Here is a 72089-nt window from a genome sequence, read left to right as displayed (position 1 = left end):
ACACTTGTCAAATGGCTATTATCAAAAAGTCTACAAATAGAAACTGTTGGAGATGAAGTGGAGGAAACAAATCTCTTGTATACTCTTGGTAGAAATGTAAATTTGTACAATTTCTATGGAAAACAGTATTCAGATTTCTTTAACACCTAAAACAGAACTACCATATGAAACAGTAACACATATCCTAGGAAAGATCTGAGGAAGAAACCCTAAATTGAGAAGAACCATTGTTCACAACAGCACTGTTTATAATATGCAAGACATGGAAGCAATCCAAGAGCCCACAGTAGACTATGGACTTAAGTAGATATTATGGTTGTATAAATATGCAATGGAATAATACTCAGCCATGAAAAATATAACACATGGCTATTTCAGCATCATGAATGGACCTAGTAAATATTGTGCATAGTGAAATAACTTAGAAAAAGACAAAAGTATATAATATTAACTATATGTGGAATCTAAAGAATAACAAATATCTGTGTACATCTAACTATAGCTATCTATTGATAGATGACAGATAAGTAGATACATAGAAGGATAGATACATAGGCACATGATAGATAGATAGATATAAAGTTAGATAGATAGATAGATTGATAGAGACATGGTAGAGAGATAGAGAGATTAGATAGACAAGACTGAAGCAGTCTGAAAGATACGGGAAAAAATTTATGTTTACCAAAGGGGAAGGGAAAGGCAATTCAATGGTAGGACACTGACAGCTAAAAATAGTATATATAAAGGAGATAAGCAACAAGGATATTGTGTATAGATTAGGGAATTAGACACAATAACTTATAATAATTGTATGTTACAATTATTGTAATAATTTTTATTGCAATCTAATCTAAAAATTGGAATCACTATGTTGTACATCTGAAACTACACAATATAGTACATCTATTTTACTTCAATTAAAAATAAAAAATCTCATGTATAATTTAGTCCTTTTTCCGCTGATAGCATCTTCCTTTAATATTATTTTATTATTACTCATTACCTTTTATGATTACTGACTCAAATTATTTCTATTTCTGTTGTGAACAAGTTACTAGATTGAGGTACCTATGTTTATTGCAACTGAATTACTATTTTTCTCTCATTAATTCATATAGAATAGTAGCATTTAAAAACATACCCAAAGAAACGGTTGCAACTTTCTCATTGTCTCTTCTTTGTATTTTGTTCAATGTTTTGTGTATAGTTGCCATTTTATTTTTCTTAGAATAGCTCTTTTCTGAACCTCTTGTAATGTGTCTCGGTTTTCTTTTTTACATCTCATTCATGTTTGTTTGTCTGGTATATTCTTTATTTTTACTTTACACCTAAGTGATAACTGTGCAAGGTAGAGTATCCTTGGGTGAGAAATTTCTTATTTCAGTAGTTTGAAAATGTCATTTTAATTACCCTTGTTGCATGTTTTCTGCTCAGCAATCTGCTGATAGCCTAATGGGGATTACTATGTAGATTAACATAACTTTTTTGGCTGCCTTTAAAATTTTTCTCTGGCATTGACTTGCCAATTTGCATATGATGTATCTTGTAGAAGGTATCATTGACTTAAAGTTATTGGTGTTGTGTTAGCTCACGGAATTGTATGTCAGTTCCTTACACAGGTTCAGTAAGTTATCAACTATTACAACTTTAATTAAACCATCAGCTGCCTTCTAACTTTCTCCTCCCTCCAGGATTTACTCTAATGTGAACTTCTTGAAGAAGTCCGATGGCTATTTTAGAATTTCCTCACTTTTTAATATCTTATATCTCTGCCCTCTCCTATCATTTCTTGTTTTGTATTGGTGAATTTGCTAATCTCTCTTCCACAAGACAGTCTTCTTCCAATGCTTTCTGTTGCATACTTCATATCATTTATTAAGTTCATCTGGTCCTCCAATAATGTTTGGTTGTTTCGTAGTTTCAGTCTCTTAGGTAATGTATTCCTTATCATCATTTATTTTATTCCTGAGCTCACTAAACTGCTTTCTGAGTTTTGTTTTTTGTATTGAGATTCTTTATGACAACTCTTTGGATTCTCTTTTAGTTATATGGCAATATTCCATGACCTTAATTTGTTTGCTGCAGGGTTGATATTGTGTGTGTGTGTGTGCGTGTGTGTGTGTGTTCATGTGTGTGTGCGTTTGCCTGTGCATGTGTGTCTGTGTCTGTGTCAGTTTCTGTGTTTGTGTATCTGTGTGTGGCATGCCCTATATTATTGCTGTGATTGGTCATGATCCTGGTAAATTATTGCTCTGATGACCCTAAAAAACAGATTGTGATTTGGAGTCCTTGTTTGGTTTTACTTATCTGAGATACCTCTGATAATATTTCAAAATGGCACTTTCAAATCGCTACTGTCTGGATAAAAGATTGCTTACATGGTCACTTCTTTGACAAATCTGGTAGTTAATGCCACTTTTGTCACTGGGCCGGTGAACCCTTCCTTTTATCTGATATCCCTTAAGACTGAGTGCACACATTAAGGAAAGGTGTAAAGACAGGTGGGTAGTTGGAATCAGGCAAGTGCCTTTGCCATGTCCAATGTTGCAAGTTACCTTTTCTCCACCTCTGTGAATGGGAAGTAGGGAGAGTGTCATGAATGTCTGAACGTCAAAAGGATGGAAATTCTGTCTGCATTGTGGCTCCCTCCTAGTTACCTGTGACCATGAGTACAAGTGCAGTTGGAGGCTGAAACTGTGTAAACCATTGAGACCCTGTTTCTACTGGGTACTCTGAAACTCTGGGCTCAGATACCCTAGTAAGTGGGCCTTGGTCGAAGGCATCAACTGGTCTCTTCCCTCAGATCAGCCATCATTATGTGTTTTAGCCCACCAAACTTCAGCTGTACACATGTGTTTTGGAGTATTGTTTTGTATTGTAGTTATTTTTGTTGAGATGTGATCGTTTCACTGACTGTACATTTAAAGGGAGAGACAGAAATAGTTTAAACTTATGTCACTTTATTCAAAGTTTAAACTTTTACATTTAAAAGCTTAAATTCTAATAAGGACATTATAAGAACAGTAAAGAAAGTGAACTAATCACCTCCCTTAATATCAGAGTACTACAAAATATTTTGTTTTTCCTGGGTTCTTTTCTTCAATATTTTTCCCAAATGCATGCACATTTTAGTATAATATATGCCTCTAAATTCTTTAAAATCATTTAAATTATTAAAATCTTGCTCTGTGCTGTAAATATAGCCCTGTTGGTTATCTAATTTATAACTAGTAGCTTGCATATTTCTGTCTTCCCCACCCTTCTTCCCTGTCACCAGTGGAAACCACTACTTGGTACACTACAAATATATATGTGATTCTGTTCCTGTTTTTTTATGATTATCTCTCTTATATATTTAGTTTCCTCATGAAAGTGGTAACATAGAGTGTTTTTCTCTGTATAACTTATTTTCCTATGTGCAACAGTGTCTGGGTCCCATTACATTGTTCCAAATGGCAGAATTTTATTTTTTGATATAATGAGTAAGTATTTATTATGTTATCTATATCTCACATCTACTTCAGCCAATCATCTGTTGATGGGCAGTTGATTTGTACTTCTATCCTTGGCTATTATAAATTGTGATGTTAAGAACTTTGGGGGTAATATATCCTTTAAAGTTAATGTTTACATTTTTTTAGGTTTTTAAAAAAACTGGAATTGCTGCAACATATAATGTTTCTGTTTCTAGTTTACTTAGCATTGACCACACTTTTATAATAGTGGATGCATCAATTTATATTTCCATCAACATTGTACTTGGGTTCCCTTTTATCAACATTCATATTAATGTTTGTCATTTGAAGACTTTTTTAATAACAATTTTGGATGTTGTGAGATTGTATTTCATTCTGGTTTTGATTTATGATTTCCTAATGAATAGCAACATTATATTTCTTTTTATGTCCATGAAAATCATCCACATGTCTGTTTTTGAAAAGTTTCCATGGAGATCCTTCTACTGTTTTTAAGTTGGGGTCTTTGTTTTTTAAATAATGAGTCTAAAATGCTATATATACATTATGGATATTAACACCTTGTGGGTTTCATAGTCTAAAACTCTTCCTTCTATTCTGTGTGTTGTGATAAGTCTTACTGAATGTTTCATTTGCTCTGCAAAAGGTTTTGCATTTCACACTTATACAAGAAGTGGAATCACTGTATCACATAGTACATCTATTTTTTCCTCAGTATAATTAAAAACTGTTATTGTTTGTTTTCATTTTTTTAATTAGAAGATAGATCAAAAATAAATATTGTTATGATTTATCACAAAGGCAATTCTGTTCTTGTTCTTGTTCATAAATTGCATAGTTTCAGGTTTTATATTTAGGAAATTTATCCATTTCTATTTTATTTTGTATACTATTGAAGGAAGTGCTCTTACATCTACCTTTAACATGTAATGCCAGTTTTCCCAGAACTACTTGTTGAAGAGACTTTTTTCCATTGTATACTGTTGCATCCTTCATTGTAGACTAATTGACCATATGTGTGTGTGTTTTTTTAAGGACTCTTTATTTTGTTCCATTGATCTATATGACTCTTTTAGTGAAATATTTTGATGTTTTGCTTACTGTAAATTTGTAGTATGTTCTAAATTCAGGGAGGATAATAACCGCAGCTTTGTTAATTTTTCAAAGATAATTTTAGAAAATTTGGGTCTTTCAGAATTAAGTATAAATTTTATTTTTCACCTTGTTTTGTGAAGAAACATATGGATTATGTGAGAATAGAAATTTACTAAAAGAGAAAACCTGAGAAAAATTGTAAATTGTGGAGGATAAATCATACAAGATTAAACAACCAATGGGTTGCTGTATAAATCAAAGAAAAATACATAAAGAAATATAACAACAAAAACAAATTCCATGTGTTATAGCAAAAGCAATATTAATAGGGATGCTTATAGCAAAACAATCCGACTTATATAAATAAGAAACAACTCTCTCTTATAACATAATCTTTCAAACAAAAGATGCAGCAAAATAATAAACAAACTTGTTAGTGGAAAGAAAGACAGTAGAAAGGTCGAAACATAAATACATAAAATAAAGATTAAAAATAGAAACATCTAAACAAACTACATAATGGCCTTTGAAAGATAAATAAAACTGATAAAATTTAAAGAAAATCATGAGCAAAAAAGAGAGTACAGATTAAAAAGCTCCAAAATAAATGAGAAGTTACAGCTTATATCAAAGTAACACAAAGCATCATAAGAAGATACAACAAATTATTTGCCAATTAAAATGGAATCCCTAGAATAAATGGCCAATTTCTTAGAAAGGCATAATCTCCAGAATGGAATGAGAAGTAGAAAATATTAACAGAATATCACTAATGAAATTGAATAAGTAATTAAACAAATTCTCCCAAGAAATAAAATTCCAGGCATAGACAGCTTCACAGGTGACTTCTTCCAAACATTTAAAGAAGAGCTATCACCTATACTTCTCAGAGAATTCCAAAAACTTGCAGAGGAACGAAGGCTTCCTAACCCACCATTCTGTATCACACGACTACCAAAACAGGAACAAATACCACATAAAATTACAGTTTAAATACTACTTACAAGCATACATGAAAAAACCATCAATAAATATTAGCAAAGCAAACAATACATTAAAAGGATTATACAGTATGATTAAGTCCCTTTTATGCCAGGTATGCAAAAGTGATTCATTATCCAGAAATTAATCAATATGATACACCAAACTAACTAATTGAAAAATAAAAATTATATAGTCACTTCAAAAGAATCATAAAATGTTTTGACAAATTCAGTATCTATTTATGATTATATTTCTCCTCAAAATGGGTATGAGGAAACATACCTCAACACATTTAATGTCTCATATGATAAGTATTCAGCTAAGATGACACTCACTGAAAAGCTGAAAGCATCTGATGTAAGAGCAGGAAGAATACAAGATTGTTCACTCTTTCCACTGTTATTCAGTATCATATTGGAAATTCTAGCCATAGCAATCCAAAATAAAAGTAAATAAAATATAGCTATTTCAGAAAAGGAGTAAAATAATCTGCAGATGAAATACTTTAAACAGAAATCCGTAAGAAGATGCCACAATACTACGAGGGCTTTTCAATGCACTTGGTAAAATTTCAGAATGCAAAATTAACATACAGAAATCTTGCATTTCTACACACTAACAACAAGCTAACAGATAGAGAAAGTGAGGAAACTATATCATTTACAGTTGCATTACAAAAGAAAATCAAGAAATATATCCAACCAAGGAGGTAAAAGAACTGTACTCAGAAAACTATAAAATATGTATAACAGAAATTGAAGATAATGCAAACATGTAAAAGGATATACTGTGTTCATAGATTAGGAAAAAATATATTGCTTAATGACAGAATAAGCCAAGGAAAAACACAAATTAAATTCAGTGCCTATCAAAATACCAAGGGCATTTTCTGACACTTACAAAAAATAATTCTAAAATTTACATGTAAACCCAAAAGAGATGAAATCACTAAAAAAAAAAGGAAAGAAAACAAACAAACTAAAAAGAGAAACATCTTTAACAAAAACAAAGAGGATGTATCACTGTCCCTGATTTTAAACCATAATACAAAGCTGCAGGATTAAAACGAATATGCTAGTGGCACAGAACATACAGAATAATGGAACACAACAGAATGCCTGAAAATGAAATCAGACAGTTATGGTCATTAAGCCCATTACAAAAAATGAATATACAGTGGGGGAAAGGTAACCACCGGGCACATGAAAGCGATCAACATCACTAAATATCAGAAAAATGCAAGTCCAAAACACAGAGAGATTTTATGTCACTCCTGGCAGAATGACTATTATCAAAAAGATAACAAACATAACTGTTGGTTAGGATATAAGAGAAACAATCCTGATGCACTGCTGGAGAAAAGGTAAATATGTGATGCCACTGTGGAAAACAACATGGAGCTTTAAATAAAAATTAATAATGAAATATAATCCAAAATATACATATCGGGATATTTATTCCAAGAAAATAAAAACACTAATTAGAAAAGATAAATTCAACCCTATATTCACTGCAGCATTATCCTCAATAGACAGGATAAAGAAGCAAATTAATTGCTCATCAATAGATGATGGATAAAGAAAAGGTGTGTTTATAGTATATATATCTACCCATATTAAGTACAGATTAATCTATATATATATACACACACACAATTTATATGTATATATGCACTATATATATATATATGCACACACACATAAAAATAAAATGGGTTATTAATCAGCTCTAAAAATAAGTTCTTGCCATTTGCAACAAAAGGGTTGGCCAAGAGGATAATATGCTAAGTGAAATAAGTCAGAAATTGAATGACAAATGCTGAATGATTTTACTCATATTTGGAATTTAAAACAAATGAACATAACAACACAGAAAAGGAATTATAAATAAAGAAAGAAACAGGTTGTTCACAAAAAGGAGGGAAATGGGGTGTGGAAAAGAAAATTTGAGGAAATTAAGAAAGAAAATTTTCCAGTTGCAAATTAAATGATTCAGGGACAAGAAATGTACTCTATGGGCAATAGCCAATAACTATTAAATAACTTTAAATAGTAACATAACATAATTAGATATATTCTGGTGATCTGTTTGAATTATATTGAAAACAGCAAACAGTATGTTGTGTAAGAGAAACTAACACAGATTTATAGATTAAAGTACACTTCAAAAATAAACAAACATACACATAGAAAAAAATTAGATTTGTATTTAACAGAGGCAGGGGTTGGGAAAGGAGGATTTGATTAATGTACTCAAAAGCTTTAAACAACCAGCGGTAAAATAATCTTGTTCTAGGGATGCGCCATAGTAACATGAAAATTAAAATTAATACAGCTTTATGTTCTATATCAATGTTGTTAAGAGAGTAGACCATAATGTATCTCATCACAACCAAAGATAAAATTAATTTCTTTACAATTTTATCTAAATGAGATAATGAAGTCTCCCAAAATTTGCTATGATATATATTTCATGATACTTGTAAATCAAATCACAATCCTGTGCACCAAAACTTACACAATGTTTTAAGCCATTTATAGCTCAATAACAGTGGAAAAAAAATGGAAAGTCAGTGGTCACTTTTTTCCATGTCATTTCTCATGATTCTTTTTGCATCAAGTAAACTTTAGTCATGATATACTTATCCTAGGTAAAGATGCTAATAAATAAGTGATTCTAATAAATTATACATAAGGATACGAATAAAATTAGTGGTTTACCATGCCTTAAACTTTCTTCATGTTAACAGCCCGCTGCTTCTGTAGGCAACCAAATATCATTTCGTGTATTCATCTGAGATTAGGGAATGGATACAAATTTAAAACTGACTGCTCTTGCTGTGAGTGATAAAGTTCACTGTCTCAGACAGAAAGTCTCCTTTCCACCAGAGCATCTGTAAGAAATGAACATGCTAGGTTGCTAAAAATCTCAGAATGTTAAAATCTCAGAACTCCTACAATTCTTAACTGTTTTTCATTGGGAATGCAATACTGACAAAGACTTGATTTTGGATAACAATGTGCTGTTTTCTCATGGTTGCATAAGGGAATGTGAGGATAATCCCTGAGATCCACAACATACATTATTGCTCAAGTTCTGGGCAAAGAATGTAAAGGTTCTGCATTTTTAGTACTGAGGTCTGCTTTCAAAATGATGACTACGTTCACTCTAATCCAGGTAGTCCAAGGAAAGAAAGGTTACTGCAATTTGTAGCTTAAAGGGAATAAATAAGTGGTTCAGTCTCTATAAATTAGTCAAGGGGTGTTCAAAGACAAAATAAGTTGTGTCAACAATGAGAACTAAAAGGAAAAAAATTTGATATTAGCATAAATTAAAAAGGAGACACAGTCCTGTGATGGGTTCTGGGGACTGGAGAATGTATTTGCCTCAGTCCAATTCAAGGGTTCAGTGGCTTGGCCCTAGCATCAGCTTGGGCTTCAATAAACAGGTAACAATTAGTATACTGGGTGAAATATAATCTACCTCTCCCTAATCAGAAGAAAATCTGGTGGCTCAATGAAACTATTAATTCACAGAAATTCTGCCAGTTGCAGAATAATAATTTGCTGATGACCTAACTAAGACATAGATACTGCTTAACAATCCATCTTCACACACACACACAGTGGTAGACAGATTTGTAGTATTTAGTGGTAAGAGTTCTGTGGGCAGAGCTCAGAGGATAGATTTCAAACACCAGACAACATTTCTACTTTTGCCAATAGTCTAGCATTTCCGAGGTAGGAAACTATAGATGGAGAAACCAACAATATTCTTCTTTAGGATTTCTAATTTTAAAAGAAAACTATAGCTTTTGACTTATCAGTATAGAACCTTGTTAAGATTATCATGGTAAGACCCACTGTCTGATAAGAGAGGTGGAAAATAGCTGCTGAACCAGTCCATCTGAACCTCAGCCTTCTAATGTAAGCAACAACATAGCCACGATCAGAATTGTGCTGACAAATTTAAAAGCTTGATGATTCAGTTGTAGTAACAACCACTGCTGTCCAGACACAGAACTCCTGCTGCAATTGGTCTCTTTTCTTCTCTTGGAAAAGGTCATATTGGTGGAATGTGGCAAGAGGTTACCCTGGCCCATTTGCCCTTTATGCAGATAATCAAAGTCTTTCTTCACAACTGGAGACATATTTTCAGGACTCAATGTTGCCATTCTAGTCTTATCAGTTAACACTGGCTGCATGATTATGAGCAGAAGCCTTAGACACCCTGACCTTGCCTACAATTTTCCAGCATTTCAGGGCATTTCACATTCTGTAAATCCTTCACCTTTTATTTTAAATTAATAAGAAATAGACAAATTCTGCCATGAATAATTTATATTTCCTAATGTCTGCAGAAAATTGGTACTCATGCAGTTGGACAAATTTTTAATTCCACCACCCTCGCCTCCTTCTATTCCACACATTTTAGGTTGCAATTTGGTTACCTTATACGACCACCTCAACCAAGGGTCTAGTAACTCTTTGATACTTCCTGTGTGAAGGTTAGAAGGGGCACAAATTATGTGGGGTGCATAAACCTACATTAAATGTTTGCAAAAGCACTGTCTCTTCTGGGCAATGCTCTGATTCTAAGAAGTAAATTAATTAGAGGTCAGAATAGTTATTAATAAGATGAAGAGAATCAGCTATTTTGGGGTGGGTGATGAAGAGTCAGAAAAAATGCAGCAAATGAGAATGGAATGCTTTAGGCCTCAGGAGGCATGAATTAAGAAGAAACTAATACTTTGTCTCCTGCAGCTACCTCCACTTACTGTCTTGTGTGACTAGTCCTTGGGCTATGGAAAGTGCTAGTTTGTGGTGAAGAGTAAAGACCATAACGAAATATTGTGAAAACTATAAGAGATTTGTTGTTTCAGGAAAGTAGATTTTGCTTAAAGACAACATGTATTTTTCATTCACTAAATACTAAAATGCATCCTATGGCAAATGTTGTGCTTACTGTGCTGGTATCCCAGTTAGACAAGGAAAGGGGAATAGACAGAAAACTTCTGAAGAAGGTAGTTTCTGTGCTGAGACTGGGAAAGTCTAAGTAGGTAAAGGAGGACATCCAAAGTCCAAGGTTGAGCTGGAGCAAAAGTGTTGAGGTTGCAGCTAACATACTTGACAAGCGTTTGCCTGGATTTATCTCCAGATACAGTGAAACATAAAGATATGCCAAGGTAGTCAGATGCCAGATTTATAAAGCAATGACTAAACTAAGTTCAGTTTGTGTGCGTAGAGTAGGAAAGGCATTAAGAACCACCCTGAGGACATAAGCTTGTCTTTGGATGGAACATAAAAGCAAAATAATGTATCGACTGAAAATATAATGTAAACTCTTGAGGGCAGGAAATGAAACCAAAAATTGGAGTGCTTTGAGAACAGAACAAAGAAGACAATAGATAAAATTTCTTCTCAAATTCAACCACATGCTGATGTGCCAACTGAGACTACATCATGTGACATTTATGATTCCAGGGATGACATAATAGAGACCATGATCCCTGGGCTGGTTTCTGAATTTATTTACTTCCACCCAATCCTAACTTAACACTTTTAATACTTTCCAGGATGAACCAGAAGCCACTTTATACTTTTCCCTCTCTCCATGTTATAATCTTCCTCCAAATTCTTCCATTTTCTCTTCTTCCTTACAAGAAATTTTTTAAATTAAATACCATATTGTTCCATTAAATGATCATATCAATCAAGTATCTCTTTTTATCTTTAAATTGTAACTTAGTCGCCCATTTATCTCTTAACACTATTTAAAAAAATAAGGTAAATAGAGGTACACAACTATGTTTATTTTTCAAATAAGAAAATTGCAGATATTTGTCCAACATCAATTTTAATCTTTGTTATCCTGCATAGTCTGATAGTCCTCTGGTAGATCAGTTGTGACTAGGATGACGTTCATAAACTGAAGATGTCTGATGAGTTGGCCTTGAAAGAGAGTTAGCTGATGTATCAGTAATCAATGGCACTGGAAACCGTGGGTTGTTCCCTGGTTGAAGTTTAGTTAAAAGACCTTCATTGGCAGATAAGTTGTGATATCTATTTGGAAAAATAGAAGGTTCCACCATCTGTCCAAAATAATTCCTCTGTATGGGATACAAGATACTGAACTGAGAAGTAGAAGTTGTAGTTGTAATGAAGTTCACAACACAGCTATTTCCTTCAATGTAGCTGCTTTGAGAGTGCCCGTGTACAGTGGTCAACTGATTTAAAATAGCACGTTGATTCACTGCAATTTGTTCTGGTGGTCTAACTGACATTGATGATGGAGGAGAAAAATCAACTCTGATCGGGGTAGTTGTGTCACCAATTATGTGGCTGATAGAGGGCTTTCTTATTAGAGGCATGTTTAAATTTACAGAAGGTAAAAATGTACTGTCTCCACTAGTGTCACCCACAAAATCAGAATTATGATTATCCACATTACCCACTGCTTTATAGTGTTTCTTGTTGAAATCTTCAGCCAATGAAGATACCAGAGAGACATTTTTAATCACAACTCTTCTTTTTATTCTCACTAAAAGGTGGGGACAGCCTCGTTTAACATTTGGATTATGATAGAACTGCAGCTACAACCAAAGTAGAAAGATTTCAGTAATAATTTAAACCAAAATACATAACTATTATAAGCCTAAGCTATAAAACCTCAGATTTCATGTTTACTATGCAAAGATAATATCATCAAAATATGAACATTGCTGACAATATTTTGAAGTTCCTTATTTGGAAAATACACATTTAGATAGTATAGTCAAATTTAAGTTTCAAATTTAAGAAACTAGCATTTGCAGTAAAGGGGAATGCCACTTTTGAAAAGCAGCTTTAATACCTTTATTTAGATTTCTGGTAAAATTCATAGTTGCAAGCAAAGTTTCTTATAATGTGAATACTTAAGACACTGTCCTCAATTTTTAGTATAAATAAAGGATTTTAGTCTTAGTATTTTTATACTATTTTCAAAATCTAGCTTTATTTTATATTACCATAGATTGATGTACAAAATAAAATTTTATATATAAGTTACGAAGTGGTAACTAAAGTTTCTGAATACCTTGCTTAAAACAGAGACTTCTTTTTCTACTGCCAGAAAGTCTGCTAGAAATGCCGATCTTTGAAAATTCTGCCACACTTTACTAAACCCATAAAGGTTAAGCTGTCTAACTAAACTTTTCATTCTTCCAGTTTCAAATTTTCTGAAAAGGGCCTTTCTTTCCATAACTTCCTTCTTAAGACATCTTCATCAATCACTATGGAAGTTCCATTATCATCTCTCCAGATGGATTTATATTGGACACTCCCAGCCATTTTCCAGAGTTTTCCTGGAAATGTCAGAGAACGAAAATAATTATCTTCATCTGGTTCAGAGACACAATGTATGTAACATGGCCTTTTAATCAATGATTCTTCAGACAAAGTCTGAAAAGCATTTTCTTCAATCATAGACCTCAAGTCCAAATCCCCAGAGAATGTTTGATAACACAATAGAGATCTACCGGAGTTTCCTTAACCAGTTGGTCCATCTTTATGAGACACCTCTTGAATTTCTGAAGAAACATGTGCCATTTCATATAACTTTTTCTACAGTTACTTTTCTAATCTGCATGATTTTGAGCACTGCAGCTTCAAATGCTGCTTTGGCAGGCCTGCACAGATAAACTGCTAGGCCATCAGAGTGGTTCTCAACCTGAGTAGCTGTGACATCACAAAACAACTGGTCTCCTAGCAAATCAAGTGTAACATTCAGCCAGTGTTTTTTTCTCACTCATCCAGTTAAAATGAAACATATAAGACGCTTATTTTTATAGAGTGATCTGCAAATATTATCTCCACAAAATCTTTTTATACAATTTAATTTTGGGGTTTATTAAATAAAACCAATCTCCTTCCTTTTGTACACAAATAAATAACAGATTAGTGAACAGACTATAAATAATGCAGAAAATATATAAAATAATTTTAAAGTTTAGGAATTTTAACTGAAATTTGTCTAAAACCTGTACAGAAAAGGTACAACTATTTCAATATCATTTGTAATTAAAGTGAAACATAATTTGATTTGGTATTGGAAGCAGGTATTTATCTGTGTATTTTAGAATATGTAGCACTATATTCAAAACATGAGAAGAATAAATATGTGTTTATATGGTATGCTTAATATTTATGAAATAAAATATTAAAGTAATCAATGTAATTTAAGAAATCCCAAAGGGGGAACAATTGTTTTAAATTGTAATTCAATGCTATAATTGAAACAAAAGTAATTTAATATTCTACAATTATATTGCAAATGAGACAATCTTATTGTAAATTTACACATGTTTATTTTTGTCATTGTTTCATTCAGAGGTTTATCAACCGCTAGAAGTAATAAATTTTCTTTTCGTCTTTATAATCCATTCTCTTGTGGCTTCTGCTAATTGTTCCAAAATGATGTTGATAAATAGACTTATGCACAAGATCCTGGGTTCAATAAGCGTTGCCTCCATTAAGGGGAAAACAAAAAAACAATCAAAAAACAAAGATATAATCGTATGTGTCGGTTGGGGTGGAAAAGACCAGGTATTCATTTTAGGAAGCAATATGTTTCTCAGTCATGAAACAGTTGGCGTTGTTATTATTATACGGCATTTTAAGGCAAGTGTCTTGTGCACTAATTGTAAATAATAGCTATGGTCTGTATCAGAAAACTGTAGTAAATCCAGTTCTACCAAAAGTTACATTCTTTATTTTGAAATAATTTCCATTAAACGTAAACCAAGTTCAAAATGAGAGATAAAATTTTTAATAAATAAATGTACCCTCAAGCTAAAATGTAAATTTTTCATTCAGTATCTGTAAATCCCATTCTAAATAAATATAAGCAACCTGAATTCATGGCATATTATAAGTATTATAAACTATAGTTAAGTTGCAATTAGTCCTGATTCATAAGTATTATTTAACATACTCAAATTTACATATGTGATACCATCCTTTTAAAAAACAAAGAATTCAAATATAACAATCTCAAAATATATAGGAAAACTATTGACAGATCTGATCTTAACATTTTTATAAAAATATTATTTAATTCGATCTAGATAGAATGTAACTAAGCATAATAATAGCCATATATGAAAAACCCATGACTTAAATCAAGTTCAATGTTATCATACAGGAATGTTTTCCTCTGGTCCAGTAATAAGAAAAAGTAGCTCATTTTCACAAGTTCCAAATTACACTTCTAGAAGTCCTAGGAAGAATTACTAGTCAAGAAAAAACATAAAATTCATTCAACTTGTAATAACGGAGTGAAGTTTTTACAGATGACATAATTATGCATACATAGAAAACTCCATAGACTCCTCCAGTGACTGTTAGAAATAATGAAAAAATTTAGTACACTTGCAGAATACAAAATCAATATACAAATATTCGTTGCATTTTTGTATAGTAACAAAACATTATCAGAAATAGAAATTAGGAAAACTATTGTGTGTAAGTTTATACCAAAAAGAATAAAATAGGAATAAATTTTATAAGTGAAATAAAAGTTCTAAACAAATATCTATATATTACAGGTGCAAGAAATATAAGTAAACAAAATAAATAGAAAGATATTGTGTGGTCATCGATTGTATACAATGTGAGGAAATATTCTAATCAATCTTTTACCTGTTCAATCTCCCCAGCAGTAATTATTGAGGAGAATGTCTTTTCTTAATTTTATACTCTTGCTTCCTTTTTCATGGTTAATTGATCAAAGGTGTGAGGGATTATATCTGGTTGCTCTATTTTCTGCTATTGATTGATGTTTGTTTTTGAGCCAGTATCATTTTGCTTTAATTACTAAAGCTTTGTAGGACTGTTTAACATCAGAGAATTTTACACCATTAGATTTAATACCCTTTTTTAGGATTATTTTGGCAACTCATGATATTTGTGGTTACATGTATATTTTAAAATTATTTGTTCAATTTATTGGAAAAATCTCATTGGTATTTTCACATGAATCACACTAAATGTAGATTCCTTTGGGTAGCATGTTTGTTTCAAACACATTGTTTCACATCACTAACATAAGAGATCATTTCATTTCCCTGGATCTGTTTTAATTTCCTTTATCAATGTTTTCTGCTTTTTAACATATAGGTTTTCACCATATTTGTTAACTTCATTTATATGTGTTCTTTACATATATATATAATTATATACATAATATTTGTATACTCGTTTCCTACACAAATACAACAGGCAGAAGGCAGTGGCAAGACAGATTCAAAGTTCTGAATGTAAGAAAGATGTAATCTAAGATACTTTATCAAGCAAGGCTATCTTTTTGAAGAAGGAGAGATAAACAACTTCAACACAAGGAAATACTTAAAGAATTTATCAAGAGAAAAAGAAATAAAAAAAATCTACTATAAATAAAAAAAGAAGCAGGATGTTATAGAAAAGAGGAAGTCATAATTAGAAACATAATATATATAATGACTTACAACAGAATAAATATGATGTTGTAAAAGAAGAGACCAAAATTTTTAAGGGTCACAGAAAGAAACAGGAAAATAAAGAGTGTTTTCTTCTTGTTTCTGTTCTCTGTTGTATGGGTTTGAATTTGTATTCTTATCAGTTAAAATAAACAAATATATTACAGGTCAATATGCATACAAAACAAGGTAAACATAAGTCAAAAGCGTACAATGAAGTCACAAAGCCAAAAAGAATCCAAGATTATAAAAGAAAACTTATCAAGCCACAAAAACAAAAACAAATGAACAAAAAGAAAATAACAAATCAACTGGAGAATGAAGTTCAATATGGAAATAAACATGTCTATCAATAATTATCACAAATGTTAATGGACTTAGTGCTTCAATCAAAAGATATTTATTGTCAGATGGGATAATATAACAAGACCCTACATTATGAAGCATAGAGGAGACCCACTATAGTAAGAGGAACACACATGAATTGAAAGTCAGAAGTTAAAAAAATATATTCCATGCAAATGTACATGACAAGAAAGCAGGACTAGCAGTACTGACTTCACACAAAGAGACTTTACAAAAAAGGCCATACAGAAACATAAACAAGGACATGATATAATGATTAAAGGAGCAAATCAAAATGGGGATATTATACTCATTAAGATATATGCACTCAGTATAGGAGCACCTAAATACATAAAGGAAATTCTAATGGATAAAATAGAGAAATCCCTGGGAACAGAATCAAAGTAGGAGACTATAACTCCCCATTATCATCACTGGGCTGGTCTTTCACACAGAAAATTAATAAGGGAACAAAGATACTAAAATACATAATAAAATAATTGGAGATGCTTTATATTTTCAAAACAGTTCTTCTCCCCAAAATTGAATATATATTTTTTCCTGTTCACAAGGAATATTTTCTATGAAAGATTACATACTCAGGCACTCAAGAAGCCTCAACAATTTTAATTAGATAAAAATTATTTTAAGCATCTTTTCTGAGTATAATACCATGAAACTAGAAATCAATCACAGAAAACCAGGGAGAAAAAATAACAGCATCCAGATGAAAAAAACATGGTACTAAAACAAGGGGGTCAGGTGCTGATGTAAAAGAAGAAATTAAAAAATATCTTGAGAAATATGACATACACTGCAAAAGTCTATGGAATACTGTTAAAGCAGACTTAAGAGTGAAGTTCATAGTGACAAGGCCATCCTCAAATTAGAAGAACAATTTCAAAAATATAATCTACGTAAACAAATCAGGAAAAGAAGAACAAACAAGATCAAAAGTCAAAAGAAAGAGGGAAAAAATAAAGCTCAAGGAAGAAATAATTGAAACAGAGATTAAAAAATAGAAAATTCAATCAACCCCTTTTTGAAATAGTAAACAAAATTGAGAAATCTCTGGACAGACTCACCAACAAGAAAAGAGAGAGAACACAACTAATATAAGAAATGAAAAAGGAGAAACTACAAAGATAACAACAAATTTACAAAATATCATAAGGGAATACCATGAGTAACTGTGTGGAAATAAACTGGATAACCAGGAAGAAATGGAGAAGTTTTTGGAAAGATTCAGCCCACAAGTATAGCATCAAGGAGAAGTTAAACATTTGAACAGACAGATCACCAGAAATGGAATAGAATTATCAATAAAATAAAAAATCTCTGCAAACAAAATTCAAACCCTAATAGTTTCACTGGGTAATTTGACCAAACATACAAAGAAAAATCCATACCAGTCCTCCTCAAACTCTTCCAAAAGATTGATAAGGAGAGAGTCCTCCCAATCTCACACCATTAGGCCAACATCAACCTGATACCAAAACCACACAAAGACACTACCCCAAAAAGAAAACTATATGCCAATATCATTGATAAACATAGAAGTAAAAGTTCTTGAGAAATTATTAACAAACAGAATCTAAAATCATGTTAAAAAAGATCATGCACCATGGACAAGTTAGGTTCATCCCAGGAACACAAGGATGGTTGAAAATATGCAAATTAATCAATCAAATGTGATACACCATATCAACAAAAGAGAAGACAAAATGATATGATCATCTCAGTAGATGCAGAAAAAGCATTTAATAAAATTTAAAACCTACTTGCAATGAAAGTTCTTATCACAGTGGGCATACAGGGACCATATCTCAATATAATGAAAGCTATTTATAACAAACATATAGTCGGCTTAATACTCAATGGTGAAAAACTGGAACCTTCCCACAAAAACCTGAGACAAGACAAGGAACCCCATTCCACAATTTCAAATCAATGTAGTCTTGGAATTCCTAACCACAACGATCAGGCAAGAAAAATAAATAAAAGTACTCAGACTGGAAAAGAAGATGTAAAATTACCACGATATGCAGACATGACAGTATATATAGAAAACTGTAAAACTTCACAAAAAATACTTAGGCTAAAAGAGGAACTGGGCAACGTAGCCAGAGTAATATACAAAAACCAATTACATTTCTTTACACTACCATTGAATCAACAGGAAAAAAGTATAGAAACAACCCCTTTTATAACTGCACCAAAAATTACAAAATGCTTAAAAATAACTCTGAGCAAGGTGGTGAATGACTTTTACGTGGAGAACAAGAAAACATTGATTTAGAAAATCAAGAAAGATTTGAAGAATTGACAAGATATCCAATGGTCTCGTAATGGAAGAAATAATATTGTTAAAATGGCCATACTACCCAAGGCAATCCACATACTTTATCTGAGTTCCTATCATATTATTCAAAACATTTCTTTTTAGGACTGAAACAAATGATCATATGATTATATAGATACAATAAAGATCCATAATTTCCAAAACAAAATTGAAGACAAAGAAAGAGGCTGGAGGAATAACCTGTCTGCTCTCCATACACTATGGCAGAGCTATAATAATCAAAACATCATGATATTGGTACAGAAACAGGCATATGGACCAATGGAACAGAAAAGGGAGCCTAGGAATAAATCTACAGGCCTATGCTCAATTAATATTTTACAGAGTAGCCAAGATTATAACACAGAAAAGACCATCTCTTCACCAACTGGTGTTGGGAAAACTGAATAGCAGCATCAGAGCAATGGAGTTAGAACACTCTTTCACTCCATACACAAGAATAAACTCAAAATTACTTGAAGACTTAAATGTAAGACAATAAACAATAAATCTCCTAGAAGAAAACATACATACACAAAACACTCTGAGATAATTCTCAGCAATGATCTAGAACAGCCTACCCAGGTAATGGATGTGAGAGCAAAATTAATAAATAGGACCTAATTAAACTTATAATCTTTTGCACAGAAAAGGAAATCATAAACAAAGCAAAATGATACCCTTCAGGATTAAAGAAAATATTTAGAAGTGATGTAACTGACAAAGGCTAAATTTCCAAATTATAAAGAGTTCATACAAACTAATAGTAATACCTAAAAAAACAAGAAACCCAATCTAAAAATGGGCAGAAACCCTAAACAAGCAATTCTCCATTAGAGACATACAAATGCCACACAGATATTTGAAAAAAAATTGCTCACTATCATTATCAGTGAACGGCAATTCAATACTATAATGAAGTATCAACTCACTATAGTCACAATTGCCATCATTCAAAAGTCCACAGACAATAAATGCTGGGGAAGCTGTGGAGAAAGGGAACCCTCCTACACTGTTGGTAGGAATGTAGAATGGTGCAGTCACTGTGGAAAACAGGATGGGGATTCCTCTAAAGAATAAAAATAGACAACATATGATCCAGCAATCCCACTTCTGGGTATATATCAAAGAGAACCCTAATTCAAAATGTCACCTGCACCCCAATGTACTTAGCAGTGCTATATACAACAACCACGACATGGAAGCTACCTAATTGTTCATCAACATATCAAAGTATACAGAATTTAAGCCTTATTTACACAGTGGAATAATATTCTGCCTTAAAAAAGATAAAACAATGACATTTGCAGCAAAATGGATGTCCCCATAATGTGTCATTCTAATTGAAGTAAGCCAGAAAGAGAGAGAAAAATAACACATGACAAGATATATACAGAAACTTAAAAAAAAATTTGGATAAGAACACTATGATTTCATCTACAGAACTGAAACACACTTGCAGATCTGCTTAATAATATTATGGTTACTGCTGAAAAGGCTTGGAGAGGATATATTTGGGAGCTGTAGAGTTATAAATGTTATCCACTATATATAAAAATAGATTTTTTCAAAATGTCTTTTGTATGACACAGGGCATTATGTTTAATATTGTGAAGTATATTTAATAGGCACACAAATATATCCATGAAGTGTTACACTGTGCTATACACCAGAGATTGACACATTGTAAATGGCAGTACTTCAATGATAAATAAATGAATAAATAAGTAAGTAAGTAAATAAATAAATAAATAAAATATTTAATATTTAAAAAATACAAAGATTCACACTACTTAAGTTTACACATCAAGAACCAAGGAGAAAACAGAAACAATAAAGAAGAAAATTGAATTAATGAGAGTAAGGCAAATAACAAGAGAAAAAATTGAAAAGATAAAAACAAACCTAAGTCTGTTTGTTTTAAACATAAATTGGACAAACCTTTAGGTTTTCTAAGAAAATAAAGACTCAAATAAAATTAGAAATAAAAGAGAAGATATTACCACTGATGTTGAAGAGATTCATAGCATCATAATAAATTTCCACTAGCCAACAATTTGAATGACCTTGAACAAAATACAAATTCCCAGAAACATATGTCTTCCAATACTGAATCAAGAAGGAATTAAAAAGTTAAATTCAGCAAAAGTGTGTATGAATAAATCAGTAATCCAAACCTTCCATACCAAGAAATATTTACAAGATAACTTTACTGGTGAATTCTGTGATACGTTTGAAGAAAATTTCTCACCAGTTCTTCCCCAAACTTTCCTAGAATTTGAAGGGGTTGAAAGCATCCAAACGTGTTTTATGATGCCAGCTTTATTAGCATAACAATACTAGAAAGGACATTATATGCAAAATAAAGGGTATTAACCCTGATGTACATTTGTGCCAAAATTCTCAACAAAACACAAGCAAAATAAATTCAACAACACATTTAAAATATCATACACATAAATGAGTAAAGAGAATTATCCCTGGGTTTAAGGATACTTCAAAATATTCAATTCAAAAAAGGTGAAATGCCACACTAATAGAATGAGAAATAAAACTCACATAATCATCTCAATAGGTGCAGAAAAAGCATTGTATATAATGTAACATAATTTTAAGACATTGCCAACAAATTAAATTAACCCTGTCAGTGGCACAATATCATATACACACAAACACTGTGTGGAGAGAAGCGAAGCAGTTCTGTTTATTGATTCTAAGAAAAAGGTTTTATATAGGACATGCACAATGCCTCACATATCATCTAAGTTATAACAATGTTAATAATCTTAAGCTATATCTGTTCACTTGTTCCCGCAGTAAGCACAGGATGTTAAATGATCAAGGATTGTTTTAAATTTCATCATGGAACTTCATTAAGTAGGCCATTTCTTATCCAGCCTGGATATGTGACATTCCTCCCAGCTTGTTTATCAGTTCAGCCCATGGGCTTATACTCTTGAGCCTTCAGACAGGGGCCTACAAACCCAACATCCCTTGACAGAAAACTGGATGAAGAAAATTTGATGTTTATATGCAATGGAATTAATACTTTGCATTCCTATCAGCAGTGTCCATGGTGTTCCCTTTTCTCCACAATCTCACCAACATCTATTTTTCTCTTTTTGATGACAGCCTTCTGACAAGTATGAGGTCTTGTCTCTTTTTTGGTTTATGACTTTCCTAATAATTTATAACTCTGAACAGATTTTCATGTGTCATTTATCCTACTGTATATTTTCTACAGAAAATTGATTAAGATATATCTATTCAGTTCCTATGGACTTTTTTTAATTGGATTGTTTGGTCTTTTTTGTTGTTGTTGTGTTTAGTTTGCCATATAATTTGGATATTAACACTTGATTGGAAAATATCACTTGCAAATATATTCTCCCATTGTGTTGGTTGAGTTTTCATTTTATTGATCATTTCTTCTGCAGTGTAAACCTGTTTAGCCTGATACAATCATATTTTGTTAGATTTGCTTCTGCTTCCCTTGACAGAGGAGACATATGAAGAATCAAATTAAGTCAAGTGTACTTCTTGTGTTTTAATCTAGTATTCTTTGTTTTCAGGTTTTATGTTTTATGTGCCCAGGAGTGGGATTGCTGGGTCATATGATAGGTCCATTTTTATTATTTAAAGGAAATTCCATACAGTCCCAAAGTGATTGCACCAATTTTCATTCCCACCAACAGCATTGGAGTGTCCCTTTTTCTCTACAACCTCCACAGTCTTTATAATTTGTAGACATTTTGATGACAACCCTTCTCACTAGTGTGAGGTAAAACATAATTTTATTTTTTTCTTGCCTTTGTATAATGATTAGATATGTGAGCATGTTTTTATGTTCCTGTTTGTCATCTCTGTGTCTTTTTTAGAGAATTGTCTTCTGCTCATTTTCTGGCTTAGTTGTTTGTAGATTTTTGAAATGGAGTTGTATGAAGGATGTGTGTATTTTAGAAATTAGCCTCTTTTTGATTGCACAGTTTCCTAATATTTTCTCCCATTTGTAAGTTCATCTTTTCTCTCTGTTTATTTTGTGGTGTAGAAGCTTTTAAGATTAATTTGAACCTAATTGATTATTTTGCTTTTATTGTTTTCAGCTTGGGAGTGTGACATAGGAAAATTTTACTGCAATTTATCTATTGTTTTCCCTATGTTAGTTTCCAGGAGTTTTATTGTGTCATGTATTAGATTCATATATTTAAAATATTTTCAGTTTGTATTTGTACAGTGTGTGGGAGTGTTCTAATTCCATTGATTTACATGTAGATGTCTAGCTTTCTCAACATCACTTGCTGAAGACTGTCTTTTAGGCATTGTATATTTTTGTTTCCTTTGTCATAGTTTAGTTGACCATAGTTGTGATGTTTTATTTCTGCCTCAGTGTTCTGTTCCAGTGATATAGATGTTTATTTGTTTTCCAGTATTGTGCTCTTTTGATTACTGTATTTTGTAATATAGTCTGAGATCTGGGAGGATTATGGGTTATGCATCCAACTTTGTTATTTTTCCTGATTGTTTCTTTTGCAGTTCTGGTTCTTTTGCAGTTACTTACAAATCTTAGGACTGTTTCTATTTCTGTGGAAAATATCATGAATTTCGATCTGAATCACTTTATATCTGTAGACATCTTTTGTAGTATGTATATTTTAACAATATTAATTCCTCTAAACTAAGACCTTGAAATTTTTTTCCATTCCTTTGCATCATCATCAAATTTATTTATCAGTGAATTTTCGATTTTATTATCATGGTTTTTTCATAGGTTTTTCTTTTTTTTGATCTGATTTCATATGGATATTTTAAAATTATGGAATATTTCATTGTTAGTGTAAAGAAATATGACAATTTTTGTATATTAATAATGAATCATGCAACTTTGTTAAATGTCTGTATTAGTTTTTGTTGTTCTGCTGTGAAGAATCTTAAGGGTTCTCTATATAGATTATCATCTCATCTAAAATAGTAACAAATTTACTTCATTCAATCCAACTGGAATAAATTTTTTTCTATGCCGATTGCTGTTGCTAGGACTTCCCATACTGTGTTTAATAGAAATGGTGAGAGTGGGCATCCTTGTCGTATTCCATAATTTGGCTTTTAGTTGTTCACTTTTGCATATTTTGTTGTCTGTTTTTCTGTAAAAAATGACTTTAGTTATGTTGAGATATTTTTCCTGAATCCTAGTTTGATAAGAGGTTTCTATTGTTGTAGTTGTTGTTGTTATTGCTGCTGTTGTTGCTGTTCTAATGAGTAAATGTTGAATTTTGTGAAATGCTTTTGAAGGATTTATTGGGATAACCACATCATTTTCTCTTTTTTTTGATATTGTGGTTTATCAAGCTGATTGATTTGTGTATGTTGAACCTCTCTTGTGACACTTCAATTAATCCAAGTTGATCATGGTGCATGATTCATTTTTGATATTGCTGGATTTAGTTTGTTAATTATATTTTGTAGAATATTTGCACCTAAATCAATCATATATAATGGCTTGAATTTGCCTTTGCCTGTACTTTCTTTGTTGGCTTTGCTATCAGGGAGATGAAAGCTTCATAGAATTAATTTGGTAGTTTCCCACATCTTCACTATTTTTGAATAGTTTGAAAAGTATAAGTCCTGCTTTGTATTTCTGTTCAGTTCTCCACGGGAGCTGTTTAAATCTGCACTAATGTTTAATGATTTTTTTAAGTGCAGATTCTTTCATTTAGAAATCAGTTTGTTCAAATGATTTGTTTCTCCTTATCTCTGTCTCTTTCTAGACATTTGTCTGTTTCTTCTAATTAGTCCAGTTTATTGGCATATAATTGTAGACATAATGAACAAATTTTTGGATAGCTGAGGTAACAATTGTTATTTCTCTTCTTTTATTTCTGACTTTATTTCTTTGGAGCATCTTTCTTTTCTTCATGATGCACCTGGGTAGAGGTTTTTTGATTTTGCTTATCTTAAAAAGAAAACATAAAACAAAATCTTTGGTTTTACAAAAATTTTGAATAGTTTTTTTTTCCTATAATTTATATTTGCACCTGTAATATTTAGGATCATTTTTTTTCTGTTTTTTCCTTTTTTTATTGCTTTACAGTCATTAGACAAAGTTGTCTCCAATTCCAGCGTAGAGCACAATTTTTCAGTTACAATGTATATATATACATTTGTTGTCCCATTTTTTTCTTCTGTGAGCTGCCATAAGATATTTTATATATTTCCCTGTCCTATACAGTACAGTTCTGTTTATCTATTCTACAATTTTGACCTCCCAGTCTATCTCTCCCCACACTCCACCACCTTGGCAACCAAAACATTGAATTCTATGTCTGTGAGTCTATTTCTGTATTGGATTTGGACTTTTTTTGTTTTGTTTTGTTTTGTTTTTAGATTCCACTGATGAGCCATCTTATATGGTATTTTTCTTTCTCTTTCTGGCTTACTTCACTTAGACTGATTTTCTCCAGGAGCATCCATGATGCTGAAAATGGTGTTATGTTGCCGTTTTATATGGCTGACAAGTATTCCATTGTATAAATATTCAACATCTTCTTTATCCAGTCAATGGTTGATGGACATTTAGGCTGTTTCCATGCCTTGGCTATTGTAAATAGTGTTTGCTATGAACACTGTGGTTTAAGTGTCTTCCTGAATTTGGGTTCCTTCTGGATTTATGCCCAGGAGAGGGATTCCTGGGTCATATGGTAAGTCTATTCCTAGGCTTTTAAAGGATTTCCATCCTGTTTTCCACAGTGGCTACACCAAACTGCATTGCCACCAGTAGTGAAGGATGATTCCATTTTCTCCACAGCCTCTCCAGCATTTTTCATTTGTGGATTTTTGAATGATGGCCATTCTGAATAGTGTGAGGTGATACTTCACTGTAGTTTTAAATTGCATTTCTCTGATCATCAGTGATATACAACATTTTCTGATGTGTCTTTTGATCATTTGTATGTCTTCCTTGGAGAATCGCTTGTTTAGGTTTTCTGCCCATTTTTGGATTGTGTTGTTTATTTTTTTCTTATTCAGTTGGATGAGTTGATTATATACTCTGAAGATCAAGCCTTTGTCGGTTTCATATGCAAATTATTTTCCCATTCCATAGGTTGTCTTTTTGTTTAACTTCCGGCTTCGTTACTGTGCTGAAGCTTGTAAGTTTCATTATGTCTCATTTGTTTATTCTTAATTTTATTTCTTCTACAAGAAGATTTTCGAGACTTATGTCTGATAACATTTTGCCTATGTTTTCCTCAAGGAGGTTTATTATATCTTGTCTTATGTTTAAGTCTTTGATCCATTCTGAGTTTATTTTTGTGCATGGTGTTCTAGCTTCATTGGGAGTGTTCTAGCTTCATTGATTTACATGCTGCTGTCCAGTTTTCCCAACACCATTTGCTGAAGTGTCTGTCTCAATTCCATTGTATTTTCTTGTCTCCTTTGTCGAAAATTAATTGACCAAAAGTTTGTCAATTCATTTCTGGGCTCTCTGTTTTGTTCCATTGGGCTATATGTTTGTTTTCCTACCAATGCAGTGCTGTCATGTTGACTGTAGCTCTATAGTATTATCTGAATCGTTTTTGTAAAGATATGCCACTGATTTTAAACCTTAATTTTGTAACCTGCTAAGTTGCTGAATTCTCCGATCAGCTGTAGTAGATTTTGTCTGGATCTTGCAGGGTTTTCAATATATAGTAACATATTATCTGCATATAATGAGACTTTTACCCCTTCCTTTCCAATTTGCATCCCTTTAAATTCACTCTCTTGTTTGATTGCTATGGCTAGGACTTCCAAGTTTATATTGCGTTGGAGTGGTGTTAGTGTGCATCCTTGTCTTGTCCCAGATTTCAGTTGGAAAATTTGGCTTTCTCACCATTGAGTACTATGTTGTCTGTAGGTTTGTTTTCTATAGCTTTCATGATGCTAAAATATGTTCCCTCTATGCCCAGTTTTGTGAGAGTTTTTATCATACGTTGGTGATGAATTTTACCAAATACTTTTCCTGCATTTATTGAGATGATCATGTGTTTTGGTCCTTTCTCTTGTTGATGTTCTTTATTAAACTGATTGATCTGCATATGTTGAACCACCCCTGTGTCCCTGGCATGATCCCAACTTAGTCATGATGTATAATCTTTTATCTGTGTTGTTGGATTCTCTTTGCTACTATTTAGGTGAGGATTTTGGTGTTTGTGCTCATAAGTGTTATTGGCCTATAATACTCTTTGTTGGTAGTGTCTTTGCCTGGTTGTGGTATCAGGGTGATTGTTGCTTCATAGAATGACATTGGGAGTATTTCTTCCTTTTCAATCTTCTGGAAGACTTTGAGAAGTACTGGTATGAGTACTCTTTGTATGTTTTGTATAATTCCACAGTGAATCCATCTGGTCCTGGGCTGCTATTTTTAGGGAAATTTTTTATTGCTATTTTGATTTTATTTCTAGTGCTCTGCTTACTCAAGGGGTCAATTTCTTCTTGATTCAGTCTTGGTGGACAGTATGTTTTCAGAAACTTGTCCATCTCCTCTAGGTTACCTAGTTAATGTCCATATACATTTTATAATATTTTTGTGTGGTATTCTGTATTTCTTTTTTATTTGTTGTAATTTCTCCATTCTCCTTTCTTATTTTGCTAATTTGTGCTCTCTCTCTTTTCTTTTATTTGAGTTTGGACAGAGGTTTGTTGATTTTACTTACTTTTTTGAAAAACCAGCTTTTGGATTCATTGAAATTTTCCCTATGGTGTTATTAATCTCTATTTAATTTATTTCCTCCCCATCATTTATGATTTCCATCCTTCTGCTGCCTTTTGGGGTTTTCTGTTCTTCTTTTTCTAGTTCATTCTGCTGGTGGGTTAAATTGTTTAATTGTGATTGTTCTTCTTTTTTGAGGAAGGCCTGTATCGCTGTAAACTCCCCTCTCAGCGCTGCTTTTGCTGTGTCACATAAATTTTGTGTAGTTTTGCTTTCATTTTCTTTTGTTTCAAAGTACTTTTTCATTTCAGCTTTGATTTCTTCATTGAACCATTGGTTTTTTAATAAAATACTGCTTAATCTCCATGTTTTCCTTTTTTTCTCCTTTGTTTCTCTGTTGCTGACTTCTAGCTTCATGGTATTGTGTTCAGTAAAGATGCTTGAGGTAATTTCTATCTTCTTAAAATTGCTGAGGTTTCTTTTGTGCCGAAGTACATCATGAAACCTGGAAACTATTCCATGTGCACTTCAAAAGAATGTATATACTTTTTTTTGTGGGGTACAATGCTCTGAAAATATCCACCAATAATAATATTTCTATTGTATTATTTAACTTCTTTGTTGCCTAATTTATTTTCTATCTTGGTGATCTGTCCAGTGATATTTTGCAGTGTTGAAATCTCCAAATGTGTTTAGATTCCCATAACTATCCCCCTTTATATCTGTTAGTAATTATTTTATGTACTTAGGTGCTCTTCTATTTGGTGCATATGTATTAACGAGTGTGCTATCCTGATTTTTATCACTCATTGAATCATTATAAAATGTCCTTCCTTATCTTTCTTTATGGCCTTTGTTCTAAAGACTATTTTGTCAGTAGTTGGTACTGCCACACCTGCTTTTTTTTGCTTTTCCATTTGTATGGAATACCCTTTTCCATCGTTCCACTCTCAATCTATATGTGTTCTTCTCTCTGAAGTGGGTCTTTTGTATGCAGCATATTGAAGGTTCTTGCTTTTTTATCCAGCATGCCACTCTATTATTTTCGACTGGAACATTTAGTCCATTAACATTTACATTAATTTATGATAGGTTTGATTTTATTGCCATTTTCACCTTATTTTTCAGTTGATTTAGTATTTCCTCTTTGTTCCTTTCATCTTCATTTTATGGTCTGGTAATTTTCCTTTTTATTATCATGAATTTTATTTAGCTTTACTGACTCCCTGAAAAGGATTGTCTTCTTGTTACCTCTTTTTATAAGTCTTTTAGACCATTATTATAACAGCTTTAATTAAACTGATAGTAACTTGATCTCAAACCATCCTACCGAGAAAAAAATTTTAAAATGAAAGACCAAAAAAAAAAGAAATTCTCTGTTTTCCTGCCTCTCTCTCCCAATCTCAATGATTTGTTTTTCTTGTTTTAAAATTTTGTTTATTTTATTTGTAATTTATGACTTATCTTTCTAGCTGTGAGTTTCACATTTCTGTAGCATCCTGCTTCTTTTCTTTTTAGAAAAGAATTTTCAATATTTCTTTTAGCATGGGTCTAGTGTTGCTGAACCCTTGTATCTTTTTCTTCTCTGCAAAATAATTTATGTCTCCTTCTACCATAAAGGATAGCCTTGCTGGTCAAAGTATCCTACGGTATTTAATTTTTTTCATTCAGGACTTTGAATATATCTTGCCAGTCCCTTTTGACCTGTAGTATTTGTGTATTGAAATCAGCTGGGAGCCTTAAGGGGGTTCCCTTGTAACTCACTCTTTGCTCTGCTCTTATTGCCTTTAAGATCATTTCTTTATCCCTGACTCTGGCCATCTTAATTATATGTCTTTGTGTGGGTGTATTTGGGTTCTTCTTGTTTGGGACACTCTGAGCTTTCTGTACTTGGATATCTGATTCTTTCTTTAAGTGTGGGAAGTTCTCAGTCATAATTTCTTCAAACATCTTTGCAATTCCCTTTCATCTTTCCTCCTGTTCTGGGACTTCTATCATGCCAAGATTGGCATGCTTTCTATAATCCCATAGGTCCCTTATGCTTTTTTCATTTGTTTCTTATTGCTTCTCTTGTAGCTCTTCTGATTGGAAGCTTTCTATTGTCTTGTCTTCAAAGTCAGTAATTCGTTCCTCTCTGTTATCTAGTCAGCTTTGCAATGCCTTTAGATCATTCCTCATTTCAGTTAACGAGTTTACCTATTCTACTCAGCTCTTCTTTATAGCTTCCATTTCATTTTTGACATAATTTATATCTCTAAACCCTCTCTCTTTTATTTGCTTCAGTATTTTGATCACACCTTTTTTGAAATCTTGATCTACTAAGATATCTTTGTCTATTTCACTGATCTTTCTTTCAGAGGATTTCTCCTGTTCTTTTAATTGGGAATGGTTTCTCTGCTCTTTCATCTTGCTCCTACCTCTCTGGCACTGTGGTTTCTGGTGTATCATTTATCTACTGTTGTCCTAAAGGGGTTTATCTACCTAATGCCTATGTAGTAATACAACTTAGAAAACAGAATAGAGAGAGAGAGAGATAAAGAATTTTAAAGAAGGGAGAAATAAAGCTTTGAAGACATTGTATAATGAATAATAGAAAAGCAAGTTGAAGCCGAGTTTTGAAAAATAATAATAATAAAAATATTTTTAAAAATTTCAAAGGGATGAAAATGGGGGTAAATATAATTGCATAAGAAGTAGAAATTAGGAGGTAATAGAAAATGGAACCGGTTAAAACAGGTTAAAACGAGGATGTGGTCAGTGTCTTCCTGGAGACTGTGTACTTTAAATGTGAAAGCTTTCTGTATTCATCATGTTTTGGAAGCTCAGCTTGCTATTTCCAGATGCCCTCCATTGGAGCCCTCATGTGTGCTGCTCCCAGGACATGTCGGCAAGCAGATCGCTCCAACACCCAACACTGCTTCAGGTGCAGCTCTCTTTACCATGGGCTTGCTTGTCACTGCCCCACCTGATGCTACAGTCAGATGTTGCAGACTGACCAGGGAAGTTTGGGCATCACGCCCTCTCCCAGCACCATGGTCAGGGGCAGCATTCCAGCCCAAAACATGGGGGGGCACCCTCCCTCTATGTGTGCCGATCACTCTGCTGCTCTGTGCCACTGCATGCTCTGCCTCGGGTTTGCACATCAGAAGTGGGCTAGGGAAGACTGTGGAACTGCCCTGTCCATGATCTGGGCCTAACTCCAGCTCCTTGTTTTCTTGGCGGACAAGTTCCCTGAGGAACCATTACAGTATTATCCTATGTGCCTCAGGCTGTAGACAGGTCTCTATCTGGCCCTTGAGGCTGCTAATTCATTAGGTGTATATATAGTTTTTGCACCTGCTGCCACCTGGGTGCAAAGCACCAGAGGCTATGGTGGCTGGGTCTGAGCCCCAGCTCTCTTCACCTACAAACTTTCGAGGAATTTCAGAGATGGGGAATTTACCCTTCCCCCCACTGTGCACATCTGCACTGTTGTTTTATGAAGAGACCAGGTTGTTCTGCCCTGTGCACCTACTGCCATGGCACAAAACCATCTCCATTCACCTGTGCTGCCACAGTGCAACCATCCCCATCAACCACCCAGCTCGGGCAGCATGGCCCTGTCCCCAGCTTTCAACTGCATCATTTGCTGGGTCTCACAGGGATCCTCTGTACCTGTTTATCTTAGTTCTGTCAGTCAACTTATACATTGTACAGGTCCAAGCCTTGGAGGCACCCCCTCCGTCATGCCGATCTCTCAGTTGGAGAGGGGAGACACAGTGAATGAGTACATGTACTTATTTGCTGCTCCCTACCCGTGGTACCTGTCCCACTCTGTTTTGCCTTTTCTTCTTTCTTTCTTCCTTTTCTCCTACCAGATTTTTTGCATCATTCTCTATTGAAGAGGACAATGTTCTGTCACAGTTCTGCAGGTTCTCTGGTTAGCTGAGTGGGTCTGTGGATGTGAGTCTTGGTGCATTTGTGGGAAAGGGTGTGCTATGAGCATTCTTCTGCTCCACCATCTTCGCCTCCCCCCAAAAAGTCTCACTTTATGGTGGAAGATAAACATAGTCTTGAAATAAATGGAAAATGTATTCCATGGAATTGACAAGAAAGTGCAGATTGCAATGCTCAACTCATACAAAATACTTTTTAAAATAAAGGCCAAAATGAGATATGAGATTATATAAAGAAAATTGCATCAAGAAAAAAATGTGGGAATTATGCTCATTAAATTATATATGGCCCAAAAGCATAGATCCTAATTATAAAAAGAAATTTTAGTAAACATGAAAGAATTAATTCATTATAAAACAATAATAGTAGATGAGTTGAACACCTCACTATTCTGATGATCAGATCATTCAGAAACAATATCTGTTAGAAAACAGAGGTCTTAATTGCATATTAAATCATTTGAACCTAACTGAGATATTGGACACTGCATCAGAAAAGCAGAACATATAAACTTTTCAAGTATGCACAGGATGTTATCTAAGGAATTAACCACATATTATGACATGATATAAGCCTCAGGAATTTTAAGCAAATATAGATTATACTAAGTATTTTTCCATACACAGAAATATGAAGCTTTGCCTCAACTCTAGAAAGAAGAATAGGAAAACACAAACATGAAGTAAAACCACATCTTTTAAAAAAAATACAATAAAACAAGTTCAATGATGAAATCAAAGGAGCAATAAATTCATACCTGGAGACAAATTACAATGAAAACACAGCTTCATAAATGTATGGGATGCAACAAAGACAAATCTATGAGGTAAACTGAGAATAAATGTAGCCTTATACAACGAACAAGAAAAACGCCATACAAAAGTCCAAGCATACAACCCAAAGTCACAAGAAATAAGAACAAACAAAACCGAAAGGCAGTAGAACGAGAAATCTTTAATGATTAGTTTGAAAATAAATAAAAAATTTGAAAAATAAATTACAAATCATAAAATCAACAGCTTTAATTTTTCTTAAAATATTAACATACAGGAAAGCATTTAGCCAGGCTTATCAAGAAACACAGTGACTGCACACAAAGAAAATGAGAAATTAAACAGTAGAGAGAATATCTGATATTATAGAAATACAATAAAATATTATGAAATTACTATAAGCTGTTACATGACAACCAACTGGACTACCTAAAAGAAATGGACAAATTTCTAAAAATGTACAGCCTGCCAAGACTGAATAAAGAGAAAACTGAGAACTTGAATAGAGCAATCAGTATAAGGTAAGTAAATTTTATAATTTTAAAAACACCCTTTGAACAAAATGCCTGAATTGCTTCACTAAAACCCCTTTCCCCCTAACTAGTTTAACAAATAAAGGAGGAAGGACAATTCCCAAAGTTATTCCATGAGGCCACCATTACCCTTATAACAAAACCAGTCAAAGACAATCCCCCCAAAAAATAAAAATGAAAATGAAAATCCAATACCCTTGATGAATAGAGATTCAAAAATCCTCGAAAAACTTCAAAAAATTAATCCAGCAATACATAGAAAGGATTATAAATGATGATCAGATGGATTCCTTCCAGAGTCACAAGGACGGTTCAACATACACAAGTCAAGCATCATGACACATATCTAATAAAAGAAGGACAAAATTCACAAAACCATGTCAATACACAAAGAAAAAGCATTTGACAAAATTCAACATACATTCATCATCAGAACTGTCATGAAAGTGAGTACAATGGGAACATTTCTCAACATACTAAAGGACATTTATAACAATTTATAATACTCAGGGGAAAGGAGGAAAGCTTTCTGGGTAAATTTGGGAAAAAGACAAGGATTCCTACTCTCACCACATCTTTTCAATTGTAATGGAAGAAAGGAAAAGGAAAAGAAAAAGGATTAAAGAAACACAAAATGGAATGAAAGAGGCAAAACCATCACCAGTACTGAAGTCATAAAAATCTAAACAGAGTGTCCTAAGGTTTCCACACTGACTATTATGAACAAAAAATAATTTCATCAAGGGAACAAAGTACAGGATTAATGTAAAGACATCTCTTGAATTTGTCCACATTAATCATGAGATACCATAAAATGGACGTTGAAAGCAATAATATTTAAAACCCCATTCCCCCGAATATCTTGGAATAAATGTAACCACATATGTGAAAAATCTACACACTGAAAATTATAAAACATTGACAAATTAAAAATGATTCAAAGAAATGGAAAGATGTCTTGTGCTCTTGGATTGAAAGAGTTCATATTGTTAACATGACAGTACTACACAAAGAAACCTAAGGATATAGTGCAATTACTGTTACAAAGCTGTAGTATTTTCCACAGAACGAGAAAATAAATAACTCTAAGTTTTACATGAAACCATTAAAAATTGCCAAAATGATCTTGAGAAAAAACAACAAATCTGGAGGTATAACCCTCCTGGATACATTACTCTACTAAAAACCTACAGTAATAAAAACAGTATGGCATTGGCACAGAGATATAATCAATAAAAAGAGATAGAGAGCCTAGAAATAATTCCACACTCCTATGAGCAATGAATCAATGATAAAAGAGGCAAGAGTTCACAATGGAGAAAAGACAGTCACGTCAATGGATGGTGTTGGGAAATCTGGACATCTACATGTAAAACAGTGAAATGAAAGCTTTCCCTGACATAATATACCAAAATAAACTCCAAGTGTATTAAAGACCTACATGTAAGACCTGATACTATAAAAGTGCTAGAAGGGAGTATAGGAGATACACTATTAGATATACATCATAGGAATATTTTCTTATATCAGTCTCCTAAGGTAAAAGAAATAAAACAAAAATAAGCAAGTGGGACCTAAACAAACTTGAAAATTTCTGCACAGCTAAGGACACTATCAATGAAATGAAAACACTGCCTATGTAATTGGAGAACATATATGCAAACAATGCAAGTGACCAGGGGTTAATAAATGTAGGTTAATAGATATAACATGGATTTAGGTTAAACAGCTCAAGATGAAAAACAAAAACCCAATTAAAAACAAAAGCAGAGTACCTGAGTTAATATTTTTCCAAAGAAAACATTCAGATGAGTAAAAGGAAAGTGATAAAATTTCTCAACATTACTAATTGTTACATAATTACATATCAAAATCACAATGAGGTATCACTTCACACTGGTCAAACAGCTATTATCAAAGTCTACAAATAGTAAGTGTTGGAGATGATGTGTAGGTAAGTAATCTCTTGTATACTCTTGGTAGGAATGTAAATTTGTACAACTTCTAAGGAAAACATTATTCAAATTTGTTTAAAAACTAAAAAGTTAACTACCATAAGACCCAGTAATACCTCTCCTAGGAAAAATCTGGGGAAAACCCCCTAAACTGAGAAGAACCAATTTCACAACTACACTGTTTATAATATGCAAGACATGGAAACAATCCAAGAGTCCACAGTAGAATGTGGACTTAAGAAAATATGATGTTTCTATGCATATGAGATGGAATAATACCCAGCCATGGAAAAGTATAACACATTGCTATTTCAGCATCATGAAAGGACCTAGTAAATATTGTGCTTAGTGAATTAACTTAGACAAAGACTAAAGTATTTAATTTAATTTATCTGTGGAATCTAAAGAATAACAAATATCTGTGTACATCTATCTATAGCTATTTATTGATATATGACAGATAAATAGATAGAAGTATAGATACATGATAGATAGATATATAGATAAATGATAGAGATAGAGAGAGAGAGAGAGAGAGAGAGAGAGAGAGAGAGAGATAGAGACATGATGGAGAGGTAAAGAGATTAGATAGACAAGACTTAAGCAGACTCAAAGATATGGGAAGAATTTATATTTGCCAAAGTGGAAGGGAAAGAGAATTTAATGGTACAACATTGACCTATACAAAGTATTATATATTAAGTAGAGAAGAAACAAGGATAATCTGTATAGATTAGGGAATTAAACACAATAGCTAAAAATAATTTTATGTTACACTTATTGTAATAATTAATAATGCAATATAATCTACAAAGTGGTTGGAATCACTATGCTGTACATCTGAAACTATGCAATATTATACATCTACTGTACTTCAATTAAAAATAAAACATATCATGTATAATTTAGTCCTTTCTCCATTGATAGAATCTTCCTTTAATATTGTTTTGTTTTACTCATTACTTTTTATAATTACTGTTTCAAATTATTTCTTTTAAACTTCTGAACATGATACCAGTTTGAAGCATCTATATCTATTGCCCCTGATTTCTTATTTTTCTCTCTTTAATACATAGAGGATAGTAGCATTTAATAACATAACCAAAGAAAAAGTTGCAACTTTCTCATGGACTCTTCTTAGAATTTTGTTCAATGTTTTGCATATTTCTGCCATTTTATATTTCTTAGAAGACTTCTTTTCTACACCTCTTATAAGATGTCTTGGTTTTTTTCATCTCATTCAGGTTTTGTTTGTTAAAGTCTTTACTTTCACTTTATATCTAAGTGATAACTGTGTAAGTATTATTGGGTGAGTGATTTCTTATTTCAGTAGTTTGAAAATACAATTTTATTTACCCTTTGGCATATGTTTTCTGCTCAGAATTCTGCCGATAGACTAATGGTGGTTCCTTTGTAGATTATCATAACTTTTTTTGGCTGCCTTTAAAATTTTACTCTTTCATTGACTTGCCAATTTGCATATGACGTATCCTGAAGGAGGTCCCTTTGTCTTAAATTTATTGGTGTTTTTTTGGCTCACAGACTTGTATGTCAGTTCCTTACACAGGTTCAGGAAGTTATCGACTATTACTTCTTTAAATAAACCATCACCTGCCTTCTGTCTTCTCTCTCCAGGGTTACACTCTAATGTGCACTTCCTGAGGAAGTCTGATGTCTACTGTAGAATTTCCTCACTTTTTAATATCTTGAATCTCTGCCCTCTCCTATCATTTCTAGTTTTGTATTGGTGAGTTTGCTAATCTCTCTTCCACAAAGACAGTCTACTTCCAATGCTTTCTGTTGCATTCTTCATCTCATTTGTTAAGTTCTCCTGGTCCTCCAGTAATGTTTGGTTATTTTATAGTTTCAGTCTCTTAGGTAATGTATTCCTTATCATCATTTCATTTATTCCTGAGCTCACTAAACTGCTTTCTTAGTTATGTATTTTGTATTGAGTATCTGTATGACACCTATTTGGATTCTCTATTAGTTATATAGCAATATACCATAGCTTAAAGTTTGTTTGCTGCAGGGTTGATATTGTGTGTGTGTGTGTGCAGGTGCGTGTGTGTGTCCATGTGTGTCTGTGTCTGTCTCGGTGTCTGTGTGTGTCTATCTGTGTGTTAGCGTGCCCTATAATGTTACTGTGATTGGTAATGATCTTGATAGTTTATTGTTCTGATGACACTTAATAACAGATTGGGAGTTGGAGTCCTTGCTTACGTTTTCTGGTAGCTTGCAATATTGCACAATTTTTCCTTTTACTTACCTGAGCTACCTCTGATAATATTTCAAAATGGCACTTTACAGTCGCTACTGTCTGGATAAAAGATGTGCTTTCATTGTCACTATTAGAAATCTCCGGTAGTTAATGCCACTGTTGTCACTGGGATGGAGAACCGTTCCTTTTATCTGATATCCCTTGAAAATCAGTGTACACATTGAGGAAATGTGTAAAGACAGGTGGGTATTTGGAATCAGACAAGTGCCTTTGCCATGTCCAGTGTTGCATAGTAAATTGACTCCACCACTGTGAATGGGGAGTAGGGACAGTTTCATGAATGTCTGAGTGTCTGAAGGATGGAAATTCTGTCTCCATTGTGGCTCCCTCCTAGTTACCTGTGATCATGAGTACTGGTACATTTGGAGGCCGAAGCTGTGAACCACTGGGACTCTGTTTCTACTGCGTTCTCTGAACTTGTGGACTCAGATATCCTATTCAGGTGGCCTTGGTTGCAGACACCAAATCTGCTCTTTCCAGAGTTCAGCCTTCTTTGTGTGTTTTAGTCCACTGAACTTCACCTGTTCACATGTGTTCTGGAGTATTGTTTTGTGTTGTAGTTATTTTTGTTCAGATACGAACGTTTTACTGACTGTAGATGTAAGGGAAGAGACAAAAATAGTTTAAACTTATGTCACTTTTAAAACTATATACCTTTTCAATTAAAAGCTTAAATTCTAATAAGGACACTATAAGAACACTAAAGAAAATGAACAAAACACCTCCCTTAATATCATAGTACTACAGAATATTTTGATTTTCCTGGGTTCTTTTCTTCAATGTTTTTCCCACCTACATGCACATTTTACTAAAATATATTCCTATAATCTCTTTAAAATCAATTAAATTATTAAAATCATTATCCATGCTGTAAATATAGCCTTTTTGGTTTTCTAATTTATTTCTTGTACCTTGCACATTTCTGTGTTCTCCATCCTTCTTCCCTTTCCCCACAGGAAACCACTACTTGGTACACTTCACATATATATGTCATTCTTTTTCTATTTTTTTATGATTATTTCTCTTATATCTTTGTTTTTCTCATTTAGGTGACAACATAGAGTGTTTTTCCCTGTATGTCTTATTTTCCTATATGCAACACTTTCTGGGTCCAGTCACATTGTTACAAATGGCAGAATTTTACTTTTTAATATACAATGATGAAGTATTTATTATGTTATCAATATCTCACATCTATTTCAGTCAATCATCTGTTGATGGGCAGTTGAGTTGTGCTTCTACCCTTGGCTACTATAAATGATGATGTTAAGAACATTTGGGGTAATATATCTTTTAAGTTATCTTTTCATTTTTTCTCAGATTTATACCGAAAACAGGAATTGCTGCAACAGATCATGCTTCTATTTCCAGTTTTCTGAGCACTGTCCACAGTTTTATAATAGTAGATGCATCTATTTACCTTTTCACCATCAGTGTATTTGGGTTCCATCATATCGACATTCTTATTAATGTATGTCATTTGTAGACATTTTGTTAATTGCCATTTTGGTTGCTGTAAAATTATGTTTCATTCTGGTTTGGATTTATGTTTTTCTAATGAATAGCAAAGTTGTCTTTCTTTTCATGAGCATGAAAATCACCCACATGTGTGTTTTTGAAAAGTTTCCATAAAATTGTTTAACTGTTTTTAATTTGTGGTCTTTATTTTTAAATATTGAGTCTAATATGCTATATATATATTATTGATATTAACATCTTGTTGGTCCCTTTGTGTGAAATTCTTCCCTCTATTCTGTCTGTTATCATATGTCTTTTGAAGGTTCCCTTTGCTCTGCAAAAGCTTTTGCACTTCACACTAATACAAGAAATAGAATCCCTGTATCACATAGTACATCTATTTTTTCCTTAGTAAACTAAAAATTGTAACAGTTGTTTTTTTTTAATTTGGGAACAGATCAAAAATAAAGATTGCTATGATTTATCTCAAAGTCTGTTTTGCTCATGTTCTTGGTCAAAAATTGTACAGTTTCAGGCTTTATATTTAGGAAATTAATCCATTTCTATCTCATTTTTTTCTACTATGGAAGGAAGTGCTCTTACATCTTCCAATTACATGTACTGTCCTGTTATCACAGAACTACTTTTTGAAGAGACTGCCTTTTTTCCCTTGTATACTCTTGCCTCTTTCGTTGTACACTAATTCACCATATGTTTGTGGGTTTATTTTCTCACACTTTATTTTGTACAATTGATCTATGTGTTTCTTTAATTGCCATATTTTCATGTATTGATTACTGTAGCTTTGTACTATGTTCTAAGCTCAGGGAGGGTATTACCCACAGCTTTGTTCATTTTTGAAAATAATTTTAGAAAATTTGGGTCTTTCAGACGTATGTATAAATTTTATTATTTTTCTCCTTGTTCTGTGAAAACACTTATGGATTCTGTGAGAATAGAAATTTACTTAAAGAAAAAACCTGAGAAAAATACTAAAGTGTGGAGGATAATTTATGCAATATTAACAACAACTGGATTGCTGTGTAAATCAAAGAAAAAATATATAAAGAAAAATGACAACAAAAACAAAATCCATGGGGTATAACAAAAGCAGCATTAATAGGGATGCTTATAGCAAATAATCCCACTTATACAAATAAGAACCATTTCTCTCTTATAACATATTCTTACAACCAAAAGTTGTCACAAAATAATAAAAAAACTTGTTAGTTGAAGGAAAGACAGCTGAAATGACAGAACATAATTAAATAAAATAAGGGTTAAAAATATAAACATTTAATCAATCTAAATATTGACTTTTGAAAGATAAATAATGTTGGTAAACTTTAACCAGACACATGAGCAAAAAAGAGAGTTACAGATTAATAAGTTCAGAAATAAATGAGACGTTACAGCTTATATCAAGGAAATACAAAGCATCGTAAAATGATACAACAAATTATATGCCAATACAATGGAAACACTAGAAGAAATGGACAATTTCTTAGAAAGACTTAATCTCCAGAATGAAATGATAAATAAAATATGAAGAGATTATCACTAATGAAATTGAATAAGTATTTAAAAAAATCTCCCAAGAAACAAAATTCCAGGCCTAACAGCTTCACAGGTGATTTCTGCCAAACATTTAAAGAAGAGCTATCACCTATACTTCTCAGAGAATTCCAAAAATTTTGAGAGGAAAGGAGGCTTTCTATCCCACATTTCTGTATCAAATTGCTACTACAGCTGGAACAAATACCTCAAAAAATTACAGGTTACATACTACTGATAAGCATAGGTGCAAAAATCACCACTAATTTGTTAGCAAATAAAACAATACATTAAGAGGATTATACAATATGATTAAGTCCATTTTATTCCAGAGATGCAAAAGTGATTCAATACCCACAAATTAATCAGTATGATACACCACACAACCTGAAGAATAAAAATTATATGGTCACATCAATAGTGTCATAAAATGTTTTGACAAATTCAGTATATATTTAAGATTATATTTCTCTTCAAAGTGGGCATGAGGAAACATACCTCAACACAGTTAAGGTCTTATATGACAAGAACTCATCTAACATGACACTCACTGATTAAAAGCTGAAAGCATCTCCAATAAGAGCAGGAAGAAGACAGGAATGCTGACTCTTACCACTTATATTCAGTATAGTATGGAAATTCTAGCCATAGCTATCCAAAATAAAAGTAAATAAAATTTAGCTAATTAAGAAAAGGTTTAAAATTATCTGTTTGAAAATGACATACTTTAAACAGAAATCCTAAAAATGGTGCCACAAAACTACTAGGGCTTATCAATGTATTTGGTAAAATTTCTGAATGTAAAATTAACATACAGAAATCTTGCATTTCTACACACTAACAACAAGCTAACAGATAGAGAAAGTGAGGGAACTGTCACATTTACAGTTGCATTACAAAAAATATAAATCAAGAAATTTATCCAACCAAGGAGGTAAAAACCCTGTACTCAGAAAACTATAAAATATTTGTAAAAGAAATAGAAGATAATGCAAACAGATGAAAGGATATACTGTGTTCATTGATGAGGAAAAAAATATTGTTTAATTGATAGTATTAGCCAACAAAATACACGAATTAAATTCAGTGCATACCAAAATACCAAGGGCATTTTCAGACACTCTAAATAAATTATTCTAAAATTTACATGTAAACACAAAAGAGAAGAAATCACTAAAAAAAAAGGAAAGGAAAGAAAACAAACAAACTAAAAACACAAACAACTTTAACAAAGAACAAAGAGGATGCATCTATGTCCCTGATTTTAAACTATTATACAAAGCTACAGTATTAAAAAGAATATGGTAGTGGCACAGAACAAACAGAATAATGGAACACAACAGAATCCCTTAAAATGAAATGAGACAGTTATGATCATTTAGCCCATTACAAAAAATGAATATACAATTGGGGAAAAGTAACCACCAGGCACATGAAACCGATCAACATCACTAAGCATCAGAAAAATGCAAGTCCAAAACGTAATGAGATTTTATGTCACTCCTGTCAGAATGACTACTATCAAAAAGATAACAAACATAACTGTTGGTTAGGATGTTAGATAACCAACCCTGATGCACTGCTGGAGTGAATGTAAATATGTGCTGCCACTGTGGAAAACAACCTGGAGCTTTATCTAAAAATTAAAAATGAAATATAATCCAACATATACATATCAGGTTACTTATTCCATGAAAATAAAAACACTAATTAGAAAAGATAAATTCAACCCTATATTCACTGCAGCATTATCCGCAATAGACAGGATATAGGAGCAAATTAATTGCTCATCAATACATGATCGATAAAGAAGATGTATTTTTATAGTTTTTATATCTACCCATCTTTAGTACAGATTTATCTATATATATATATACACACAAACACTTTATATATATATATGAACTATATATATATATATATATATATATACACACACACACATAAAAATAAAATGGGTTTTTACTCAGCTCTAAAAAGAATAAGTTCTTGCAATTTGCAACAAATCGGTTGATCAAGAGGGTAATATGCTAAGTCAAATAAGCCAGGAAGTGAATGACAAATGCTGAATGATTTTACTCATATTTGGAATTTTAAACAAATGAACATAAAAACACAGAAATGGAGTTATACGTATAGAAAGAAACAGGTTGTTCACAAGAAAGAGGGAAATGGGGTGAGAAAAAGAAAAGTTGAAAAAATTAAGAGAGAAAATTTTCCAGTTGCAAATTAAATGAGTCAGGGACAAGAAATGTACTGTATGGGGAATAGCCAAAAACTATTAAATATCTTTAAATAGCAACATATCATATCTAGATATATTCTGGTGGTCTGTTTGAAATATATTAAATACAGTAAACAGTATGTTGTGAAAGAGAAACTAACACAGTGTTATAGATTAAAGTACACTTTAATAACAAACAAACATACACATAGAAAAAATTTGATTTGTAGTTAACAGAGGCAGGGTTTGGGAAAGTAGGATTTGATTAATGCACTCAAAAGCTATAAATATCCAGCTGTAAAGAATCGTGTTCTAGGGATACCCCATAATAACATGAAAATTACAATTAATACTGCTTTATGTTCAATATCAATGTTGTTAAGAGAGTAGACCATAATGTTTCTAATCACAACCAAAAGACAAATTATATTTCTTTAAAATTGTATCTAAATGATATAATGAATTCTCCCTAAAATTGCTATGATATTTATCTCATGATACTTGTAAATCAAATCACTATCCTGTGCACCAAAACTTACACAATGTTTTATGCCTATTATATCTCAATAAAAGTGGGAGAAAAAATGGAAAGTCAATGGTCACTTTTTCCCATGTCATTTCTCATGATTCTTTTTGCAGCAAGTAATCTTTAGTCATGATATACTTATCCTAGTTAAAGATACTAATAAATAAGTGATTCTAATAAATTATACGTAAAGATACTAATAAAATTAGTGTTTTAAAATGCCTAATACTTTCTTCAGATTAACAGACCACTGCATCTGTAGGCAACAAAATTTTACTTTGTGTATTCATCTGAGATTAGGGAATGGATACAAATATTAACCCTGTCTGCTATTGCTGTGAGTGATAAAGTTCACTGTCTCAGACCGAAAGTCTCATCTCCACGAGAGCATCTGTAAAATATGAAAATGCTAGGTTGCTAAAAATCTCAGAATGATAAAATCTCACAACTCCTACAATTCTTAACTGTTTTGCAATGGGAATGCAATACTGACAAAGACTTGATTTTGGATAACAATGTGCTGTTTTCTCATGGTTGCATAAGGGAATGTGAGGATAATCCCTGAGATCAACAACAAACATTCTGGCTCAAGTGCTGGGCAAAGAACTGTAAAGGTTCTGCATTTTTAGGACTGAGGACTGCTTTCAAAATGATGACTATGCTCACTTTAATCCAGGTAGTCCAAGGAAAGAAATGTTATTGCAATTTGTAGCTTAAAAGAAATAAATCAGTGGTTCAGTCCATATAAATTAGTCAAGGGGTGTTCAAAGAAAAAATAAGTTGTGTCAACAATGAGAATTAAAGGAAAACAAACTAGACACAAACTTAAATTTAAAAGGAGACACAGTCCTGTGCTGGGCTCTGGGGACTGGAGAATATATATGCCTCTGTCCAATTCAAGGTTTCAGTGGCTTGGCCCTAGCATTAGCTTGGGATTCAATGAACAGGTAACAATTAGTATATAGGGAGAAATATAAGCTACCTCTCCCTGATCAGAAGAAAATCTGGTGGCTCAATGAAACTCTTAATTCACAGATATTCTACCAGAAGCAGAGGAATAATTCACTGATGACTCATCTAAGATAAACTTAGTTACTGCTTAACAATCCAACTTCACACACACACACAGTGATAGACATATTTGTAGTATTTAGTGGGAAGAATTCAGTGGTCAGAGCTCAGAGAATAGATTTCACACACCAACCAACTTTTGTACATTTGCCAATACTCTAGGTTTTCCCAGGTAGAGAACTACAGATGGACCAACAAACAATATTCTTCTTTAGGATTTCTAATTTTTAAAGTAAAGTGTAGCTTTTGACTTATCAGTATAGAACCTTGTTTTGATGATCACAGTAAGACCCCCTGTGTGATAAGAGAGCTTAAAACTAGCTGTGAACCAGCCCACTGAAACCCAGACTGCTAATGTAAGCAAAAAATAGTCACCATCATAGTTGAGCTGACAAACTTAAAAGCTTGATGTTTCTGTTTTAGGAACAACTACTGCTGTCCAGACACAGATCTCCTGCTGCAAGTGGGCTCCTTTTTCTCTTGGTAAAATCATATTGGTGGGATATTGCTAGAGTTTTACCTGGCCCATTTGCCCATTCTCCAGATTATCAAAGGCTTTCTTCACAATTGGTGACACTTTTTGAGGACTCAGTTTTGCCATTCCAGTCTTATCAGCTGACACTGGCTGCATGGTTTTGAGCAGAAGCCTTAGGCTCCCTGACCTTGCCTACAATTTTGCAGCATTTCAGGGCAATTCACATTCTGAAAATGCTTCACTATTTATTTTAAATTAATGGGAAATAGTCAAAGTCTTCCATGAATATTTTATATTTCCTAATATCTGCAGAAATTTGGTATTCTTGCAGTTGGACAAATTTTTAATACTACCACCCTCACCTCTTTTTAGTCGACACATTTTAGGTTGCAATTTGGTTACTGAATACGACCACTCCAACCAAGGGACTAGTACCTCTTAGATACTGCCTGTGTGAAGGTTAGAAGGGGCACAATTTATGTGGGGTGTATAATCCTACATTAAATGTTTGCAATGACACTGTCTCTTCTGGATATAGCTCTGATTCTAAGAAGTAAATTAATTAGAATGCAGTATATTTATTGGTATGGGGAAGAGAATCAGCTCTTTAGGAGTGGGTGGGTGATGAAGAGACAGGAAATAATCCAGCAAATGAGAATTGAATGCTTTAGGCCTCTGGAGGCATGAATTAAGAAGAAAATAATACTTTGTCTCCTGTACCTACCTCCAATTACTGTCTTGAGTGACTAGTCCTTGGGCTATGAAAAGAGCTAGATTGTGGTGAAGAGTAAAGACAATAATGAAATAGTTTGAAAACCATGAGAGATTTGTTGTCTCAGGAAAGCAGATTATGCTTAAAGTCAACATGTATTTTTCATTCACTAAATAATAAAATGCATCCTGTGGCATGTGCTGTGCTTACTGTGTTGGTATCCAAGTTAGACAAGGAAAGGGGGATAAACAGAAAACATCTGGAGGAGGTGGTTTCTGTGCTGAGACTGGGAAAGTCTAAGTAGGTAATAGGAGGACATCATAAGTTCAAGAATGAGCTGGAGCAAAATTTGTGAGTTTGGAGCTTACATATATGACAAGCATTTTCCTGCATATATCTCCAGATACAGTGAAACATAAACATATGCCAAGGTAGTCAGATGCCAGTTTTATAAAGCAATGACTTAACTAAGTTCAGTTTGTGTGCATAGAGTTGGAAAGGCATTAAGAGCCACCCTGAGGATGTAAGTTTGTACTTGATGGAAATAAAAGCAACATAAATTATTGACTAGAAATTATAGCGTAGAATATTAGGGCAGGAAATGAAAGCACCAATTGGAATGCTTTGAGAACAACACAAAGAAGACCATAGATAAAATTACTTCTTAATTTCTTCCACATGCTGAATGTGCCATCTGAGACTAGATCATGTGACCTTCATGATTCCAGGGATGACGTAATAGAGACCATGTTCCCTGGGCCGGTTCCTGCATTTATCTTCTGTTCCAACCTATCCAAACTTAACACTTTTCATACTTTCCAGGATGAACCAGAAATCACTTATAACTTTCCCTCTCTCCATGTTTTAGTCTTTTTCCAAATTCTTCCATTTTCCCTTCCTACTTACAAGAAATTATTTAAATTTACTCCCATATTGTTGCATCAAGTGATCATATCAATCAAATATCTCTTTTTCTTTAAATTATATATTAGACTCCCGTTTAACTCTTTATTTTAAAAAATATATCGAAAATACAGGTATACATGTATGTTTATTCTTCAAATAAGAAAATTGCATATAGTTGTCGACACTTGCCACCATCAATATTAATCTTTGTTAGCCTGCATAATATGGTAGTCCTCTTGTATATAAGTTGTGTTTAGTTTGACGTTCATAAACTGAAGATGGCTGATGAGCTGGACTTGAAAGAGAGGTAGCTGATGTATCAGCTATCACTGTCACTGGAAACCGTGGCTTGCTCCCTGGTTGAAGTTGAGAAAAACGACCTTCATTGGCAGATATGTTGTGATATCTATACGGAAAAGTAGAAGGCTCCACTATTAGTCAAACATGATTGCTCAGTATGGGAGACAAGGTACTGTACTGAGAAGTAGATGTTGTAAATGTAATGAAGTTCAAAACACGGCCATTTGCTTCAGTGTAGCAGCTTTGAGAGTGCCTGTGGGCAGTGGTCAACTGATTTATAAAAGCACGTTGATCCACTGCAATATTGTTCTGCTGATCTAACTGACATTGAAAATGGAGGAGAAAAATCACCTCTGATCAGGGTAGTTGTATCACCTATTATGTGGCTTGTAGAGGGCTTTCTTATTAGAGGCATGTTTAAAATTGCAGAAAGTAAAAATGCACTTTCTCCTCTAATGTCAACCACAAAATCAAAATTATCATTATGCACGTTACCCCCTGCTTTAAAATGCTTATTTTTGAAATCTTCAGCCAATGAAGATACCAGAGAAACATTTTTAATCCCAATTCTTCTTTTTATTCTCACAAAAAGCTGGGGACAGCCTCATTTAAGATTTGTATTATGGCAGAACTGCAGCTACAACCAAAAGAGAAAGATTTTAGTAATATTTTAAACCAAAATACAAGACTACATTAAGCTTAACCTATAAAACCTCAGATTTCATGTTTACTATGCTAAGATAATATCATCAAAATATGAACATTGCTGACTATGTTTTGAAATTTCTTATTTGGAATATGCATATTTAAATATTATTTAAGTATTCAAATTTAAGAAGTTAGCATTTGCAGTAACGGTGAAAGCCAATTTATAAAAGCAGCTTTACTACCTTTAATCAGATTTCTCATAAGATTCTTAGTTGCTAGGAAAGTTTCTCACAATCTTGAATACTTAAGGCTCTGTCCTCATTTTTAGAAAATATAAAGAATTTTAGCGTTTGTAGTTTTATACAATTTTCAAAATCTAGTTTTATATTTATATTAGCATAGATTGATGTACAAAATGAAATTTTATATATAAGTTACCAAGTGGTAACTACAATTACTGTATACCTTGATTAAAAGAGAGACTTCTTTTTCTTCTGCTAGAAAGTCAGCTAGACAAGCAGATCTTTGAAAATTCTGCCACACTTTCCTAAACCTATAAATGTTAAGCTGTCTAACTAAACTTTTCATACTTCCAGTTTCAAATACTCTGAAAGGGGACTTTCTTTCCAAAACTTCCTTCTTTAAGACAACTTCATCAATCACTATGGAAGTTTCATTATCATCCCACCAGTTGGATTTAAATTGGTAACTCCCAGCCATTTTCCAGATTTTTCTTGGAAATGTGAGAGAACGAAAATCATTATCTTCATCTGGTTCAGAGACACAATGTGTGTAACATGGACTTTTAAACAAGGATTCTTCAGACAAATTCTGAAAATCATTTACTTCAATCATAGACCTCAAGGCAAGTCCCCAGAGATTGTTTGATCACACAATACAGATCTTCCGGAGTTTCCAGAACCAGTTGGTCCATCGTTATGAGACCCATCTTGAATTTCTGAAGAAATATGTGCCACATCAAATAAATTTTTCTACAGCTACTTTCCTAATCTGAATGATTTTGAGCACTGCAGCTCCATATGCTGCTCTGGCAGGCCTGCACAGATAAACTGCTAGGCCATCACAGTGGTTCTCAACTTGAGTAGATGTGACATCACAAAACGACTGGTCTCCTAGCAACTCAAGTGTAGCATTCAGCCAGTGTTTACTTCTCATTCATCCAGTTAAAATGAAACATAGAGGATGCTTATTTTTATAGTGTGATCTGCATTATTACCCCAAGAAAATCTTTTTAAATAATTAATGTTGGGGTCTATGAAATAAAACAAATCTCAATACTTTTGTACACAAATTTATACAACATTGATGAACAGAGTATAAATAATGCACAAAATATATAAAATAATTTTAAAGTTATGGAATTTAAAGTGAAATTTGTGTGAAACCTCTGCAGGAAATGTATACCTATTTCATTATAATTAGTAAGGTGAAACTTAATATGATTTGGAAATGGAAGTAGTTATTTATCTGTTTACTTTACAAGAAGTAGCTCTTTATTCAAAACATGAGCAGAATACACATCAGTGTATTTGGTATGTTTAAGAATAAATGGTAAATATTTATGAAATAAAACTAGATTAAAATAATGAATCAAATTTAAGAAATCCCATAGGGGTAATTTTTGTATGAAATTGTAATTTAGTGCTGTAAGTAAAACAAATGTAATTTTGTATTCTACTTTAAAATTACAAAAGGTAAATTATTATAGTATACTTATAAAAGTTTACTTTTGCCATTCTTTCACTCAGAGGTTTTACAGTCCCTCGAAGTAATAAATTTTCTTCTCATCATTATTATCCATGCTCTTGGGGCTTCTGTTAAGTGTTCCAAAATGATGTTGATATATACACTTATACAGAAGATCATGGGTTCAATACTCAGTGCCTCCATTAAGGGGCAAAAAAAAAATCAAAAACAAAGAAATAACATTATATGAGGGATGGGGTTTAAAAGACCAAAAAATGCATTTTAGGAAACAATATGTTTCTCAGTCCTGAAAGAGTTGGCATTGTTAGTATAATGCGGCATTTTAAGGCAAGTGTTTTGTACACTTATTGTTAATAATAGATAGGTTCTGTATCAGTGAACTGTAGTAAAGCCAGTTCTACCAAAAGTTGTATTCTTTATTTAGACATAAATTCCATTAAACATAAGCCAAATTCAAAATGAGAGATAAAATTTTAAATAAATAAATGTTCACTCAAGCTAAAATGTAAATTTTTCCTTCAGTATGTGTATATTCCATTCTAAGTAAATATTAGCAAGCTGAATTCATGGCATATTATAAGTATTATAAAGTATAGTTAAGTTGGATTTAGTCCTGATTCTTAAATTTTATTTAACATACGCAAATCAATAAATGTGATACCATCCGTTAAATAAAGAATTCATAAATAAAAATCTCAAAATATGTAGGAAAATTATTCACAGATCTGATCTTAACTTTTTTATAAAAATTTTTTTTAACAAATTTGCTCTTGATAGAATATGACTAAACATAGTAAAATCCGTATATGAAAAAACCATGACTAACATCAAGTTCAATGTTAACACATGGGAAGGGTTTTCTCTGGTACAGTAATAAGAAAAAGTAGCTCATAATAACATGTCCTATATTACACTACTAGAAGTTCTAGCCAGAACAACTAGTCAAGAAAAAATATAAAAGGCATTCAACTTGTGAGCAAGCAGTAAAATTTTTACAGATGACATAATGATAAATAGTTAGAAAACTGCACACACTCTGCCAGTGACTGTGAGAAATAATGAACAAATTTAGTAAACTTGCAGTATACAAAATCAATATACAAATATCCATTGCATTTTTATATAGTAACAACACATTATCAGAAAGATAAATTAGGAAATCAATTGTGTGTAAATTTATAGAAAAAAGAATAAAATAGGAATAAATTTGATAAGTGAAATAAAAGATCTAAACATAGATCTATAAATTACAGGTGGAAGAAATATAAGTAAACATAATAAATAAAAGATATTCTGTGCTTACTGATTGTATACAATGTGAGGAAATACTCTACTCTATCTTTCACTTTTTCAGTCTCCCCAGCAATTATTATTTAGGAGAATCTCTTTTCTTCATTTAATACTCTTGCTTCATTTTTCATAGGTTAATTTATCATAGGTGAGAGGGATTATATCTGGTTGCTCTATTCTCTTCTATTGATTGGTGTCAGTTTTTGAGCCATTATCATGTTGTTTAAATTACTAAAATTTTGTAGGACTGTTTAACAACAGAGAAATTTACAATATTATATTCAATTCTTTTTTTCAAGTTTATTTTGGCAACTAAAGATCTTTGTGGTTGCATATAAATTTTGAAATTATTTCTTCTCTTTTATTTAAAAGTCTCATGGGTATTTTGACATGAATCACAATAAATGTAGATTCCTTTGGGTAGTATGGTTGTTTCAACCACATTGTTTCACATCATTAACATAAGAGATCTTTTCATTTCTTTGGATCAATTTTAATTTCCTTCATATATGTTTTCTATTTTTTAAAGTATAGGTTTTTCTCCTTATTTGTTAAGTTCATTTGTAGGTATTCTCTACATATATATAATTATATACATTTTATTTTTAAACATGTTCCTCACACAAATACTACAGGCAGAAGGCAATGGCAAGACATATTCAAAGTCCAGAATGAAAGAAATCTGTTATCTAAGATAATATATCAAGCAAGGCTAAACTTTAGAATAGAAGGAGAGAAAAATAATCTCCACACAAGCAAATACTAAAAGAATTTAGCAACAGAAAAAGACATAATGAAACATCTACTCTAAAAATAAAGAAGCAGAATGCTATAGAAAGAGAAAGGCATAATTAGAAAGTCAAAAGCTGCAATGACTTACAACAGAATAATAATGATATTGTAAAACAGGACGTCAAAATTTTTAAGTGTTAGAGAGTGAAACAGGACAATACAGATTATTTTCTTCTTATTTCTGTTCTCTGTATGAAGCGTTTAAATTTGTATTCCTTTCAGTTAATATAAACAGATATAGTAACAGGTCAATATACACACAAAACAGGGTAACAATAAGTCAAAATCTTACAAAGAAGTCACAAAGCTAGAAAAAAACCAAGATAATAAAAGAAAATTTATAAAGCCACAAAAAGAAAAAGAAATGAATAAAAAGGAAATACAAAATCAACGATAAAATGAAATTCAAAAAGGAAATAAACACGTTTATCAATAATTGTTACAAATGTTAATGGACTTAGTGCTTCAATCAAAAGATGTATATTGTCAGATGGAATAATATAACAAGACCCTAAATTATGAAGCATACAAGAGACCCACTTTAGAAAGAGGAACACATATCAATTTAAAGTCAGAAGATGGAAAAATATATTCCATGCAAATGCACATGACAAGAAAGGAGGACTATCAGTAGTGACTTCAAACAAAATAGACTTTACAAGAAAGGCCATAGAGAAAGATAAACAAGGACATGATATAATGATTAAAGAGCAATACAAAATGAGGGTTTTATACTCATTAGTATATATGCACTCAATATAAGAGCACGTAAGTACATAAAGTAAATGCTAATAGAATAAAAGGGAGAAATTGATGGGAACACAATCACAGTAGGAGAGTATAAATCCCCATTACCATCACTAGACTGGTCTTTCAGACAGAAAATTAATAAGGGAACAAAGATACAAAAAGATACAATAAAATAATTGGATTTGGTTGATAGTTTCAATACACTACTTATCCCCAAAACAGAATATACATTCTTTTCCAGTGCACAAGGAACATATTCTAGGAATGTTTATGTACTAAGGCACAGAAGAAGCCTCATCAAATTAAAGAAGTTAAAAATGATTTCAAGCATCTTTTCTGAGTATAATACCATGAAACTAGAAATCAATCACAGATAAACAGGGAGAAAAAATGACAGCATGTAAATTAATAAACATGGTACTAAAACAAGGGGGGTAGGTGATGAATTAAAAGAAGAAATTAAAAAATATCTTGAGAAATATGACACAACACTACACAAAGTATATGGAATATAGTTGAAGCAGGCTTAAGAGGCAAGTTCATAGTGACAATGTCCGCCTCAAATTAGAAGAGCAATTTCAAATAACTAATCTAATGTTCTATGTAAACTAATCATGAAGAGCAGAGCAAACAAAACTAAAAGTCAGCAGAAAGCGGGAAAATAAAGAGCAAGGGAGAAAGATTTGAAATAAGATTAAAAATAGAAAAGATCAATCAAACTGTTTTTGAAAGAGTCAACAAATCTGACAAAACTCAGGACAGGCTCACCAACAAGAAAAGAGAGAGAACACAATTAACACATTTAGTGAAAATGGGGAAACTACAAAGAGTACATAAAATTTGCAAAAAACCATAAGGGTATACCATGAGCAACTGCATGGAAACAAATTGGATAATCTAGAAGAAATGGAGAAGTTTCTGGAAACATTCAGCCCACCATTATTGTATCAAGAAGAAATTGACCATTTGAACAGACAAATCACCAGAAATGGAAAAGAATTATCAGTAAAATAAAAAAATCTCTGCAAACAAATATTCAGACCCAAATAGATTCGCTGGGGAATTTGACCAAACATACAAAGAAATATCCATACCAGTCCTCCTCAAACACTTCCAAAAGATTCATATGGAGAGAGTACTCCCAAACTCACACCATAAGGCCAATATCAACCTGAAACTAAAACCAGACAAACACACTACCTAAAAAGAAATCTATAGGCTAATATCATTGATAAACATAGATGTAAAAGTCCTTAGGAAATTATTAACAAACATAATCCAACAGCATGTAAAAAAAGATCATACAACATGGTCAAGTTAGGTTCATCCCAGGAACACAAGAATGGTGTAACATATGCAAATCAATCAATCATTTGTGATACACCATATTAACAAAAGAGAGGACAAAAAACCACATGATAATCACAGTAGATGCAGAAAAATCATTTGATAACATTTAACACCTATCTGCAAAAGAAATTCTTATCACAGTGGGAACAGAGGGACCATATCTCAACATAATAATAGCTATTTATGACAAATATATAGCCAACAAAATACTCAATGGTGAAAAACAGAAACCCTTCTCACAAAAACCTGAGACAAGACAAGGTTGCCCGTTCTCACAATTTCAATTCAATATAGTCTTGGAAGTCTTAACCACAACGATCAGGCAAGAAAATTTGATTTCCTATCAAATTATGCAAAACATTTCTTTTTAGTACTGAAACAAATGATCCTAAGATTTACATAGAGTCATAAAAAAACCATAGTTACAAAAGCAATATTGAAGTAAAAGAATGATGCTGGAGGAATACACCATTAGGTCTCCATACACTATTGCAGAGCTACAATAATGAAAATGACATGATATTAGTACTAAAACAGACATATGGACCAATGGAACAGAATAGAGAGCCTAGGAATAAATCTACAGACCTATGTTCAATTGATCTTTGACAGAGTAGCCAAGAATATGACAGAGAAAAGACCATCTCTTCACCAACTGGTTTTGGGAAAACTGGATAGCAGCATCAAAGCAATGGAGTTAGAAAAATCATTCACTCCGTGCACAAGAATAAACTCAAAATGTCTTGAAGACTTAAATATAAGCAAGACACAGTAAATCTCCTAGAAGAAAACATAGGCAAAAGACTCTGAGATAAATCTCAGCAATGACCTGCTAGAACAGCCTACCCAGGGAAGGGATGTAAGAGCAAAATTAATAAATTCGACCAAATAAAACTTATAAGCTTTTGCACAGCAAAAGGAACCATAAACAAAGCAAAATGACAACCTGCAGGATTAAAGAAAATATATAGAAGTGATGCAACTGACAAAGTCTTAATTTCCAAAATATAAAGAGTTCATACAACCTAATAATAATTAAAAAAACACAAGAAACCCAATCTGAAAATGGGCAGAAGCCCTAAACTAGCAATTCTCCAAAAGAGACATTCAAATGCCACACAGATATATGAAAAAAAAAATGCTCACTATCATTATCAGAGAAGGGCAATTCAAAACTGTAATGAAGAATTTCTTCCCAGTACTCACAGTGGTCATCATTCAAAAGTCCACAAACAATAAATGCTGGGGAAGCTGTGGAGAAAGGGAAACTTCCTACACAGTTGGTAGGAATGTAGTTTGGTGCAGTCATTTTGGAAACCAGGATGGGGATTCCACAAAAGAATAAAAATAAACTTAACATACGATCCAGCAATCCCACTTCTGGGTATATATGAAAGGGAACCCTATTTCAAAAAGGCACGTGCACCCCAATGTCCTTAGCAGTGCTGTATACAAAAGCCAAAATATGGAAGCAACATTATTTTCCAACAACAGATTACAGTATACAGAAGTTATGCCATATTTACACAATGGAAAAATATTCTGCAATAAAAATGATAAAACAATGATATTTGCAGCAAAATGGATGTCCCCAACATGTGTCATTCTAATTGAATTAAGCCAGAAATAGAAAGAAATATAACACATGACATTACATATGAAGAAGCTTTAAAAAATATATGGATGGGAACACTATGATTTCATCTAAAATACTGAAACATACACGCAGATATTCTAAACAATTTTAGATTACTGCAGAAATGGGCTTCGAGAGGATATATTTGGGAGCTGTAGATTTATAAATGTTATTCACTGTATATAAAAAAAGATGTTTTCAAAATTTCTTTTGTATGACACAGGCCATTATGTTAAATATCGTGAAGTAACGTTTTATAGGCATAGAATTATATGCGTGTACGGGGACACTATGATATACACCACAGATTGACACATTGTAAATGACATATTTCATTGATAAATAAATGAAAAAATATGTAAATATATAAATAAATATATATTATATTTAATAATAAAAGAAATACAAAGATTCACACTACTTAACTTTACACATCAAGAATCTAGGAGAAAACAGAAAGAATAAAGAAGAAATTTGAATCAATGAGAGTAAGGCAAATAATAAGATAAACAATTGAAAATTTAAAAAAAATAACAAAGTCTGTTTCTTTTAAACATAAAGTGGACAAACGTTTAGGTTGGCTAAGAAAATGAAATCTCAAATAAAATTAGAGATAATAGAGAAGATATTACCAATGATGTAGAGATGCATAGCGTCATAAGAAATTAACACTAGCCAAGGATTTGAATGACCTAGAACAAAAGACAAATTCCCAGAAACATATGTCTTCCAATACTGATTCAATAAGAAATTAGAAAGTTAAATACAGCAAAAGTGTGTATGAGTAAATCAGTAATCCAAACCTCCCAAACCAGAAAACATTTACAAGATGACTTTGCTGGTGAAATCTGTGATACATTTGAAGACAATTTTTCACCAATTCTTCCAAATATCTTCCAAGAATTTGAAGGGGGTGAAAGATTCCAAAGTTATTTTATGATGCCAGATTTATTTGCATAACAATGCAAGAAAGGACATTAGATGCAAAATATGGAATATTTTCCCTGATGAACATATGTGCCAAAATTCTCAACAAAAGAGAAGGAAAATCAATTTAACAACACATTAATGTATCATGCACATACAATGAATAAAGGGACTTATCCTTGGGTTTAAAGTTACTTCAAAATATTCAGATCAATATAGGTGACATGCCACACTTATAGAATGAGAAATAAAACTCACATAATAATTTCAATAGGTGCAAAAAGAGCATTGTATATAATGCAACATCCTTTTAAGATACTCCCAACAAATTACATTAACACTGTCAGTGGCACGATATCATATACAGACAAACACTGTGTGGACAGAAGCGGAGCAGTTCTCTTTTTATTGATTCCTAGAAAAAGGGTTTATGTAGGACATGCACAATGCCTCACATATCATCTAAGTTATAACAATGTTAATAATCTTAACCTATTTATGTCCCTATGATCCTGCAGTAAGCACAGGATGTTAAATGATCAAGGATTGTTTTAAAGTTCATCACGCAACTTCATTAAGTAAACCATCTCTTATCCAGCCGGCTGTGCCTGTCTTAGGTTGTCCTCCTCTGAGGATCTTACCCAGCATAGGCTATCTAGCCACCCATACTGGATACATTGAGTAGGCCATTTCTTATCCAGCCTGGATATGTGACATTCCTCACAGCTTGTTTATCAGTTCAGCCCATGGGCTTATTCTCTAGAGCCTTCAGACAGGAACCTGCAAATCCAACATCCCTTGACCGAAAAATAGATGAAGAAAATTTGATGTACATATGCAATGGAATCAATACTTTGCATTCCTATCAACAGTGTCCATGTTTTCCCTTTTTCTCTACAATCTCACCAACATATGTTTCTTTTCTTTTTGATGAGAACCTTCTAACGATTTTGAGGTCTTGTCTCATTTTTGGTTTATGACTTTCCTAATAATTGATAACTCAGAACATTTTCATGTGTCATTTAGGCATCTGTAAGTTTTCTACAGATAATTGATTGAGATCTATCTATTCAGTACTTACGTACTTTTTTTAATTAGATTGTTTGTCCTTTTTTTTTGGTGTTGTGGGGTAAGAGTTTGCCATATGTTTAGATACTAACACTTGATTGGAAAATATCACATGCAAACATATTCTCCCAATTTGTTGGTTGACTTTTCATTTTATTGATCATTTCTTCAGCAGTGTAAATCTGTTTAGAGTGATACAATCATATTTTGTTAGATTTCCTTCTGCTTCCCTTGCCAGAGGAGACATATGTAGAATGAATTTCAGTCTAATGTCAGAGTGTACTTCTTATGTTTTACCCTAGGATACTTTGTTTTCAGGTTTTATTCTTTATATGCCCAGGAGTGGGATTGCTGGGTCATATGAGAGTTTGATTTTATTTTTTAAGTTATTTTAATTATTTAAAGGAACATCCATACTGTTTCCAAAGTGCTTGCACCAATTTTCATTCCCACCAACACCGTTGGAGAGTCCCTTTTTCTCCACAACTTCCACAGTCTTTATTATTTGTAGACATTTTGATGACAGCCCTCACTAGTGTGAGGTAAAACATTACTTTATTTTTGTGTTTCATTTGTATAATGATTAGCTATGTGAGCATGTTTTTATGTTTCTGACTGTCTTCTGTGTGTGTTTTTTAGTGAATTCTCTTCTGCTCATTTTCTGGCTGAGTAGTTTGTAGATTTTTGAAATGGAGTTGTATGAACGATTTGTGTATTTTAGAAATTAGCCTCTTGTTAATTGCATTGTTTTCTAATGTTTTCTCCCATTAGGAATTTCATCTTTTCATATTGTTTATTTTGCTGTGAAGAAGGTTTTAAGTTTAATTAGGACCTATTTCTTTGTTTTGCTTTTATTGTTTTCAGCATGGGAGTTTGACATATGAAAATTTCGCTACAATTTATGTCTTGTTTTGCCTATGTTAGTTTCCAGGAGTTTTATTTTGTCATGTATTATATTCAGATATTTCAAGCATTTTGAGTTTATTTTTGTACAGTGTGATGGAGTGTTCTAATTTCATTGATTTACATGTAGATGTCTTGCTTTCTCGACTTCACTTGCTGAAGACTGTCTTTTCGGCATTGTATATTTTTGTTTCCTTTTTCATAGTTTAGTTGACCATAGTTGTGATGTTTTATTTCTACCTCTGTATTCTGTTCCAGTGATATAGATGTTTGTTCATTTTCCAGTATTGTGCTGTTTTGATTACTGTTTTTGTAATATAGTCTGATATCTGGGAGGTATTTGGGTTATGCCTCCAAATTTGTTCTTTTTCCTCATTGTTCCTTTGGCAGTTCTGGTACATTTGCAGTTACATACAAATCTTAGGACTGTTTTAATTTCTGTGGAAAATATCATGTAGTTCGATCTGAATCAATTTATATCTGTGGACATTGTTTTTTGTATGTATATTTTAACAATATTAATTCCTCTAAACTAAGACCTTGAGATTTTTTCCATTTCTTTGCATCATCTTCAAATTTATTTATCAGTCTCCTATAGATTTTACTCTTTTGGTTTTTCCATAGGTTTTTCATTTTTGATTTGATTTCATATGGATTTTTTAAAATTATGGAATATTTCTTTGTTAGGGTAAAAAATGTGACAGTTTTTGTATATTAATCATGAATCATGCTACTTTGCTAAATGTCTTTATTAGTTTTATTTGTTTTGGTGTGGTGAATCTTTAGGGTTCTCTATATAGATTATCATGTCATCTAAAATAATAACAGTTTAACTTCATTCAATCCAACTTGAATAACTTTTTTTTCTTGTCCGATTGCTGTTGCTAGGACTTCCTATAATGTGTTTAATAGAAATGGTGAGAGTGGGCATCCTTTTCTTATTCCTTAATTTGGCTTTCAGTTATTCACTTTTGCATATTATGTTGTCTGTGTGTCTGTTATTAATGACTCATTTACATTGAGATATATTTCCTGAATCCTACTTTTGTTTGAGGTTTCTGTTGTTGTTCTTTCTGTTGTTTTTTGTTATTGCTGTTGTTGGTGCTTTTTAATGAATAAAAGTTGAATTATGTGAAATGCTTTTTATGGATTTATTGGGATGATCACGTCATTTTCCCTTTTTCTTTTGTTAATGTGGTGTATCGAACTGATTGATTTCATGTTCCACCTCTCTTATGACCCTGCTATAAATTAAAGTTGATCATGTTGTATAATTCATTTTAAGTATTGCTGGATTTAGTTTGCTAATAATATTTTTTAGAATTTTTGCATCTATGTCAATCAAAGATATTGGCTTGAAATTCTATATACCTGTACTTTGTTTGTTGGCTTTGCTATCAGAGTGATGAAAGCTTCATAGAAATAATTTGTGAGTTTCCCACATCTTCACTATTTTTAATAGTTTGAAGATTATAAGTTCTACTTTGAATATTTGTACAGTATTCCATGGGAGCTGTTTAAATCTGCACTAATATTTAACGATTTTTTTAAATGCAGATTCTTTCTTTCTTCTAGTAAACAGTTTGTTCAAATTATTTGTTTCTCCTTATCCCTGTCTCTTTCTAGACATTTGTCTATTTCTTCTAAGTTGTCCAGTTCATTGTCATGTAAGTGTTGACAAAATGATCCCCTTTTTGTATATCTGAGGGAACAATTGTTATTTCTCCATATTTATTTCTGACTTTATTTCTTTGGATCAATTCTTTTTTCTTCATGATGCACCTGGATAGAGGATTTTTGACTTTGCTTATCTTAAAAAGACAACAAAAACAAAATTTAGGTTTTACTACTCTTTTGCATAGTTGTTTATCTCTCTAATTTATATTTACACATGTAATATTTAGATTCATGTTTTTTACTTTTTTAACTTTTTTTATGGATTTTTAATCATTGTACAAATTTGTCTCAAATTCCATTGTAGAGCACAATTTTTTAGTTACAATGAACTTATATACATTTCTTGTACCATTTTTTCCCCTGTGAGCTGACTTAAGATCTTTTATATATTTCCCTGTGCTATACAGTACAGTCCTGTTTATCTATTTTACAATTTTGAAGTCCCAGACTATCTATTCCCACACCCCACCCACTTGGCAACCAAAAGTTTGTATTCTCTGCCTGCGAGTCTATTTCTGATTTGTATTTATGAGTTTTTTGTTTGGTTTGGTTTGGTTTTTAGATACCACACATGAGCCTTCTCATATGGTATTTTTCTTTCTCTTTCTGGCTTACTTCACGTAGACTGATTTTCTCCAGGAGCATCCATGTTGCTGAAAATGGCATTATGTTATCAGTTTATAAGACTGACTACTATTCCATTGTATAAATATACCACCTCTTCTTTACCTAGTCAACTGTCGATGGACATTTAGGGTTTTTCCATGTCTTGGCTATTGTAAATAGTGCTGTCTATGAACATTGGGGTGCAGGTGTCTTCCTGAAGTCGGGTTCCTTCTGGATTTATGCCCAGGAGCGGGATTCTGGTGTTATATGGTAAGTCTTTTCCTAGGCTTTTGAGGAATCTCCATCCTGTTTTCCAAAGTGGCTGTACCAAACTGCATTGCCACCAGCAATGATGGACGGTTACCTTTACTCCACAGCCCCTCCAGCATTTATCATTTGTGTATTTTTCAATGATACCCATTCTGACTGGTGTGAGGTGATATCTCATTGCAGTTTTGATTTGTATTTCTCTGATAATAAGTGATATTGAGCATTTTCTGATGTGTCTTTTGATCATTTGTATGTCTTCCTTGGAGAATCGCTTGTTCAGTTCTTCTGCCCAATTTTTAATTGGGTTGTTTATTTTTTCTTACTCAGTTGGATGAGCTGCTTATATACTCTGGAGATCAAGTCTTTGATGGTTTCATATGCAAATTTTTTCCCATTCCGTAGGTTGACTTTTTGTTTTACTTCCGGTTTCTTTCATGTGCAGAAGCTTGTATGTTTCATTAGGTCTCATTTGTTTATTCTTGGTTTTTTTATTCTACGAGAAAATTTTCGAGACTTATATCAGATAATATTTTCCCTATATTTTCCTCTTTGTGGTTTATTGTATCTTGCCTTATGTTTAAGTATTTGATCCATTCTGAGTTTATTTTTGTGTATGGTGTTCTGTCTTCATTGGGAGTGTTCAAGCTTCATTGAATTATATGCTGCTGTCTAGTTTTACAAACACCAGCTGCTGAAGGGACTATCTCTTTTCCATTGTATTTTCTTGCCTCCTTTGTCTAAGATTAATTGCGTTTGGGAACATTTCTAGGCTCTTTATACTGTGCCATTGGCCTATATGTATGTTTATCTACCAATACAGTGTTGTCATGTTGACTATAGCTGTATAGTATTATCTGAATCATTAGCATAAAAAAATGCCAGAGATATTTGAACCTTAATCTTGTAACCTGCTACCTTGCTGAATTCTTTGATCAGCTGTTGTAATTTCATTCTGGATCTTGTAGGGTTTTCTATAAATAGTAACATATTATCTGCATATAGTCAGACTTTTATCTCTTCCTTTCCAATTTGCATCCCTTTTACTTCTCTCTCTTGTTTGATTGCTGTGGCTTGGACTTCCAAGACTATCTTGAGTAGGAGTCATGATGGTGTGCATCCTTTTACTGTCCCAGATTTTAGTAGGAAGAATTTGACTCTCTCACCTTTGAGTACTATGCTGGCTGTAGGTTTGTTTGCTGAGATATATTCCCTCTATGCCCACTTTGGTCAGAATTTTTATCATATGTGGGTGTTGAATTTTTCAAATGTTTTTCCTGCATCTATTGAGATGATCATGTGGTTTCGGTCCTTCCTCTTGTTGATGTGCTGTATTACATTGATTGATTTGCATAAGTTGAACCACCCCTGTGTCCCTGGTTTGATCCCTTCTTTGTCATGATATATAATCTTTATTTTTGTTGTTGGATTCTACTTGCTACTATTTTGGTGAGGATATTTGCGTCTGTGTTCATCAATGTTATTGGCCTATAATCCTCTGATTTGGTAGTGTCTTTGCCTGGTTGTGGTATCAGGGTGATTGTGGCTTCATAGAATGTCTTTGGGAGTATTCCTTCATTTTCAAACTTCTGGAAGAGTTTCAGAAGGACTGGTATGAGTTTTTCTTTGTTTGTTTGGTAGAATTCCGCTATGAATCTGTCCAGTCCTGGACTGTTATTTGTAGGGAGGTTTTATATTGCTATTTTGATTTCATTTCTAGTGCTCTATTTGTTCAAGGGGTCAGTTTCATCTTGATTCATTCTTGGTGGACAGTATGTTTCCAGAAACTTGTCCATCTTTTCTAGGTTATACTGTTTTGTTCCATATACTCTTCATAATATTCTCGTATGTTATTCTGTTTCTCTATTTTTTTGTTGTAATTTCTCCATTCTCCTTTCTCATTTTGCTAATTTGTGCTCTCTCTATTTTCTTGTTTTTGAGTTTGGCCAGATGTTTGTTGATTTTATTACTTTTTGGAAGAAACAGCTTTTGGATTGGTTGACTTTTTTCCTATGGTCTTTTGAATATCTTTTTTACTTATTTCCTCCCCATTATTGATGATTTCTTTCCTTCCACTGCCTTTTTGGTCTTGTTTTTCTACTTCATTCTGCTGGAGGGTTAAATTGTTTATTTGTGGTTGTTCTTCTTTTTTGAGGAATGCCTGTATCGGTATTAACTCCCCTCTCAGCACTGCTTTTGCTGTGTCCCATAAATTTTGTGTGGTTTTGCTTTCATTTTCTTTTGTCTCAAGGTACTTTGTCATTTCAGCTTTGATTTCTGCATTTACCCATTGGTTTTTTAATAACATAATGTTTTATCTCCATGTTTTCCTTTGTTCTCCTTTTTTCTCTGTTGATTTCTAGCTTCATGGCATTGTGGTCAGTAAAGATGCTTGAGGTAATTTTTATCTTCTTAAAATTGCTGAGGTTTCTTTTGTGCCCAAGTACATCATGAATCCTAGAAAATGTTCCACGTGCACTTGTAAAGAATGTATATCCTGATTTGGGGGGTTGCAATGCTCTGAAAAAAATCCACCAAGTGCAATATTTCTATTGTATTGTTTAATTTTTTCTTTTGCCTAATTTATTTTCTGTCTCAGTGATATGTCCAGTGTTGTTAATGCATTGTTCAAATCTCCAAATATGAATCCCCCTTTATATCTGTTAGTAATTATTTTATATACTTAGGTGCTCATCTATTTGGTGCATATGTATTAACGAGTGGGCTATTCTCATATTGTATCACTCCTTCAATCATTATAAAATGTCCTTCTTTATCTTTCTTTATGACCTTTGTTTTAAAGAGTATTTTGTCTGAAATCAGTAATGCAACAACTGTTTTTTGGCTTTTCCAATTGTATGGAATACCCTTTTCCATCCTTTCACTCTCAATCTATATCTGTCCTACTCCCTGAAGTGGGTCTCTTGTATGCAGCATATTGAAGGTTCTGGCTTTATTATCCAGCCTGCCATTCTATGACTTTCGACTGGAGCATTTAGTCCATTAACACTTAAAATAATTGATGATAGGCTTGTGTTTATTGCCAATTTGACCTTATCTTTGCAGTTGATTTGATATTTCTTCTTTGTTCCTTTCATCTTCCTTTTATGGTTTGGTCATTTTCCTTTGTATTATCATGAAATTTATTTAGTTTTAGTGACTCCCAGATAAGTTTTTGTCTTCTTGTTACCCTTTTTTATAAGTCCATTAGACCATTACCATAACTGCTTTTATTAAACGGATAGTTAGATGATCTCAAACCTATCTTTAACTGAGAACAAAAAATTTAAAATGAAAGACCAAAAAAAAAATTCTGTATTTTCCTGCCTCCCTCTTCCACTCTCAGTGTTTAGTATGACTTCTTTTAAAATTTTGTGTTTATTTTATTTGTCATTCATGAATTATCACCTTTCCAGCTGTGAATATCACATTTCTGTGGCATCCTGCTGCTTTTCTTTTTAGAGAAGACTTTTCAATAATTATTTTAGCTTGGGTCTAGTGTTGCTAAACTCTTGAAGCTTTTTCTTATCTGTGAAGTCCTTTATTTCTACTTCTACCAAAAAGGATTGCATTGCTGGTCAAAGTGTCCTAAAGTATTTAATTTTTTTTCGTTCAGGACTTTGAATATGTCTTGCCACTCCCTTCTGGCCTGTAGTATTTGTGTAGAGAAATCAGCTAGTAGCCTTATGGGGATTCCCTTGTAACTCACACTTTACCATTCTCTTGTTGCCTTTAGGATAATTTCTTTATCCTTGACTCTGGGCATCTTAATTATATATCTTGGTGTGGGTGTATTTGTGTTCTTCATGTTTGGGACACTCTGAGCTTCCTGTATTTGGATATCGGATTCCTTCTTTAAGTTTTGGAAGTTCTCAGTCATGATTTCTAGAAAAGCTTTGCAATCCCCTTTGATCTTTCTTCCCCTTCTGGGACTTCTATCATGCCAAGATTGGCATGCTTTCTATTATCTCATAGGTCTCTTGAGCTTTTTTAAATTGTTTCTCATTGTTTCTCTTGTAGCTCTTCTGATTGGGTGCTTTCTATTGTCGTGTTTTCTAAGTCACTAATTCATTCCTCTGCATTATCTAGTCAGCTTTGCTACACCTTTAAATCATTCCTCATCTCAGTCAACGGGTTTACCTATTCTACTCGGCTCTTCATTAAAGCTTCCATTTCATTTTTGACATATTTTATATCTCTAAACACTATCTCTTTTATTACCTTCAGTACTTTGATCACTCCATTTTTGAAATCTTGATCAAGTTGGATATCGATGTCTATTTCACTGATCCTTCTTTCAGGGGATTTCTCTTGTTCTTTTAATAGGGAATTGTTTCTATGCTTCTTCAAATTTCTACTACCTCTCTGGCACTGTGGTTTTTGGTGTATCAGTTATCTCCTGTGGTCCTAAAAGAGTTTAACTACCTAAAGCCTATGTAGTTATACAACTTAGAAAAGAGATAAAAGAGAGAGAAAGATAAAGAATTTTAAAGAAGGGATAAATAAAGGTTTGAAGACATTGTATAATGAATAATAGAAAAGGAATTTGAAGCAGAGTTTTGAAAAATAATAATAATAAATATATTTTAAAAAATTTCAAAGGGATTAAAATTGGGGTATATATAATTCAATAAGAATTAAAAATTAAGAATGTAATAGAAAATGGAACTGGTTAAAACAGATTAATACAAGGGGGTGGTCAGTGTCCTCCTGGATACTGTGTACATTTAATGTGAATTCTTTCATTATTCATCCTGATTTGGAAGCTCATGTTGTTGTTTCCAGAGGCCCTCCATTGGAGCCCTCATCTATTCTGCTCCCAGAGCAGGTCAGCTAAAAGATCGATCCTACACCCAACACTGGGTCTGATGAAGCTCTCTTTACTCTGGGATGGCTTGTCACTGCCCTGCCCGATGCTGCAGTCAGATGTTGCAGACTGACCAGGCAGGATTGGGCATCACGACCTCTCCCAACCCAATATTCAGGGGCTGTATTCCAGCCCAAAATTTGAGGGGCCATCCTACCCCTCAGGTTGCTGATCCCTCTACTGCTCTGTGCCAGTGTATGCTCTGCCTAAGGTTTGCACACCAGAAGTGGGCTGAGGGAAGACTGAGGAACAGCCCTGTACCTGGTCTGGGCCAAAATCCAGCTCCTTGTTTGTCTTGGCAGACAAGTTCTCTGAGGAACCAGACAGTAGTATAATATCTGCCTCAGGCTGTAGACAAGTCTCCGTCTGGCCTTTGAGGCTACTAAGTCCTTAGGTGTAGATGCAGGTTTTGCACCCACTGCCACATGGTTGTAAAGCACCAGAAGATATAGTGGCTGTGTCTGAGCCCTAGCTGTCTTCACCTAGAAACTTTTGTGGATTTTCAGAGATGGGGAATGCACCCTTTCATCCACAGGGCACATTTGCCCTGTTGTTTTATGGAGGGCCCAATTTGTTCTGCCCTTTGCACCCACAGCCATGACACAAAGCCAACTCCATTCCCCCGGGCCACCACAGTGCAGCCATTCCCATCTACCACTCAGTCGGGCAACAAGGCCCTGCCCCAGCTTCTGGGCTGCATCTTTGGCTGAGTGTCACTGGGATCCTCTATGCCTGTTTTACTTAAGTTCTGTCAATCAACTTATACTATGTACATCTACAAGTATTGGAGTCTCCCCTCCAATCGTGCCGATCACTCAGTTTGAGAGGGGAGACACAGTGAATGAGCACCAGCCCTTCTTTGCTGCTCCCTCACTTTGGGACCTGTCCCACTCTGTTTTGCCTTTTCTTCTTTCTTTCCTCCTTTTCTCCTACCAGATTTTTTGCATCTTAATTATTGAAGAGGAGAATGATCTGTCAGAGTTCAGGAGATTCTCTGGTTAGCTGGGTGGGTCTGTGTATGAGTCTTGGTGCATTTGAGGAAAAGGGTGAGCTACGAGCATCTTTCTTCTCCACCATCTTTGCCCTCCCACCAAAAAGACTCAATTTATGGTGGAAGATAAACATAGTCTGGAAATAAATGGAAAATATATTCCATGAAATTGACAAGAGAGTGCAGATTGCAATGCTCAACTCATACAAAACACGTTTTTAAATAGGGGCCAAAATGAAACAAATATAAGACTATATCAATAAAAACTGATCAATAAAAAATAGGGTATTACACTCATTAAATTATATATGGACCCAACACCATAGATCCAAAATATAAAATGAAATTTTACTGGACATGAAGGATTTAATTCATTATAAAACAATAATAATAGATGAGTTTAACACCTAACTATTCTGATAGCCAGATCATCCAGAAAGAATATCTGTAAGGAAACAGAGATCTTCATAGCATATAAGATCATTTGAACCTAACTGAGCTATTGGACACTGCATCAGAAAATTAGAACACATAAACATTTCAAGTGTTCACAGGATGTTATCTAAGGAATTAACCACATATTATGTCATAAAAATTGCCTCAGGAACTTTAAGCAAATATAGATTTCAGCAAGTATTTTTCCATACACAAAAGTAAGAAACTGTGTATCAACTCTAGAAAGAAGAATAGGAAAAGCACTATCAAGAAGTCAAACCACATCCTTTAAAGAAATACAATAAAACAAGATCAATGATGAAATCAAAGAGGTAATAAAATCATACCTGGAGACATATTAAAATGAAAACACAGCTTCATAAAACATACGGGATGCAGCAAAGACAAATCTAAGAGGGAAGTTGAGAACAAATCAAGACTTCTACAAGGAACTAGAAAAACATCATAGAAAGGACAAAGCATACTGCCCAAAATAACAAGAAATAAGAACAAACAAAACCCAAAGGCAGTAGAATGAGAAATCTTTAATGCTTATGTTGAAAAAGGATAAAATATTAGTTGAAAAATAAATTACAAATCATAAAATCAACCCATATAATTTTTTTAAAAAATATTAAAAACAGGTAAGTATTTAGCCAGGCTTATCAAGAAACACAGAGAGTGGACCCAAACAATATAAGAAATGAAAGAGTAGAAATAATATCTGATATTTCAGAAATACAAAAAAAGATTATGAAAGCACTACGAGCTGTTACTTGACAACAAACTGGACGACCTAAAAGAAATGGACAATTTTCTAGAAACTTACATCCCGCCAACACTGAATAAAGAGAAAACAGAGAACATGAAAAGAGCAATCTGTATAAGTTAAATAAAATGTATAATTTTATAAACACCATTTGAACAAAATGCCTGGATGCCTTCACTAATAATTTTTCCCCCCAAATATTTTAAGAAATGAAGGAGGAAGGAAAATTCCCAAAGTTCTTCCATGAGGCCACCATTACCCTGATAACAAAATCAGTCAAAGACACTACCAAAAGAAAAATGAAAATGAAAATGCAATATCCTTGATGAATGATGATATAAATACAAATATCCTAGAAAAACATCAACAAATGAATCCAAGCAATACTTAAAAAGGTTTATACATGATGATCAGTTGGATTCCTTCCAGAGTCTCAAGGATGGTTTAAAATACACAAGTTAATCAGCATGACACTTATCTAATATAGGAGGGACAAAATTCACAAGACCATGTCAATACACATAGTATAATCATTTGACAAAATTCAACATACATTCATCTTCAGAATTCTCATGAAAGTAGTAAAATGTGATCACATCTCAACATACTAAAGGCCATTTATGACAATTTATAATACTCAGGGGAAAGGGTGAAAGACTTCTGGGTGAATATGGAAACAAGACAAGGATTCCTACTCTCACCAATTCTGTTCAATAGTAATAGAAGAAAGGAAAAGGAAAAGAAAAAGAAGAAAAAGAAATGCAAAATTTAAAGAAAGAGGCAAAATTTTCACCAGTACTGATGGCATAACATTCTTCATAGAGGGTCCTAGGGGCTCCACACTGACTATTATGAACAATAAATAATTTCATCAAGGGAGCAGGGTACAAAATTAATGTAAAGAAGTCTCTTGCATTTCTACACATTAATCATGAGATACCATAAAATGGACGTTGAAAGCAATAATATTTAAAACCCCATACCCCCGAAAATCTTCGAATAAATGTAACCACATATGTGAAAGTTCTAAACACTGAAAATTATAAAACATTGACAAAGAAATTAAAAAGGATTCAAAGAAATGGAAAGATGTCTTGTGCTCTTGGATTGAAAGAGTTCATATTGTTAACATGGCCGTACTACACAAAGAAACCCACAGATTTAGTGCAATTCCTATTACAAAGCTGTAGTATTTTCCACAGAATGAGAAACTAAATAACTCTAAGTTTTACATGAAACCATTAAAATTTGCCAAAATGATCTTGAGAAAAAACAACAAATCTGGAGGTATAACCCTCCCAGATACCTTACTATACTACACACCTACAGTAATAAAAACAGTATGGCATTGGCACAGAGATATAATAAATAAAAAGAGATAGAGAGCGTAGAAATAATTCCACACTCCTATGAGCAATGAATCAATGATAAAAGAGGCAAGAGTTCACAATGGAGAAAAGACAGTCACGTCAATGGATGGTGTTGGGAAATCTGGACATCTACATGTAAAACAGTGAAATGAGAGCATTTCCCGACATCATATACAAAAATAAACCCCAAGTTTATTAATGACCTAAATGTAAGACCTGATAGTATAAAACTGCTAGAAGGGAATATAGGTGATACCCTTTTGTATATATATCATAGGAATATTTTCTTAAATCGGTCTCCTAAGGCAAAAGAAATAAAAGCAAAAATAAACAAGTGGGACCTAAATAAACTTGAAATTTTCGGTACAGCTCAGGACACAATCAATGAAATGAAAAGATTGTGTAATTGGAGAACATATTTGCAAACAATGCAAGTGACCAGGGGTTAATAGATGTAGGTTAATAGATGTAACATGGATTTAAGTTACACAACTCAAGGTGAAAAACATAAACCCAATCAAAAACAAGAGCAGAATACCTGAGTTAATTTTTTTTCCAAAGAAACCATGCATATGCGTAACAGGCAAGTGATAAAATTGCTCAACATTACTAATTATTAGGTAACTGCAAATCAAAACCACAATGTGATATCACTTCACATAGGTCAAACGGCTATTATCAAAAAGTCTACAAATAGTATTGGAGATGATGTGTAGATAAGAAATCTCTTGTATACCTTTAGTAGAAATGTAAATTGGTACAACTTCTATGGAAAATACTATTCAGATATGTTTAAAATCTAAAAATTTAAATACCATATGACCCAGTAATACCTCTCCTAGGAAAAATCTGGGGAAAAATACCTAAATTGAGAAGAACAAATGTTCACAACAGCACTGTTTATAATATGCAAGACAAGGAAGAAATCCAAGAGTCCACAGTGGACTATGGACTTAAGAAGATATGATGTTTCTATAAATATGCAATGGAATAATACTCAGCCATGAAAATGTATAACACATTGCTATTTCAGCATCCTGAATGGACTTGGTAAATAATATGCTTAGTGATGTAACTTAGACAAAGACTAAAGTATATAATATAATTTATATGTGGAATCTAAAGAATAACAAATATCTGTGTACATCTATCTATAGCTATCTATTGATAGATGACAGATAGATAGAAAGGATAATACATGATAGATAGGTAGATAGAGAGATAGAGAGATAGAGAGATAGATAGATAGATAGATAGAAGGATAATACATGATAGATTGGTAGAGAGATAGATATATACACAGATAGATAGATAGGTAGATAGAGACATGTTGGAGAGGTAAAGAGATCAGTTAGACAAGACTTAAGCAGACTCAAAGATATGGGAAATAATTTATGTTTACCAAAGTGGAAGGGAAAGAGATTTTAATGGTTGAATCTTGACAGATAGAAAGTAGTATTCATAAAGGAGAAAATCAACAAGGAAAATCTGTATAGATTATGGAGTTATACACACTAGTTTAAAATAATTGTAGGTTAAAATTATTGTCATAATTCATAATGCAATTTAATCTACAAAATGATTAGAATAACTATGCTGTACATCTGAAACTACACAATATAGTACATATAAAGTACTTCAATTAAAATAAAAAATCTGATGTATAATTTAGTCCTGTTTTCCGCTGATAGAATCTTCCTTTAATATTGTTTTGTTTTTACTCTTTACCTTCTATGATTACTGTTTCAAATTATTTCTTTTGCTGTTGTGAACATGTTATCAGTTTGAATTATCTATATTTATTGTCCCTGATTTCCTATTTTTCTCTCTTTAAACCATATGGTATAGTAGCATTTAAAAACATACCCAAAGAAACAGATGCAAATTTCTCATGGTCTCTCCTTAGCATTTTGGTCAATGTTTTGCCCATTTTTGCCATTTTATATTTGTTGGAAGACTTCTATTCTGCACCTCTTATAAGGTGTCTCGGTTTTGTTTTTTCATCACATTCATGTTTGTTTGTCAGGTAAAGCCTTTATTTTCACTTTATATCTAAGTGTTAACTGTGTATTATTGGGTGAGTGATTTCTTATTTCAGTAGTTTGAAATGTAATTTTATTTACCCATGGTCTATGTTTTCTGCTCAAAAGTCTGCTGATAGCCTAATGGGGGTTCCTTTGTAGATTATCATAACTATTTTTGGCTGCCTTTAAAATATTACTCTGTCATTGACTTGCCAACTTGCATATGACGTATCTTGAAGGAGGTCCCTTTGTCTTAAAGTTATTGGCTTTTGTTGGCTCACGGGCTTTTGTATCAGTTCCTTACACATGTTCGGGAAGTTATCAACTATTATTTCTTTAAATAAACCATCAGCTGCCTTCTAAATTTTTACTCCCTCCAGGATTCCTCTCTAATGTGCACTTCCAGAGGAAGTCAGATGGCTACTGTTGAATTTCCTCACTTTTTATTATCTTGTATCTCTGCCCTCTCCTATGATTTCATTTTGTATTGGTGAGTTTGCTTATCTCTCTTCCACAAAGACAGTCTACATTCAATGCTTTCTGTTGCATTCTTCATCACATTTATTAAGTTCTCCTTGCCTCCAATAATTTTTAGTAATTTTATAGTTTCAGTCTCTTTGGCAATGTATTCCTTATCATCATTTCATTTATTCCTGAGCTCACTAAACTGCTTTCATTGTTTTGTTTTTTCAATTGAGTTTCTGAATGACACCTATTTGGATTCTCTATTAGTTATATGGCAATATACCATGGCTTTAAGTTTGTTTGCTGCATGGTTGACATTGTGTGTGTGTGTGTGTGTGTGTGTGTGCACAGGTGCGTGTGCATGTGTGTCTGTGTCAGTGTCTGTGTCTGTGTATCTGTGTGTGTGCGTGCCCTATAAAGTTAGTGTGATTGGTCATGATCATGATAAATTACTGCTCTGATGACACTATATAACAGATTGGTAGTTGGAGTCCTTGCTTTTATTTTCTGGTAGTTTGCAAAATTACACAAGTTTTGGTTTTACTTACCTGAGCTACCTCTGATAATATTTCAAAATGGCACTTTCCAGTCGCTACTGTCTGGATAAAAGATGTGGTTTCATTGTCACTTCTTAGACTTCTTGGGTAGTTAATGCCACTCTTGTCACTGGGCCGGTGAACCCTTCCTTTTATCTGATATCCCATGAGACACAGTGTACACATTGAGGAAAGGTGTAAAGACAGGTGGGTATTTAGAATCAGGCAAGTGCCTTTCCTATGTCCAGTGTTGCAAGGTATCTTGTCTCCACCACTGTGAATGGGGAGTAGGGACAGTTTCATGAATGTCTGAGTGTCTGAAGAATTGAAATTCTGTCTCCATTGTGGCTCCCTCCTAGTTACATGTGACCATGAGTACTGGTGCAGTTGGAGGCTGAAGCTGTGTGAACTGCTGAGACCCTGTTTCTACTGGGTTCTCTGAACTTGAGGACTCATATATCCTAGTCAGAGGGCCTTGGTTGCATACACCAGATCTGCTCTTTCCACAGTTTAGCCTCTTTTGTGTGTTTTAGTCCACCAAACTACCTATTCACATGCATTCCAGAGTATTCTTTTGTGTTGTATTTATTTTTGTTGTGATGTGTACGTTTTATTGACTGTAGATATAAGGGGAGAGACAAAAATTGTTTAAACTTATGTCACTTTTTAAAGTGTATACTTTTTCAATTAAAAGCTTAAATTCTACCAAGGACATTATGAAAACTGTATAGAAGGTGAATAAATCACCTCCCTTAATATCATAGTACTACAAAATATTTTGATTTTCCTGGTTTTCTTTTTAACGTGTTTCCCACTTACATGCACATTTTACTATAATATAACCCTATAATCCCTTTAAAATCA

At 33.0% G+C, this 72089-nt stretch overlaps 2 long non-coding RNA genes across 2 annotated transcripts; both read right to left on the bottom strand.

Annotated features, from left to right (window-relative positions):
* Nucleotides 1-12543: 12543 nt before the first annotated feature.
* LOC140692573 (uncharacterized) lies at nucleotides 12544-13254 on the bottom strand. The gene is made up of 2 exons (XR_012068139.1): nucleotides 13075-13254; nucleotides 12544-12900 (listed from the first exon to the last, which is right to left on the bottom strand). It is a non-coding gene; the product is annotated as an uncharacterized lncRNA (long non-coding RNA).
* Nucleotides 13255-46059: 32805 nt separating this feature from the next.
* Nucleotides 46060-47502, bottom strand: LOC140692569 (uncharacterized). Its single transcript, XR_012068136.1, has 3 exons — nucleotides 47240-47502; nucleotides 46622-46763; nucleotides 46060-46232 (listed from the first exon to the last, which is right to left on the bottom strand). It is a non-coding gene; the product is annotated as an uncharacterized lncRNA (long non-coding RNA).
* Between the last annotated feature and the right edge of the window lie 24587 nt (nucleotides 47503-72089).

The sequence above is a fragment of the Vicugna pacos genome, unplaced genomic scaffold (genome assembly GCF_048564905.1).
Source record: "Vicugna pacos unplaced genomic scaffold, VicPac4 scaffold_13, whole genome shotgun sequence".
Classification (NCBI taxonomy): Eukaryota; Metazoa; Chordata; class Mammalia; order Artiodactyla; family Camelidae; genus Vicugna; species Vicugna pacos.
The sequence above is the reverse complement of the archived record's forward strand: the minus strand, read 5'-3'. Positions and strand labels throughout refer to the sequence as shown.